The following is a 51,003-nucleotide window of genomic DNA, read 5'->3' as shown; positions in this document are numbered from 1 at the left end:
GAGGGAGAGGGGGATCTGTACAGGTTGGCAAGGCAGAGAGATAGAGATGGGAAGGATGTGCAGCAGGTTAGAGTGATTAAAGATAGAGATGGAAATGTACTGACAGATGCCAGGAGGGTGATGGGAAGATGGAAGGAGTACTTTAAGGAGTTGATGAATGAGGAAAACGAAAGAGAACAAAGAGTAGAAGAGGTGACTGTTGTGGAACAGGAAGTAGCAAATATTGGTAGAAGTGAGGTGAGAAGGGCGTTGAAGAGGATGAAGAGTGGAAAGGCTGTTGGTCCTGATGACATACCTGTGGAGGTATGGAAGTGCTTAGGAGAGGTGGCAGTAGAGTTTTTGACAAGTTTGTTTAACAAGATCTTGGAGAGTGAGAGGATTCCAGAGGAATGGAGGAGAAGTGTATTGGTGCCAATTTTTAAGAACAAGGGAGATGTGCAAAGCTGTGGCAATTATAAAGGTATAAAGCTAATGAGCCAGACAATGAAGCTGTGGGAAAGAGTAGTGGAAGCTAGGTTAAGGGCAGAGGTGAGCATTTGTGAGCAGCAATATGGTTTTATGCCTAGAAAGAGTACATCAGATGCAGTATTTGCTTTGAGGAAGCTGGCGGAGAAGTACAGAGAAGGTAACAGGGAGTTGCATTGTGTCTTTTTAGATTTAGAGAAAGCGTATGACAGGGTGCCAAGAGAGGAGCTGTGGTATTGTATGAGGAAGTCTGGAGTGGCAGAAAAGTATGTTAGAGTGGTGCAGGACATGTATGAGAGCTGTAAGACAGTGGTAAGATGTGCTGTAGGTGTGACAGAAGAGTTTAAGGTGGAGGTGGGTCTGCATCAAGGATCGGCTCTAAGCCCCTTTTTGTTTGCTCTGGTGATGGACAGGATGACAGATGAGGTAAGACAGGAGTCCCCATGGACTATGATGTTTGCAGATGACATTGTGCTCTGTAGCGAGAGCAAGGAACAGGTGGAGGAAAATTTGGAGAGGTGGAGGTATGCTCTGGAAAGCAGAGGAATGAAGGTTAGCCGCAGCAAGACGGAATACATGTGTGTAAATGAGAGGGACCCAGGAGGATCGGTGAGGCTACAGGGAGCAGAGGTAAAGAAGGTGCAGGATTTTAAGTACTTGGGGTCAACGGTCCAGAGCAACGGAGAGTGTGGAAAGGAGGTGAAGAGGCGGGTACAGGCAGGTTGGAATGGGTGGAGAAAAGTGTCAGGTGTGTTGTGCAATAAAAGAGTTTCAGCGAGAATGAAAGGAAAGGTGTACAGGACAGTGGTGAGACCAGCAATGCTCTACGGCTTAGAGACAGTTGCGCTGAAGAAAAGACAGGAGGCAGAGTTGGAGGTAGCAGAGCTGAAGATGTTGAGGTTCTCTTTGGGAGTGACAAGGATGGATAGGATTAAGAATGAGTTTATCAGCGGGACAACCCACGTTAGATGTTTTGGAGATAAAGTCAGAGAGGCCAGATTGAGGTGGTTTGGGCATGTTCAGAGGAGAGATTGTGAATATATCGGCAGAAGGATGCTGAGGTTGGAACTGCCAGGCAGGAGGTCTAGAGGAAGGCCAAAGAGGAGATTTATGGATGCAGTGAGAGAGGACATGAAGTTAGTTGGTGTGAGAGAAGAGGATGCAGAGGATAGGGTTAGATGGAGGCAGATGATTCGCTGTGGCGACCCCTAAAGGGAACAGCCGAAAGACAAAGAAGAAGTGTGGATAATTATTAATCCACACCTGTATTTTACTGGCCATGTTTCAACAGCTGTTCAGGTGCTTGTTGTGCTCACTATAGATTAAGAATAGATTTCCTCTTTTTTCCCTCTCAACCCCACAACCTGCACCCAATTTCCCTCATCATTCTTTCCCTTCACTTCTCAGTATTTTCAGGGGCTGTGAAGGGACATCTTCACCGATGAGATGAGGAGATTTTGCACCCACTATGATGTCATTTCCATAGACATTGGCTGCTTATCCAGGAAAGAATGTGTTGGTGGTCAGTGGTCAATGTTAAACAGATAATGTGCATAATGTCTGTTCTCGTTCAATCATGCAGATCTGTATGGTAGTAAATTAAGGTTTGATAATGAGTTAGTATAATCATTTTGCCTCTTGTACGTACATGTGATATAATGCAAAATATTTTGTAATCTTTCATGAACATAAAATGTACTGTATACCATTATTATGTTGCTATGTTTTATGTCAGTCGGCCTTAAGATTGCATTACACATAATGTTCCCAGGATAGGATTAAAATTTACCGCAACCAAATATGGTTACAATGAAAGAAGGCTGGATGGCTGGATAACCTTTAAACAGAGCATACACAGTCTAGTCCAATACTAGATAGGTCCCCTATCTCTGCTTTACTGTTGTCAGTTATGATTGCTTCTCATAGTTAATTAAACATATAACAGCACCTAGGTAATTTAAAAAAAAAAAATTTTTTACATTGAATGAATTTAAATTGTCAAATCAATGACATGTAAATTAATTAAGTCTATTATTATTAAAATAACTAATAATTTTTCTCAAAGCATTTTATATCCTAACTATTCCAAAGAAAAAGTACCGAATAATAAAATAATTTTTTCAATAGGTTGGTGGATCAGTGTTAGGATTATGTTAAAGTACTGAATATTTCACATCCACAGCAAAATTTTCACTCTCCACTATTTGTTGCATAACAGCATTTGGCCAAACAGTGCTGTAACTATGGAAAACATTATTCAGTTGAAAAATCTATTCCAATTTCATATCAATATGATATCAACAAGCCAATATTCAATATGCGTAATTCAGAAAACACTATGCATTTTTAAAATTCAATTTATTTTAAAATCGTGTCGGGTTCTGTTTTTTAAAACCTTTACAGTCCAAACGAATTCAGGCCAACCTGTATTGAAAACTGTACAATCTGGCAATCTGACTGAACACTATTGCACAGGACTTAAAGCAGTAGAAAGAATATAATAATGTGACCATCTTGCTTTCTATATATTTAACCTGTATGGGTTGTGCAGGTTGGAACCTCTGCTGTTCACACAGCTCAATTGCAATAGATGCAAACTTAATATTATATTAATATTGTGGATTTCCGCTAAGCAAATTTTAACTTATAATCTAATAAGCAATAGTAGTCTGTCAAAGGTTTTGCACGCACCTATTTTGTCTTAAATGAGATACTCTCCCAGGACATGGACTGTACATATTTATTGTTGTCATAACTGACTTCTCAACTTCATTGTCTCCTTATCTCATATTCAGACTCTAATCATTTAACATCTGCAAGATCACTGTCTAGTCACAGCCTAAAAGTAGTTAGGACTTTTGCTAGCTTTTCATTTTTCCATTTTGAAAAACATGACTTGAGCCTGTACCTGTAACACCTGGCCCATACCTAGATACAGGGGCCCGTGAATAGCTAATCCAAACTGAAGGACAAGTGGGAGAAGAGATTTAAGAGCGAGAGAGAGCTCAGACATTTCTTTGTGACTAGGATGAGCACTGCTTGGTATAATACAATCTAACAGATTAAAGCTGTTGTTTTTAAGGTGGTTACATGTGTCGCTTTGTTAATTGCCAAAAACATACACAAGGACTCTAGATCATGTTGATGGTTGTTTGTCGCCCCTTAGTGGCTGTTAACAATAAATTATATGGAAGGTTCAGGGAAGGGGGGTTGGATCAGTGCTACAAAATTAAACATCATCACAAGCCTGCCACAACTCATTGTGTTTTAGGTTTGTGTGTTTTTAGATGTACTGCATTATTCTCTAATATACTGTATATTTTTTGGTTAACCTTTAGGTTACTGTACACATTATAAGACTTGAGTCAAGCCCAAACCCACTTTTTAGATTTTTTGGTTCTCCGGGTAGCACTGTCTTTATTAATTAGGAAGTAAATTAACTTTAATATTAGCAGTCCTAGTTGCTTCCTAGTGATATTTACTGTTCAAAATTTTATGCGCCTTCTACCACCGAAGATCCTTTTGTGATTTCTAAATGGTAACAATAATGAAGATCAATGATGGAAAATGTATTTAACAGAAAATTATGAAATGATTTTTAACAATAAAAACTGAAACCAGTAAATATTTCATTTATAATATTGAACTTTAATGTTAATCTGGATAAAAATAATTTGTGCCAAGTGCCCATTTAATTTAAAACACTGTCTTGTCTTTGACTTTTACTTAGATACTAATGCTGTATCCTCTTCTTTTGGTTCCCTTCCACTAAGGGAACATGTCTGACAGGTTATGTAATAGATTTATCCAGGATCTTTTAAAATAACTCATAACATCAGTCAGGTAATTTTAGATCTGTAGCTTACCCAGGCCAAGCTATAACTTTGATTGTCTGCCTGAACTGGTGGTTTCCAGTACTTTGCTGGCAAAAGTTACACCCTAACCTCCTATTTCCACCAGAAGTGCGTTATTGCTGCAACCCAGTTAACGGAATAGGTCACTGACACTCTATTCAGTGCTTGTGATTACACAATATGCACCATGGAATGTTTCTAAAGCATCCCAGAGACATCTCTCCACACCACTTTAATGCAGTATAGTACAGTATAACTGTAGAAACATTGTGCAGTAGATAGACATGTCTGGAAGATAACATGCTATATCTATGTGCATACAGTATATGTGTTCTGAATGTTACAGTATATGAAGAATAAATAAGGGTGGAATGTACAGTAATGCAATGATAAGCATAAGTTATGGATAACAATATAGACAGAAAGTGACAATGCAGCGGTCTGTTAGTTAACACTACATGATCAACTGTTTAGTTCAATAACAGTGACCAAAACAAAATCTATTTTTCCATCTGTTGGTGTGATAATGCTGTTGGACACATACTGTAGGCAGGGATACAGTCATGGGTGAAATGGGAGTATAGGACAGAGGACTTTATGCATCCCTGAAGAAATCCAGTGCTGAGCGTGAGACTGGGGGAGGTAAGGTTATTCAGTCAAACAGACTGTGTTCTCTTTGTAAGAAGGTCTAAGATCCAGTTGAAGAGTGGTGTGCTGATGCCAAGCTGTTTTAACTTCAGGGATAGCTTGGAAGGGCTAACTGTAAATCTGGGTAACTAAAATCCACAACAACTTCCTGGCAGAGGTGTCGGCCATATACAGGTGTGCCAGGGCAAAATGGAGTACCATGGAAATTAGGTCCTCTGTTGATCTACTTGGACAGTAGGCAAACTGGTATGGGTCCAGAGTGGGTGGCAGACAGGCTTTGAAGTTAGTAAGAACCAGTCTTTCGAGGCACTTCGCAATGACAAGGGTGAGTGCGACAGGTCGAAAGTCACTGAGTTCTGTTGCAGCGGAGCTTTGGCATTGACTCTTCAATTCGCTGTTTGTGTCCATACTTGGCTTTGCAGATTCCTCCTCACAGATTGGCTCTGGCGACGCTGTAGGCCTCCTGTTGTTCAGATCTGAAGGCTGTGTTGCTTGCTTTAAGCAGAAGACGGACCTTTCAGTTTATCCAGGGCTTCTGATAGGGAATGCTATAATTTTCTCATGAATATTTAAACCAGGCCCATTATCAAATCAGGACGCTTCACTCCGGAAATGGTGGGGTATAAAGCCACGCAGAGGACAAAAGAAAGCTGCATCGCACATCTGACATTATACATCTGCTCCTGTTTAAAAGCCAGAGTAAACCTACTTGAGCTTTTTTTGTGCAATCAGCTATAAAATTAAAACACAACCCTGGATGAAGTGCTAATCTAACACAGGACACACACACACATACACACATACTCACATTCATTTACATACTACAAGCAATTTGGGAATGCCAATTAGCCTAATCTGCATTTCTGTATTAATATAACAGGCTTACAATAAAGACAATTTCAATCTATTATGTCTTACATAATGGGAATCTGGACATATGCTTCCGGCAAATCAAATGAATGACATATTAAATATTGTTTTATAATTTGTTACTGAAAAAGAAAACTTCATCGCACACTTTTTTTTATTATCAGCCATAACGTTAAAAATATTTATCATCTTGTTACAACAGCACCTGTAAAGAGGTGGACTATATTAAACAACAAGCGTAGAGTCAGTTCTTAAACTAATTGTTTTGAAAGCTGCATAAGGATTTACAGTAAGTGACTTTTCAAGGGCCAAATTGCAATGACTAGATGACAACCTTGCAGGTCTTGTCCAGTATGCAGTGGTTAACCAGGTCTATGGAAGAACAACTTTAAATGAATTGGCAACAGTGGCATGGATCAGCTAATGCTTGTTGATCTTTTCCCATGTAAATTATTGTTTTATAATTTACTGTTTAACAGGAAAAAGAACTTGCATTGAAGTAACTTCTGCTATACACTTTTTCTAATGATGTTTTAAAATGGCTTACCTTTTCTTTACCCCCTCAAGTTAAAATCATGGGCTGATCCTGGTCATCTGGGACATTAGATATACAGTATCTGCAAATCACTGATCGTTTGCATTTTTTTCATGACATAAGTAAATTAATTGATACAGCCTCATTTTGGCAAATGTGAGTGCAGTCCTTTTTTTTTTTTTGCAAATGCAAAGGTAATACACGTCAGGTCATTTACTGATTTAACAATCTCTAGTATTTTTCTTATGAACACAGCTGTTTAGTGCCAATCCTGTGAGCTCTCATTACATTTTGCATATGGAAGCACAATGTATTTGTTTGCTGACAGTTGAGCACAATCCTTCCTGGGTTTGTGTTGGAGTTTTCAACCCAATCCAAGTAATCTCCTCAGTTGTTTTGTTTGCATGATTCATACAGTACCAACAATTTAACCCTTCCAACTTTTCCATGACCACGGGACATATCTTTCAACATACTTGTTTAGGAAATCTGAAGCTACTCACTGCATTAAATTTGGTGTCATATGAAACATATTAATCACTTCAGTCATTGTACAATCAAAGGATCTTAAGGATAAATGTTGCTAAAAATAAGCCACTAATACCATAGTTGATGTAATCCTAAATATTTACTAAATGAATAACCTAAAAAAAAAAACCTAAAACATACTGCATATGCCCTTACAGTCTTTTGAAATAATCCACTCATTGATTTGTTTTTTTCATGTCATGTCAAACTAAACAGCCAATTCAGCACTTTCCATAGTATGCAAGTTTTTTAAAGAGGGAAGTGAAAGCACATGGTTTATTTATCAACATTTCCAGGAAATTACCTTTTAACATGTTTTAGCACATTTCCTCTAAAAAGACCTTTCGACATGAACCTTGGATTGCATTACACCCTGGTTTTTATTATTTTAGCTTCTATGGTAAGAACACTATTAAGGCTTCCTCCTGAAATAAACTAATGTAAAAACATAGGTCTCATGAGGAAATTGCGGAGGTGTGAGCCTCCCAGGGACCATCCAAAACAGGGGCAGGCCGTTCGCCTCATCCCCCAGAGCAACTCTTGAGCTCCAGATTGGTACATAGTGGACCCTAAACTCCCAAAGGAGCCAAAAAGCTGGTGTAGGGACATCAGGAGCTGTCCATGGCGGGAGTACTGTAATTATGTGACTCTCATGAAGGGCAGAAACACAGAAATCCGCACCACGAGTTCTCAACAGGTGGAACCTCATCCACTCTCACAAACGTTTGCTTGGCATTCTGCCATGTGGACAGTTGCTTGGGAGCACAACCTATGAAAGAGAGTCTAAATATCAACCCTAAATATCATTGCTCATGGCATGGATAAATGTCTCAGTAGAGCCAGATGACACACTCTTAATGAAAATGAGAAATGTGTGGAAGCATTACTTCTACTTCCATCAAGGGATGCCTCGTCTTATGAAAACTACAGCAGGGCAGAGCTTTTTCTTATAAAGCCCCAAAGTTATGGAACAGCTTTCTAATTAATGTTTGGGACGCAGACAAAGTGTCAGTGGTTAAGTCTAGGCTGACAGCGTATTTATTCAACCAAGCCGTTTGTGACTAGGTTTGTCATATGTAAAGGTGCAGATCTGGGGGACTCATGTACATAGAGTTTTATGATGATCTGGTAGTTTGGTTGCTGTCTTCCACACTCTCATTCATTACTCAGGTTTACTGATGGTGAAGTAACTTGTTGCTTTAATTCCCAGGGAGCCCCCTTGTCTGTGTTTCCTTCAGGCTCTTTTTTTCCAGTTATGCTGCCATAATTAGTCATTTTTGTTATGCTGCTGGAGTGCCTGCTTGTACTAAATATAAAATGATCTAATACATTACATGACTGTTAGCATACCTAAGTGTTCATCGCTCTCTCTCTTGCTACACCTTGCACTCCTGAGCTGCCAGTGATCCAGACCAGATCTCTCTGGACCTGTCAGAAACATCCTAGTGCCCTGCTTTTGGTTGGTTCTTGCTGCATGAAGGCCTCTGGCTCTCTGTTGAGGATGGTCTATATGGTCTACTTAGGATGCATGTGGTAAGTGGGGATGGCTCCACTTGGCCATGAAGACGGTCTTGGACTCGGCTGATGCAGGCAGTTTTTTTCTTATGGTCCGTGACTACAGTCGCTAGATAGTTCAAGCTCTAAATTCCCACAAGCAGTTGTGTACCTGACCTTCCACCAATAAAAAAGGACTGCATATTAACAGAAAATATATTTCTTGTTTTACTGAATTTCTCTGCCAACACACAGAATAACTGAAAATCTATACCTGCTAACCCGGATGGGTTCCCTGCTTCCTCCTTATTTTTTTTTTATATTGAAGGTTTTGTATCAGAATTTTTTTAATACAATGATAAGCACCATCTATTTCCAACAATTAAACAAACTAAACTAAAAATAAATCTTTATTACACAGCTTTCAATTATTTATTTTTATACGGTACCTACAAACATGCATAAGTAGCCTTCAAATACTGGAATTGCTGAAAAGGCAGAATTTTCCAGCATAATCATGATTTAAGAAATATCAAAAAATTCATCTTTGTTTCTTCATCTTCCCTGAAATGTAATGGTAAAATCAGTTGATGTGTTGTTTGTGGAGTTTTCAATTTGCCCAGTTATGATTGTACCGTATATGATTGGGTGTGAAATATGTATTGTTATATATGCATATATATACATGTATATTTATATGCTTGTATCTTGTGATTGGTTGGCACCACATTCAACTCATCAACAAGACACTAATGCTAAAAAGGTTCTTGTTATGTATCAGGAACCTTTTATAACCTAATAATGTGAAGTGACTTTATACGCAGCAAGGAAACAGTAATAAACTACTAACTGTATACCACAGACAAGGAAGCCACTCTAAATTTGATTTGTCACATACAGTCATAAACAGTACAATATGCAGTGAAATACTCAAAATAAATAGTGGAATAAATCAAGAGTAAGTTTAGCTATAGAAACATAAGAAAATAGGAAAAAACTTCTACATCTGTACAAATGTAGACAGAAATAGCAATGGAAAAAGGACATAAAATGGAAATAAATGTCCAGGAAGTGTGCAAATGTGCATGTATGTGCAAATGTGCAATGTCCATGAGTGTCCGGTCTACAGCGTACCGGGGTAAGTGCAACTGTGCATGAGTAAACAGATGAATAATGTCCATAAGTGTCCATTTCTGTGCGATGTGCAAAAATGCAGAGATGATTAGTCCTGTGTAGTGATCTGGTTTAGAGACCGTATCGCCTGTGGGAAGCAGCAAGCAATCTTACATTAAAATAAGCAAAATAAAAACACAAGTTTAAGGTATACTGTATTTATGTTGCTGTTAGAGTATTTTGGAGGCATTAGAAATGTGTATGAATTCATAAATGGCCTAAATACATATTTCCTTTTTTTATTTTTGTTGCAGTTGCAAATCCAACCACTTCTGCGGAAATTGGTTCTACAGGTAATAACTGAGGTAATTAAATACCTCTTCTAAATACTTTCATTGTGTGATAGAAACAAATCATACACTGGAAAAGGAAATTGTTTTTAATAAAGGGACCTAATTTGTGCTGGTGTTCATGGTACAGTATAAAGTGTATTTTTAATTTCTAATATTATCTCACCATCCAGCTAGTATCTCAGCGTTGCATTCTCTGATTTCTCATTAGACAAGCCTGAACATATAGGAGTCTTGCTGGTGTGACTGTGATAATGGTGATTGCAGTGTTGTTTGCGCTGGCTACATTGGTTTACATCTACAAAAGGAGACCCACGACCGGGGCGCTGAACCGTCATTTGAAAATCCAATTTATTACACTACAGAAACCTTGCAAGAAGACAAAGATACTAAAACAGAAGTTGACCACATGGAAAATAATGAACAGGTTTGATGAATGTGCTTTATAAATTAGATGTTCTTTTAATAATCATTTTTAATCATTTTAAGCATACCTTTACAATACAGAACAATCTACATTACAAAAACTTGAATTTGACAAATTTAGTTGACTAAATGTTTAAGAGTTTCTGGTGTTAAGTGCTTGTCTTAAGTTAAATAAAAAGAACATCAAAGATTTTGGTTGCCATTTTTTTTTTTTTTTTTTGTCTTGTCTGGAATCAAGAAAGTTGCCCATGTGGCATAAGGAAAACCTTAAACATTTAGCAGGTTTTTTTTTTATGTTAATTGTTTTAAATTTATGACTGCTCAGTATAGTACCAGTCAAAAATGTGGACACACCTTCTAATACAGTGGGCTTTCCTGATTTTAATTTCTTTCTACATTGTAAAATTACGCTGTAAAATGTGTAGCAATCCCACTTGAAATCCAGATGTGTCTGCCACTTATGCTCTGTAAAGCCTTCACAATGGCTCTGATGATCTGAGGTGATGTTAATTGGTGAGTTTTAAGGCTAGGAACTCTAAATGAACTTTTGGTCTTACTTTCCTGGGATGGTCTTCATGAGAGCCAGTTTCATTATGGCAACTTTTTGCAACTTGAAAGAACTGTTCCAGAACACCCAATGTCTTAAATCAACAACTGACTGCTCTTGTTAGTTATTTATAGGGTTAGGATTGAGGTTAACATTCCATATGTGTTATTTCCTAATTTTGAAATTTATCCTTATTTGGGTAATAACAGATAGCAGGAATTGTTGTGCAGTCATACTGTATGTCAGGCAGCTGGAAGTTCAATATAACAGTCAATGTCTTTGAGAAAATATGGAGTCCAGTTCGTTATTGGAGGCTCACATAGAGTGTTGGAAATTCCTGCAGTCACAGTTCTTAGAGAACAGCTACATCTCCATCAGCCGAGGGAAGAGAGGAGAAGAGAGGATAACGGCACCATAAGTGAAAACAAAATGTTGAGTAAAAGCGATTTTATAAACAGGTACAGTATGTGCCACATTTAATGATATACTTTAAAATAAGCTTCTGATAAGCTACTTTCTCATTGTGAAAAAAACACCTGCACCATTTGATATTAGAAAAGCTAATTTTATTTATTTGTATTAATAAGATAAGCAAAGAGTTCTGCCATACAGAAAGACAGGCAGACATACCTTTAACCAGAAATAATTAACATTTACGCATTTAGCAGACACTCTTATCCAGAGCGACATACTTTTTTAAAAAAAATTGAGGGTTAAGGGCCTTGCTCAAGGGCCCAACAGTGGCAACTTGGTGGCCATGGGGTTTGAACCTGGGATCTTCCGAATCGTAGTCTCCCCGCTAGGAAGCATTAAGAATGAACTGTAAAGCACTGGATAAGAGCCATATGGTTTAATGAATCCATATTTACCCTGTTCCTGTCTTCCAGGAGACATCAGGGATGAAGTGATGCACCCATCATGTCTAGTGCCTACCGTACAAGCCTCATAATCGATGGTTGCTTACTGTAGTTCAAGGTTCAGCAAGGTTATGTGCCTAAAAAGGAGCCTAGTTGACTAGCTGAATTTACTGAAACACTGAATTAGTTTTATCTTCCCTGATGCCATAATCTTATTAAAACAATTCTTCACTGAATACATGCCATAATAAAAGCAAAATGTGGTACTTTATTGGGCAGCAGACTTTATTTATCCCACCTGGACAATTCCTACTGTTTTAAAAATTCACTGGGGTTGTTGTCTAGACAGTGGTAAGGTTGCTTATCTAATTGTTTATGTGGGACATAATTTAAATAACCATGTGTGAATAAGTGGTGCAGCAGTTAGTATTGCTGAGATAACATCTAAACTCCAAACTACTGAAAAAAGTAAATTTTCTCAGTATACCATACAAACACCTTCCCTATTTGTTAATTAGTGGAATTAAGTAATGGAAAATAAACAAGAGGACAGTAAAATATGAGAGTGAACCGTAGAAATAAAAGACAGTATGAAAAAAGCAAACTATCAAGTTTAATACAATAAAATAGGATGTTACAGCACATACTATCCTCAATTCACTTGAAGCCCAAATCTACCAAGGCGTTTATGAGGTATTCACAAATGCATAGAAAGTGACATAATCTTCTGCATAGAGAGATTCTATTCTCCTCACCTGAATAGATCAACGTAGAGAACAGTGCTTCAAATTGTGTAAAAGATCTTGTGCAATTTGAGATAAATTATAAAACTAGAATAAAAACAATGACAATTATGGTACTACACAACAAGTGGAAAGGGGCATGCTCTAAAATGATATTTAAAAATAAATGAGATAATAATATTACTTTTGCAATACTTGCAAGGCATATCTTTTTTATGATAAACTGTCATTATGTTCAGATCGTGTTACCTTTATTGGATCTTAAAAATGTAATTTTATAATGATATTATTATATTAAGTGAGATTTTAAAGTAATTATACAAATATAATTATTATAATTTGAGAATGAAAACACTTCTATTTTAAGGCGAGGTAAAAATAAACATTTTTAGTTTTTTGTGACAGGAGAGTGAAGGTTATGCCCTGGGACAATATTGAAACTGTGCTAGTACTTCAATATTCATTATTAGAAGTAAATATAAGTAAAAAATCATTAAATTAAATGACAAAATTCACAGCTGCAGTACCAGTCCAAGTTTATGAGTCTTTTCAATATTGAAAAATAAACAACCATATAAGTAAATAAAATAAAATATAAATCAGTGCTGTTTGCACACTCTCCGTGTGCATATGAGTCCAACTGGTCCTATATAAACATTGCATGGTGTTGTTTAAGGGGGATTTTTCTTTGTGTATCACAGACAGGTTGGTTAAAAACCAAAAGTGCAATATTATGATACATGCATACACATCCTGAAACATGTGCAATGGCACCACATTTCTTAAAATGATTAGAATAGTTTACTTCCAGAACAGTTACTTGCTATATGATCAGTAAAATAAATAGTAAAATAATAAAAGATATGTACATGAGAAGTAGAGAAAAAAATGCAAACAATGTACATGCTGTAATGCCAATAGCTGTACTGTATGAAAAGTCCCATCAACATTTTTACATTAATTTTTTTTTGGCATTATTTTCTTTAAATGTTTCAACGTATATACAAATATGCAGAAAAAAAGAGATTTGTCAAACTATAGATGAAGAAAAAGGCTTTTCAGAAGTTTTTTAAGGCAGACTACAGAAGCACAAGCTGGTATAACTTTGTTATTTGACAATTCTTTTATGAAAATAAGCTCCTGTTATACAGAAAATTCTGCAAATTTATGTACTGTACTGTATAATAGCTAAAATTAACATTTTCAGGTACATATAACTGGACAAAATGCTAGATGACAAACAGTTCTCCGACAACACCCCACATCTCTGCTCCCTGCAGTGGCTTCCTGAAGCTGCCCAAACCAAATTAAAACACTGATTGTTTGCCTACAAAGCTAAAAACGTCAGAGCAACTATTTACCTCAACATACTTTTTACACCTCGCACTGTATCACATTTCCTCCAATCCTCCAGCACTGCTCAACTGGTCCCAACATCTCTCAGGGACGGAGGAGGACATGTCTCTAGACTGTTTTCTATTCTGCCTCCTAGGTGGTAGAATGAACTTCTTCTAAATGTCTGTACAACCATGTCACAGGCAATCTTTAAGCAACAACTGTTTCTCAGATATGCAGGTTCACCCCCTCCACCACCACACAAAAAAAAAAATAATAATAAAAAAATGGGTTTCCCAAAAGTGTTTGACTGATGGGACTCCTATTTAGTAACCTAGTGAACCAATGTAAGGATATATATTTAATAATGAAAACTTCAAGCAGTAAGCAGTCCTTAGCAATATTTAACATTTTTTAATTAAGAAATTAATACATAGATGGCATATATATTATTTAGCAATAATAGATGTTTATGAGTATGTCAGAAATAACCAGCCTTTACACAACCATTCTAAACATATACAGTGCTTTTACTTTGTGAATGCTTATGGTAAGACCTTTAAACAGTACAAGTACTGGCATTACATCTACATAATGTTTTTCATAACAGCATCAGCACACTGCACATCCACAGAAGTCAGTGATGAATGTATATATCTCTGCTCCAATTGTCAGCACCATCATGTCTGTTGTTGCTTTTCTCCTTGTTCTTTTCTCTCTCTCGCTCCCGGGCCCGGTACTGGTATTGGTGTTCAAGGCTGTAATGTTCGGATGACTCCAAATGGTGCAATGGAAGCGTCTGTTCATTAGAGAGGTATAGGTGTCTCTGATGACTATGCTGCCTGTTGCGCTGATTGTGCTTCAGCTTGTAGTCTTGCCCATAGTCACTGTGAGGGTCCATGGTTTTGTGGTGATGGTGGTGGTGGTGATGGTGGTGGTGGTGATGGTTTTGGTCTTTATGGATTGTACTCTCGGTCGTATGCACCTCAGTTTGGTTTAATCCTTCCTTGTCTAGCAGCAGAAGATGGCTCTGAGGCTCTGAGTTTTTCCTTGCCACATTAATTATGTCCATATTCTGTGAGTGGTCAGGGTGCTGGTTGTGCTGTTCGGGTTGGTCTGTGCTGCTGCGGCGGTGATGGTGACGGTGGTGGTGTCGGTGGTGGTGGTGGCTATGCTGTGGTCTCTTCGGCTCACTCTTCAGGAGCCGGATCTGTTCAGCTGCCTTTTCCTCTCTTTCCTCTTCTTCTTTGTCATCCTCTTTTTGCTCCTCATTCAGATTCTCCACAGATCCTTTCCTCTTAGCAGTCACCATCCTTTTGTTTTTTGATTCATTCTAAGGTCAAAGGTTAGAATAATGAAGGTGAGTTAATACTTCAACATAAGACCTTCAACATAAAGGTGTTGGACTATTCATCAGATGATCCCAGGTTCAAATCCTTTATATACTGTACATATACTGTAGAGTCAGCCAAAAAAAGTATACATACCTTAGAAAAAGGAAAATAGTATGAGTATATAACATTAATAATAGTAATAAATAATTATTATAATAATTATATGTGGCTACAATATTAACATAACGGATAAATTTGGATCTTTCGTGTCTTAATTGAGAGCAAATACTCAAATAATTCTATGACAATAAAAGTGTCATTGTACTAGTGTAGTAGAAAAATTATTTTTGAGGTATTTATTGACTCTTTGAGTTAATAATCTTAAAAAAGGTCATTGGAGTCGGGTTTTAGCATACCTGGAGTATTGTTAAGAAAATGAGTTTGAAGGTGTGGAAGCTTTTTGAGTTTGCTCCACACAAGAAGAATACGCTAATGTGAGCAATGCCTCACCAAAAAGAGCTTTCAAAAGATCTAGAATCAAGAATTTTTGGTTTACATGATGCTGGATAGGGTTTCAAAGTGATTGTAAAGACTTCACTAGTGGAACGAGGAATGCTGGAGGATCGGAGGGAACGTGGTGCAGTGCGTGATGTGATTAGAGCAGAGAGGTAAGTGGGTGCTGGCCCATTTTTAGCCTTGTAGACGTGCATCAGGGTCTGGAATTTGATGCAGCTACAGGAAGCCAGTGTAGAGAGCAGAGAAGTGGGGTGGTGTTGGAGAATTTGGGAAGGTTGAAAACGAGACGTGCCGCTGCATCCTGGATCAGCTGCAGAGGACGAATGGTGGACAGAAGCAGACCTGCCAGGAGTGAGTTGCAGTAGTCCATTCCGGAAATAACAAGGGACTGAACAAGCACCTGAGTAGCCTGTGAAGAAAGAAATGGTCGTATTCTTCTGATGTTGTAAAGAAGAAATCGACAAGAGCAAGTACCTTATTTAGCGATGTGTGGGGGGAAATGACAGATGATTGTCCACAGACTCATCAATAAGGAAAAGAAACAACCATCTGAGTGAAAAGCCAAAGATTCAACGGCAACATTGGAACATCCGTGTTTATAGGTCTACATGTAAATAAAAAATTGAACAAGTACAGTGTTCAATTTGTGGCAGGACACCACAAAGGAAGCCAATGCTTACTAAAGAGAACATTGCTGCATGCCAGACGTTCGTGAAAAAGCACATTGACACTCCACAGCAGTATTGGAAAAATGTTTTATACTACTGTATGCATTTCATTCTGACATCTGACATACAAATATTCAACTTTCTGTGTTCAAGCTTTCTGAAGACACTTTATGCTATTTATGAAATAACATATCCTGTGTGCTTTGAAATGTGTTATTTTTCTTAATTTGGGTCAAAATGGTAAAATGTTGCACCATTGAAACTAATCTAATGTTGTTTAACAGAACATCTGACTAAAGACTAAGTCTACCTCCTAATACACTAAGTTTACAAACTCTCTATTATACTACATATACAACATAAGCCATATCACTCACCAGAGTTTCGCCTATCTCATATCTGTCTTCTTTCAATAGTTTTAGTGGGTGGAAAGAAACAGGGTTACAAATGGCAGCACACATGCTACAGTAGTAACATTGATCTTTGCAACCATTGTATCCAAACAAATAAATTAAATAAAAATGGAACAGAAAATTTGAAAGGACCCCTCACATTTTGCATGCATGAGTCTACCTTGGCAGGTGTGAGGCTGCTGGGGATTGTGCTCTCCGTGGGCTCCAGTGCAGACTTGGCTGTCTCCATCTCTGGTGGGTGAGTGGCTCTCCAGTAAGACTCCAGATATTCAGCTATGTGCTCACAGGCATCTGACAACTGGTTCTCATCTAAGATGACATCAAAGATCTCCTAAATGAAGGAGAAAAAGAATAAGAAATGGAAAATGTAATTGTAAACATTAAACCTCTTTTTAAAATAACAGTTAAGAACAGGGTTGGTCCTACAATGAAATGAGCATGAAGGCAAACTTACATTGGGACACTGGGCAAGTTTATCTGCGGCCACCATCTGAACATTGAGATGCTTGGTCTGGGACTTTCCCCTGGTCTTTATCAATCTCGTGAGAACCTAAAGGAAGAAATATTAGGAAATGGGACAAGGAAAATATAAATATTTTTGGATATATATTCTGCCTATTTTGTTGTTGTCTTTTACTGGATTTTTGTAATTGAAGTTTCCATAGCTCTTGTTAAATTTCCTCCAGTAGAACCATTTAAAGACGTGTGAGTAACGTTCACTAAGACATGTAACATAGCCACTGGATTTGAAATAATAATAATAATAATAATAATAATAATAATAATAATAATAATAATAATAAAACTCATATTGTATATACATTAGACCACATAGACACTATATAAATCTATCTGCTTAGCCACTTCTGAAGCAACAGTTAATCTTTTTCTCAAAACTGCCAATAGTCCACTCTCATTTATTCTGCCATGGTGAGTGTATTGGTTATACATTATGAGCTCATTCCCACATGATGAGTTTGGCAACTCATTAGTAAAAGCACAAACCAAGTCAATGCTCAATGCTAGGGTGACCAACATTAAGTTGGTTTGTGTTTTTACTAATGAGTTGCCAAACTCTCTTAATTTAACTACTGTAATTTGCAATGTTTGAGCTGAAACTTTCCATTCATTTGCCACCAGCACATCCTTGACTAAAGACTTAGCATGAATTACTTGGTTTCTTTCACTGTAGTATAATAAATTGCTAACTGTTAGCCCTGCTTGATACCACCAGCATTTATCCCTGGTTTGGTGTGAGGATTCCTTGTCACTCCCAGATCAGATTCTCCTATGTACTCTGAGGATGCCACATCTGCCATTGTCCGGCCAATGACAGGCCTATGGCTACATACTGCTAGCATACAGTAGCTGACTCAACTTTGATTGCTTGAATCTGTTTATAGTTTAGTCTGGATCTCTGGATAGTACAGTATGGTCCTTGTTCAGCCAGAGCCAAAAGCAGTAGTCAGCTACAGATACAGGTTATTATCATTATCTAGGCAAATCTCACTGACCCTGGAGGTAGTGCAATGGAACAGTAGGTACGTATATAACTGTAGTTCTATGAACTGACTTTCTTGTCATTCATAACCAACTATACTCGGTGATATAACATTGCATTTTATCACCAATACAGTGTGAAAAATCACATTACAGAGAACTACAGTTACAAACCTACAGCAACTAAAACTACTGTCACTGTGAACATAAACCTTGGGAGAGGAGATCTTGACATAGACGAGAATTGGAGCCAGGGACGTCTTGCTGAGTTGGAGTGGGTGGTTTATAGTGTCTGCATCCAGAACCACCAGTTGCAAGCTACGTGCAAGCTCAAAGATCCTCTCAATCTCCCCTTGGATCTGAGCTAGAGGCACACATAGGGATGCTTTATATTATACCAGCATATCCAATTTAATATGTGTTCATGCAAAGTTTTTAACACTTTATTCTAGCCATACCATGAAAATTATCAGGATTCATTATAAGAATAAAACATAAAACTTTAGTTTATTCATTAGAAGATTATACAAGGGGCATTCAAGTCAAACTGTGATAAAATTTCTAGTTAATGAAGACATAAAACCGATTGACATTTACACATCACTTCAAGCAGAGTACAGTGATAAGAGTCTTACCATTAAACATTTAAATGGTGCAAAAATTTTAAAGAAGGCCATAAGCCCTTTAAATTACAATCAATGATGTGGCTCAGAGCCCACTGCTGTTGTTCCCCTAAACACTTAATGAGTCTAAATCCTTATCCTTGAAAATTAACAGTTCACTTTCGGGCAATTCACTCAGTTCAACACATATCGTATAGGATACCACCTCCTCTCGTGTCCTGTACATATCACCTTGCTAGGAACATATTGTTCCATGGAGTTTGCTAGCTGTTGCATGTTAAGCCATTGTCGCTTGTTAGGATTTGGCTTAAAATTTGTTGAACTATTCTTTTAACAGCTGCAGTTGGTAAGTTGTCTACCTGTGGAGCACTGCTTTTGAGTGCTCTCTACCCCAGCAGGGTGATGGTCAATGCGGTAGTGGCACTGAGGCATCTGTGGCTCACACTCTCAGACATTCCACACAGAGACAGGCCATCTGCTTGGATGAACCGGTTTCTGCTGAGGGTCTGTTTAATCAGTCACTTGATGCCAAGATGGGAACAGGCTAAGGCATTTCATGACATCATTACGCAACAAGAGGTGAAGTCCAAACAGCCAAAGACCACGCCCAAGAGACCCATCCCAGGAAACAATCTAGGCTAATCCAGTTCAGTGGAAACAACAACCTCCCAGCGTTTCAGATGTAAAGCAAGCACCCTGATACTGGGATGGTACCTTGATGGTATTAAGTGATGGTACTAGTTAAATGCTGGAATGATTGCATTTGTTTAGCAGGGGATTATATAGAGAAATAAAGGTAGTTTTTACTCTCGTAAATGTGTTCAATTATTCTGCACAATCAGAATTCCCATTTTGACTTAAGCACTTCTCATAGATTCTATAATTTTCATAATTATTCTCCTTAAAACTGCTCACTAAAACAACTCATAATTTGATAACTATTTGATAATTATACAAACAGACATGTCATAATAATTAAAAAAAATAATAGGACAGAAAAACACAGTAACAAAACACACAATAATGTATAAATATACTCTTCACTTTTACTAAAATATTTAAGGCTATCATATTAAAACTAATCGTGAAAATGCCAAAATACAAAACAAACAAAGAAACAAGAAAACAAATATGAAAAGCCTTGATACTGTATATTTTAGATTGTAATAAATCCCCCCCAAAAAATTCATTTTTGCTTATTACTCGTTTTGCTCATTTTGTTCATTACTGTACTTCAGTTCATTTACTTCAACCACTTACATATGTAATGTTCTCTAGCATTTTTTTTTTACTTAGGTGATCATGTTAAATGCAATTATTGTTCAGAAGCAATACATACCAGCTGCATCTGTGGCAACATGTGAAACAGGGGGGACAGAAATGATTTAGATTTCCTTATAATGTTGGTACTTCACACCTTAAAATAAACTTGAAAAATAAACATGTTTCAGCTCTTCTTTAGTGAATAAAGTTTCTATGTAGTCCCAAAGCACAAAGACTGTAAACCCCTAACTTTGTGCACAAATGAGATACAACAAGAAAATTACAGAAATTACTAAAAAGTCATTAAATAAAATTAGTGTTTCTTTAACAGTTGTCAATGATATTCTAATATCTAGTTTAATCAGTACACAGGGTATAGACTGGTATCTTACCGAGGCTGGAACGTGTGTTGGAGCGATCCATTATAGCATGTTTACTGGGGTTGTTTAGAATTGAACGCTTTGCAAGAGCAATGTCAGCCATCACTCGAGTGATAGTTATTCTGTCAAAGTACAAAAGAGAGGGATTTCCTGCCATATAGAATGAATAAATAAACAGATGATAATAAAATAAATTTAAAAAACTGTTAAACACAAATTAATTCATTCTGTGAACAACATGACATCACAACCTACCTGCCTTCAAATCTGTGCTTTAAAAAATCAAAAAGGGCCTTCTGCATCATGTCTGTAACCTAAAAAGGACACAAAAGATTTGTTTGATTTGGATTTAATCACCACACTGTTAGATTCTGAGAGAGCAAACTGCAAAAAATAGATTGTACAGCAGAGGGTGTAGTAACCCCTGCAAATGTAATAATATAAATTGTTTAGGGCTTTCTTCAGTTTAAATATGCAATCATTTCAGCTGCAGTATATATTCAAAAGAAGTGAATCAGTGTGAGTGATCAGTTGTGAATGCATGAACACAATTTTTAAATGGATAATAAAAACAGCCCAAAACAGTCTAAAAACAGCCATAAATGTCATAGAAAATAAAAAAATTATATAACAGATATATAATAATAATAATATTATTATTATTATTATTATTATTATATATAATAGAGTTCCAGTTACCTCATAGCCTTTGAGTGAAGGCCCCATCAGTACAACAGGACGCATGGAAGGCACAACATCATATGCTGCCAGTTGTTCCCCCTACCAAAGTCATTTAAAAAGTGTGTTAGGTGTTATGATTTAAGCTCTATGTGCAGTTTTTTTAAGATAACAATTCATTGATTGTCAGGCAGTATAAAACTGATAGTACTGTAGATACAAGTAATGTACACAAAAACAAAAGTATGAGGAATTAAATGGAAAATAACTTAATTTTTAGTTAATTCTAGAAAATACATTACTTCATTTTGGTGGTGCAGTACCAAGCCACATACTTACTGATTTCTTCTTCACTTGCTGAACTGTAGCATAGATAACATAGATTTTATTATAAGTGCAATCGTGAAAAAATATTCCATAAACCATTAAATAACTTTAAAATTTTAATAATATGTGCAGTTACTGTAGTTAGTGGGTAATTAGAATGCTAATAAATAAAATTAGGCGACAAAAACACTGCAGGCATACAGCAGATGGACCTTGCTTACAAATATATCTAAGCTCACCTGTTGGTGGAGGAATGGCTTTCTTTGAGTTTATATCATCTTTGGCAGAGCTTGCTGCTTTGCTGAAGTGACAAGAAGGTAAAATCATTTGTGGAAACCATGTCTAAAAGTTTTAGACTGCTATGCATAAATGGTGCTAAGCATATATGGAAAAGATGCTTTGTGTGGAATAAGTGATATACTTGGCTAGAGCTTTGGCCGCTTTCCTGGCTTGCACCTCCCTCCGAATGAGAATAGTCTCCAGATTGACTGGGCTGGGGATGAAACCTACTTCTCCACCTTCTTTCACCAGCCGGCCAATCCACCAGTCATTATTGAATTTCTTGAAAACCGTAAGATGGACAAGCTGAGTAATTACAATAAAAGTTTTATGTTTTGAAAATGTGGTGATTAAGAGTTCAGTATTTAGTGCTCCCTCACCTCTTTAACATGCAGGAAATCTTTAGCCTCAAAGGCAACTCCATGCCCTGGGATAGGAATGTTGTCATCATCGGCAGGGGTGTAAGTGTAGTTTGTACGTACAGCAAATGCAACAGGTTTTGACTGCCACATGGAATAGACAAGACAATTGAAATTGTATTCAGTATTAGGATGTTTCATGAGCAAATTAGATATAAAAATGATTAAGAAATATAAATGCCTTTTATGGATTATGAAAACTGGCAGAGTTGGATAAAATTGAAATAATTCAATTGAATTCAATTGAGTTCAATTGTATTTGTATAGCACTTTGTATTTGTAAACAAAGAAAAAAATACAAAGTAAAAAAGTATAAATTGTTATAATCAGTTTGTCCCTAATAAGCATGCTGGGCAACGGTGGCAATAAAAAACTCCTCGAAAAATCATGAAGAAGAAACATTAAGAAGAACCAGAGTCAGTGAGGAGGATGTCCCCATTTGATTGATATGACCATAAATAAATAAATAATTTCTTTAAATAAATGTGATATAATTCCAATTTCAGTGATGGAACATATGTGATGGTTTAGCCTGTTCGTCTGGTCCCTGGCCTGGACTCTGGAATATCACTGATTAACAATGTCTGTTCTGAGACTCTGAACTACGCTGCAAGAAATGAGAGCACCACCTTTCTGAATGGGATGGATACAGTCTCACCCTAACAGACCAGCTGTATCCTCAAAAGTGCTCCAATTATCTCTAAAGCCCATATTGTTTTCAGAGCACCACCTGGACATGCGGTTCAGTGACCATAACCTGCTGTAAGCTGTGTCATCACATCGCATTGGAATGGGGCCAGTCATGTTATGGCATCAGAAATCACATTCGCTAATTTGCACATGCCAATAGTACAAACATCTAACCAATGAAGGCATTTAATCATTAGCTCCTACATGTATGGCTACCCAAGACTATTTGCTATGTCCATTAGCCTAGCTTCCAGGATACATTTAACCAGTGCAGCTAGTCTCCCTTAAGTAATATCATGCTTCAGTATAGTCTCCTATAACAAGAGATCTTTCAGGCTTTTCTGCATGTGCTTTACAAGAGAGAAAACCTGTTGGAAACACAAAGTAGAAATGGATGCTATAGAAGGCAAGACTTAGCTTTAGCTGTATCACCCTAATGATAAAGGAAGAATAACTAAACATCCTGCACTTTAAATACTGAACAAGATAAATGTTTACCAGGATAAGCTTTTAACATATCTTTATTGAGGTTTTGTTAATATTTCAAATGGACATGTCATGGATGGATTCTGCTTGCTGTCTTTATACAGGGAAACTAATGTGTTCTTTTTAAAAAAAAAAACAGAAGGGGGCAATGAAAGATGCAGTAAAATAAATTGAAAGTGCAATACTGTTGATATGGCATGAGGGGTTAAGCTGTTTTTTGTTTTTTAGTTATTAATATAGCAAGACATTTTTGGCATCTCACAAATGCATGTACATTTTCAATTATTGAGCCTAAATAAATTACAACCATTTTTATTTTTAGAAGTTAAATTGAAAAACAGAGAAGATCACAGAAAAGAAGCCAGGGTAAGGCCTGGGTAGGTCTGCAGAGAGCCCAGCCATTTCCTGAGTAGCTGCCCTAGAAATAGGGTCATTCAACACGACCCATGCTCTAATCGTGCCCATCAACTGCCAAAATTTTTGGGGTTTTAAAGGGACATTTTTTTTTTAAACAATTTCCACACACATTGTCAGCTGTTACAGGGGAGAATGTATCAAGGGTGAAAATGTGAAGCATGAGATCTAATAACTTTTCACTTTTTTCAATGGCATTTTAGGCCAGATGTGGGTTACATTTTTCTCTTATTTTCTTTTAAGTGATTAGGGATAGTTTAGCTCATTGTTAGTCCCTAACTGGATATCAAAGTAAGACACTGAACCATCTTATGGCCTACTTTTACTGGTGAAGCATTGGCAGTAAAATTGACATCTGACATCAAGTCACACCACTAACACCAAAAAAGCTATTGTATGACCACAATAATATAACTGCTTTTAATGTTTAGTAAAAGTTCTAGTAGTACCCTTGATAAATCTCTCAATACCTGTATGTATTTTTGAGCTCTCCCAAATATCTACAAAAGTGATTTTGGCAGATCAAGGTCTCACTTTCGTGTTTGTAATACACACAGTGCAAACTGTTCTAATTATTGGGCACTTGCAAAGTGTTTTTACTATCCCCAGAAGAATAGACTGTTTGAGTGATTTAATTAGCACTTTAAAAATATAATATTCTGTAAACTGGGTTCATTAGCCAGAACCTGTTAGGCAGAACCTCTGCAATAGATAGAGATCCCACATGGCCTGTGTTTCCTTCATTCAGATTACTACATGATTGGACATAAAAGAATCTGCTAATTACATTTAGAATAAATATAGACACAATGAGACCTTACATAGATAACATAACCGAAGGAAGTCAATCAATTAACTGAGTACATATAATCGCTTTTTCATTTCATGCTAGATAATGTGATTTTATTGAAAAGAAGATAAATTGGGGGAAACCAACTAGCACTTTGCTATAATGGAAAAATAAAATGGACTACTCAAAGATTAGACATACAGTACACTAACCAGCCACAGCACTAAGATCAACGCCAGGTAATTGAATAACAGTGATTATTAAATATATACCAGTAAACTGGTACCAGGTTGATCATTTTTACATTTTTCTGATTTTAGTAGAACACGTTAGTTTTTTCATCTAAAAACAACAAGCAGAATCCATCCATGCCAGATCTGCCTGGTGAAACTACTAGCAACTACCTTAGCAGACTAAGGTACATTAAACGCTCATCATGGCCAACATTGAGCTTGTATAGTGTTTTAAGTGCAGCATGTTTACTCAAACTTCCTGTGTAATTAGTAATAAATGTATTTTTGATGTTTACTTTGTATTAGTTAACATTTTAATGGAGAGGATCGTAGCATTAGAGGAGTGAATCCAGACTTTAAATAGTATTAATGAGTGCAAGAGCAGCATTAATTCCAAAGGGGGGAATCTGGGTGCCTTTTGCGAAGTTAGCCATCAACCAACTCCTTCATTAGAGCCCTCACAGTAGGGGAAGTGGGTGATTCTGCAGCATATTTGCACAGCCAAAGCCCATACTATGGGTAGCCCACCAGGGGACCCCTCATCTGCACTTCACATGGAAGCAGATGAAGAGGCTAACCCGATCGTCTGACGGGTTCCACCAAACTGAGACTGTGACTGTTTGCTGAGCAATCCTAGTAATCTTATCGATATAAAATTAGACCACACTGATACACATCCAGAACTTCTGATCTCAATGCTAGGACTGTTAAATATTAGATCTCCCACATATAAACCACTTATTGTTAATAAAAGTATCACTCATCAGGAGTTTGATATACTGTGTTTAACAGAAACATGGATTAAACTGAACGAGTATGTAGCATTAAATTAACCCAGTCGTCACTAAGACATTTACATAGATCAGCCTCAGCTAACTGGTAAGAGAAGGAGACATCATTTATAATGATAATCTGACAATTATACAAAGACATAGACACATTAAATGCATTTAAAGTTCTCTATACTAACATTAAAAAAAGCTACAAAAGTCTGTCCAGTTAATTCTGCTAATTATTTTTTACAGAACCCCAGGTTTTCTGACCTGGTCATTACTGTAGACAAAGCATTAACTGTTGGAAACTTTAATATTCATTTGAAAAATCCAGAAGACAGCATTTATGTCCATTCTGGACTCTGTAGGAGTACATGAGTGCATAGATGGAGACACTCATAATGCAGGTTACACTCTATATAAAATATAGAAAATATAGTGACACTTTCACAGGCTCAAGTTATCTCATTTCATTTAAAATGTGTCTTATTGTTGCGCTACCACATTAAATATACATTTACATCAACTCCTCCACAGAGGTTTATCAGTAACCTCCCATCATCCATAATAAGATCACTGAATGTTTAGAGTCACCATTCCATTATAGTCTAGATAATGTAGCTGCAGTTAATTAATTAGAGAGAAAAAAAACTTGCTTCCTGGTATAACGATCACACATGCACCTGGAAACAAACACGAAAATGGCATCTACTGTAAATTGGTAGTATATCAAATAGCATGGAAGAAGAGCATGTTGAACTACAGTATAAAAAAGCTTAGTGCTGCTAGATAAACGATAAAGTCCTTGCAACTTCTAGCCAGTTAGGACACCTCTGTGGCTTATTGGAGATATTGCTGGAAGTTATGCTGGAGTTGAAAATATCATAAAAAAAAAAAAATCCTATTTTAAAAAATATTGATAAATTGCTCTTACTCCTACTCTTAAAAGTTGGACTTTTGTCACAGACATTTGGACTGTGTCACTCTCAGAATCCTGGGATGCTTAGTAAATACGAGCCCAGGAGTCTGAATTCCCCCGATCTCAATCCAACTGAACATTCATGAAGTGTGCCAGACAAGCAAGTTTGATCCGAAGATAAAAGTGTTGCGTGTTTGTGGAACTTGTTCACAAACCGCTACATACATGAAATTGTTTTGGTCTCTCTGTGCTCATCCCTGTCCTATCATTGGTCTGCAATTTACTGTGTGCATCTGTTTCCACGTCAGTGCTTTAGGTATTTATTCTCTTATATTCTTTTATCTCAATTGCTCTATTATAGTGGGTGTTATTTATTTGTATGTCTTACTTTTTAAACTTTGCATAAAAAAAAGTATCCACAGGACAATGCATAAATAGTATCAGACCAGTACCATACACTTCATGTAGCCTCAACTGCAAGCAATGTAGAGTACCTTGGCCTTCTCCAGCTGGACCTGAGCATTCTTTTCTTTCTCCTCAGTGGCCCCTGAGTCCTGACGGTCCGCCGAACCCTGACAGAAAGAAGCAAAACAGATATACATAAAATCTTTCTATAAACACAATTTAAAACATGGATGCTAATTGCCTTTAAAGGCCATGGATACTAATTATTTATTTATTATGTTCAGGTCAGGCACACTTGGCATAAAATGCAAAATTACACCATGAATATTTAATTAAAATATATATAAAAACAGGCCTTTATGAATAAAAAGTAATTATAATACATATTCTACCAAAGTAAAGTGTCACTATTAAAACAAGTTATAAGGTAAAACAGTTGGAAATGGTGTGTTCTGCAATGTCAAGTTCCTTCTTCTAAACTCCCCCAAGAACATGCTGTGCAATATTCATAATAACATGACTGGATTTCACTTGTATTTCAGGTTAAAGTTTTACAGGTGAAGAGAACCACAACTGGCTTAACACGTTTTAAGATGTCTTTGTCACTTGCAGCGTCAATTTGCCATTGTCTCAATACAATATCATTTTATTTAAAAAAAAAAACCCTACAATTGATTTTTACTGGTTACATAACATGTATGAGGTTACTGTTACCAATATCAAGCGTATATATACATCCAGAGGGATTAACCGTGACTATGGATATATCAACCATAGTCCTAATGTCTTCTTTCTACTTTATCTTGTATTCTTTACTTATACGTGCTAACATTTTAGCATGCAGCATTTAAATCAGTTATTGTCTTTTATTTATGATGACAGTATATTTAGCTAATCTAATTTGTAGATCATTTGGTGGATATTTTATTGACTATCTACTGTATTTTAATTATATAATGAAGTGAAGCATCAATAACTGTCATTTCATAAATTAATTATGGACAGAAGTTATGGATGCAATCATTTCATAAATATATTGCTGTCAGTTAGTGAAGCAGTTTATTTCATTAGTGTGGATTTTTATTCTTTTATATTTTAATTGATTGTGAAATTAACACATTACACAGAAACTAATAACACCATTTACCAGCAAACTATATTTGCTGTCCCCTCAAAATATGTCTCATGTATCCTTTCATATTGTGAAACTTTGAATTATTTAAAGTATTATATGACGTACTGTATAGGAGTATATGGATTCCTGACTATCACTCCCAAAGGTGCTTGTTTGCTCCCCACAAAACACACATACAGCACATGCACTTGCAATAGGGATTCACCACTTCCAGATATTGTGCACTGGGGCATTTTTGCTCAGCGATCCAGCATAAATTTATCACTGGGAAGAATGTCAAGTGTCTGGTAAAATAGGTGTATGCAAGTGCAGTTTATTAAAGAAAACCCACATGAAACAATCAAAATGGGTACAAGAACCCTAAACATGAGCTATAAGCATGTCGCAAGAACTATTTACATAGTTTATCCTGTAAACTATTTACTATTTACAGGATAGGCAACAACAGCTTCCATATGACAAAAGTCAAGTGAGAAACCACATAGGAGACTAGATTTAAGTAGAGTTACTACTATCTAAGAACAAAAAATGTAAAAAAAAACAAAAAAAAAAAAACTAAATAAATAAAAATAGAGATCATGTGATTTGCACATCATTGCTGGCCATTTTGTGGCTAAATTCAATGCTGACATAATATCAGGGAAAAACTTAGCATGAAGCAATGCAGATCCCCAGCCTACTGACATTATATATAGGCTAGTATAAACTGTAATCTGAACTACATCATGTATTAATTTGGTCACAGTGGCCTGCTGAGAAAGCAATTTTGCCTCTAATAAATAAATAAATAAATAGATGCCTGTTGTGTTATTTACTATGATAAAATGTAAAGGATTTAGTATAGTTAGCAACTATTATTTTCTAAATTTTGCTCTTGGTGCTGACCGTTCATTCATTTACATTCAGTTACTGTTACCTCTTGTTCATGGACTTGGTGGCCCCGGAGCCCTCTGTAAGTGTCATGAGCAGTAATACACCCTGAGTACATCACTAGTCCAGCGCAAAGCTCCATACAAATACATAGACACTCATTTAATCCTAGGAGCAATTTTTAAATCAGCTATTTGCCTGTTTTTGAAGGAAATCCAACGGAAATCTTAACAGTCACAGGAAGAACATGCAAAGAAATTCTAAAAGTAACGAGGGCCAAATATCAATCCAAGGAATCGTTAGCAAACATATCTGGTCATGATGGTTTTACATTTATGAGTTTTACTTTATTGCCAAGTAGTTATTAAATGATAACTAAATAATGTAATATATTATACTTGCTTGTCTTAATTTATTTACTGTAAATTAACTATATAGGAACATATGATCATATAGAAAAGCCATAGGAGGGCTGTTTTGTTAGCTCAGGAAAAATAGGTGTTTTTTTTGTGTGTGTGTGTTTTTTTGTTTGTTATGGCTTGTTTTCCATAGGCATCTGGTCGCCCAGCATCACACCTACCTTCTCAATGTCATGCCAAAGCACAGTACAAAGCTGTGCTTAGTTATTAGGCAACACTCTAAAGTGCTCAGACCTTCTAAATGGCTGAGTTACTTATTCTGTTACTTGCAGTGGTACATAGCACAGAGGTTTAATACAAACCTGAGAACAACATTAGCACATTGATTAAGATTAATGTTTTAATCTTAAGTGTTAGCAGTTATAAGTGTTGGGGTACTTTATTCATGCTTATACAGGTATGTTGGTCACTCCCCCTATATTATCAAGGCACATGCTGATTTAGTGATGTCCACAAAACCTAAATGCAGCTCTGATTGTCGGTACAGTACCACTATTGTTTTGTTCTAATTGAATAAAAGCTTAAATTTAGAAGCTTACAAATAGTTTTAAAATTAACTTGTTTTTTCTAAGAATTATTTATGATTATTTTTCATGCTTCTGTAAAGCTAGTTAGAATTTTTGAAGCAAGGAGTATTGCAAACTGATGAAGAACATTTTGTGCATGTTTTTTGTTTGAGTCACCAAAATATTAAGAAAAAATGTTTTTTTATTATATAAAAATTGCCTTGGCAGCTGTGCCCCATTGGGATATGACCCTACAAGACTTCTGTGAATGTACTGTGGTGACTGGCACCAGGACATTGCAGTGGATCCTCTGCTGCGGGTTGCAGGGTGGGGCCTCCATTGTTCAGACCTATTTGTCCGGAACATACTATGCATGCTTAGTCAGATTGGGATTTGAGAGTTCAGAGACCGGGTTAGGGCCCTTAGGCTCTTTCCCCGCTAGGCTAGGCCCTTTCTGGTTGGATGTTCTGGTCCCTTTCTATGGTGGTCAGAATTGATGTTTTCTGTGGGATCAGACCAGACAGGCTAGCCTACGCTCCACATCACAGGCATAAATGAGGCTTCAGTGCCAATGATCCTGTCATCACTTTACTGTATAATTGATAATCAATGTTAATGTGTTAACGTTTTGTCATATTAAGGTTAAGCTATTTCTGTAAGTGTAAATTTTGTGTGATTTTGCAAAATGCTATAACTCCACCTTCTACAGTTTGTCATAATGTATACAGTAAATCAGCCTGCAGTTGTGTTTGTAGTGATGTAATGTGTGAGTTTAAAAACTATAGAAAACATACTGTATGCTTTGATTGTGACTTTATAGTCAGGCAAGCAGCAATTAGTATCAGCAAATTAGATCAAAGGAAAAATGTTTTTTTTTTTTAAGTTTTTTTTTTTTTTACAATAATACTTAAAGTTTTTAAACATTTTAAACACGTCATCAACCTCCATCTCTACAAGTTACATTTCTGCCCCTATTATATTATATGTTAGTTCATGCATGAAATGTCAGTTCATGACATAATAGTGAGATCAAAACCTATTATTGTGAATCAGCAAAAGGCGTGTGCATCTCATGTGTCTTTTACACTAATTGTCAACACTATTGTTAGTTATGCTGTCATAACCAGAGGTGAAAGGTGACTGAGCACATTTACTTCCCTACTGTACTTCAGTACATAATTCTCATATCTGTACTTTACTTGAGTATTTCTACTAGAGGAGACTTTCTACTTTTACTTTCTTCAATAGTAGAGAAAGTATTTGTACTTAAGTACCTTTCTGAATTGCATTGCCTTCCCTAAACTCATTGGTGTATAGTATTTGAAGCAGGAATTTCACCTTCTGCTGAATACTGTGTGACTTGCCTTTCCTTCAAGACATGTCTAATAAAGCCACAGGTGTTTAAAATAAGAAGCGGAGCATTCAAGGACAAAAACACAATTTTATAATCATGAAGCAAAGAGAGAGAGAGGGGGAGGGAAAGAGAGAGAGAGAGAAATATTTTTGAGTATGAAAAAGAATACTGTGAGTACTTCTGTAGTTTTATCCACGTACTATAAATGGGGGGCTTTTACTTATACTTGAGTAATAATTGCCCCAGGGAATCTCGACTTTTTCTTAAATGCAGGACTTGTGTAGGTTTTAAATTAATTAACAAATAAAGCCAAATAACATCTGTACTAGAACTAATTCATCAAGTCAATTTGCCTCAGGTCAGTGTAACTGTGCAGCATGTTTAGTATTCATACCACTTGAGCTTTTTAACCACAACCACAAGCATGAAATGTATTTTATTGGGATTTTATAAAATAAACCAACACAAACTGGCGCATAATTGTGAAGTGGAAGAAAAAAGATTTTCCAAATTCTTCGCTCACTCTCACTCATTGCCTTTACCACTTAATCCTGTATACTGCGTTGCGGGGGGCCTGGAGCCTATCCTAGAAGAATATCCCAGGAGATACTGTACGCCCTGGGCAGGGTGCCAATCCACTGCAGAGCACACATACACACTCATTCACACTCCATGGGCAATTTAGGAACACCAATTAGCCTAATCTGCATGTCTTTGGACTGTGGGAGGAAACCGGAGTACCCAGAGGAAACCCACCAAGCACAGGGAAAAAATTCAAACTTCATGCATTGAGAGGCAGGAATTGAAATTTGCTGGGAATTGACCCCAGTTCCTGGAGGTACAAGGCGACAGTGCTAAACCACTAAGCCACCATACCGCCTCTGGTTTTCATGAAGCCCTCAGAAGTTTGTTAGTGAACATTAGTGAACATCAGCATCACAAAGCCCAAAAAAACACACCAGACAGGTGTGTTTTAAATTTTAAAAATCAACCTTAAGATTGCATTACATTTTCCTAGGATAGGATTAGTATTTACCACAACCATGACCGTTATCATATGGTTACTACAGAAGAAGGATGGATCATGGTGCAACAGAAACACGAGACTGAATGAGCTACAATGTCAGAAAGGTCCCCTATCTCTGCAATACTGGTGTCGGTTATGATTGCTTCCCTGTAAGGAGATTAACATCACATAGGTCAGTCTGGGATTTAGAGAGACAGAGGGAGGGACATATGCAAAATCCTCTTGGTCAAGCAGCCTTACAAGCCCTGCTGCAAATAGAGGTACATTTACCTTTTCCATGAGAAAATAAAATGCATCAATTGATGGCCGAGTAAGCATGCTCTTTTGTACTGTATGAATTAACAGTTTGTATGTAATTGCAAACTTTTATTACAGCACAACCAATTTTTATTCAGTGACTATAAAATGCAGATTATAGTTACAACTGTAAAGATACTTTATATTGTATACTGTACACTATATACTATATACTTTCCCCAAGCCATCTGTTTCCTCAACAAAAGTGGCTGGACTGATAAACACACACACACACACACACACACAACCACTCAATCACCTCAAAACATTAGGACTGAACTGATAAACACGCGTAAACACACCGATCAACAACCATCTAACAATAGTTCGTGCCAACCTGCAATTGCTCTTTTGCAGAATAATTTATTATTTGTTATCTGCACAAAACTCTTTTCTATCGCCGCTACTTACAAGATATGTTTAGTGTTTCTCCCTTCCCACTACCTCAACTCATTACCTTCATCACCACAGTATTGAGATTTGAAATGTGTCGTGTTGTCACACTGTCACTCATGTTTCTGTTTCTGTTCATTTATAACGTTGATCTGTTCCGTCTCAGCTATTCAGCTAATTAGCTTTTGTAGTTAACGAGGTGCTAATTTATGTTGTTTATTTATGTTGTATGTACAGTAACACCTTAGTCCTGGAGGAACGTTGATTAGATTTCATTTTTGCGTATAATAATCATGTCCACACTTTTTAAAGGCATTTTCTTTTATCTAGCTTAAACAACGTTGGGTTGCAAAATATTGTTTTTGAAGTTAAGTGAATAGGAGGCCCATTTGCACAGCAGTTAGCGCTGCTCTCTCTCAGTTCTGTTGTCGCTGGCTAAATCATCAGCTGGGGTTACTGTTACTGTCTGTGTGGAGTTTCTCTTTCGCTTATGTTCTCTGGTTTTACTTCCTCCACCGACAAAAACATCTGACTGTACAAAATTGCCCCAGATGTGTCAATGTGGCTGTGCATTGAGTCCTAAACACTTCCGGTGTATTCATAGCTCTAGTTCTGCTCAGGGTTCCTGGGCTGTGGATCGGATCCACCACAAGCCTAACCAGGATAACATGGTTACTGAAGAATGGTATTGTGGAGACCTAAAAATAGCATATTCATTTGTAATGGATTTGCAATATCAATAGACAATAGACAAAAAACAGTCTCTGTCTCATAATATGCCTAGAAAGCAGTTTAGATGAGACATGGAGATGGATTATGGCTAAATGCAACAGATGGCTCTCTCCTCAGATGGCACTTTCAAATATAGCCTACCTCATCACACACACACACACACACACACACACACACACACACACACACACACATACACATACTTAATGGAGACTAATCTTACCTTTTTCTTGGGTGGCATACCGACTACACTTGTTCGCTGCTTGTCCCTCCACGACTAATACACAAGAGAACTGTTTACAATTTCATCCAAGAAAGTACATGAGATCCTTTTTAATCCACCCCTATCTAGAACAGATGACCAAATTATTTAGATGTCCATGCTAAAGCAAGGCTTGTTCCTGTGTTTAGTGATCATTGTTTCCTCTTGCTGAATTCAAAAAACAAGAATTAAAAAAAAAAGAAGCGTCTGTCACATACTCTCATCTCATACTCTGCCAGTGTGTGGGCATGTGTGTGTGTCCATGTGTGCATGTGTGTGTGTGCTCGCAGGGTGGGGGGGACTCAGCGGATTTCAGGGCTTATTTCTCTAGTGTGGCATCTGTTGCTTTCTCCCTGCATCCTTGTATGACCTGAACTGCAACAATCGAGACTAAACCTGATTTAAAGCAAATAAACAGCCAGAAAAATTGTCTGTTATTATTATTATTATTATTATTATTATTATTAGCAAAAATGGTAATAAAACTGTTAACTGTAACATAAAAAAATAACACAACATAAAAAAAACACTTTTCCAAAAACACAAGACACACAGGTACACTATCATTTACTGTTGTTTAAGCTTGAATAGTAAAATCATTTGAAGTGAGATGGTTTTGTTACAGTACTGAAAGATCCACATTCATAGCAAAAAAAAAGGGGGCTGAGGACCTACAGCTGGAGCGCACTGAAACCCCAACATTCAGAAAAGTCTCTCACAATTCAATTTAATTCTTAGAATATTAAAATATACAAAAGGAATTAAAAAAAAAAGACTAAAAAGATTCCTTCTTTTAAATTTATTAATCACAAACAATAAAAAACAGTGTGCTTTTTTTATTTGTATAAATGCTTCTTTTTTTTTTACATGCATTGTAATGCACCTTGGTTTATTATTATAAACTATAGTTTTATATATAACTATAATGTATATATATACTACAATGCCCTTGTCTCTTCAAGAAATAACACATAACAGGTTTATTCTTATAGTATACTTGAAATGTATGGCTCGCACAGGTTGAGACCTCTGATAGTCACACAGTGCAATTGCTTTAGTTGCAAAATTTATATAATAACAATATTGTGCATTTCCACAATACAATTATATTTAAAGTTATGCATCTGTAATGGCACAGTATTGTGCCATAATGCATTACCACACCCCTTAGTAAATAAATCAACAGACTTAAACCGTTAAATAAATGGAGAAGATATATACCTGTACATTATAGAAAATTAACAACCTGGTAGTTCATAAAAAAAATCTTTGGGGGTTGTTTTAGGTTTATGTATAGCGTTTATATCTTTTTTTTTTCTTTAGGCCATACAGTATGTTGTTCTTTTATTTTCTCAACAAAATCTATAGTTTTAAACCTCTGAAGGTAAATATTAAATAAACTCCCAAAAATCATTTTGTCTCTCACAAATATACAGTACATTCTATTTAATGGCATGCATTTCTTGTAAATAATCCATTAATCACATCTCCTCTTTTATAAAACCTCACATTAACATATCTGTCTGTAAGCCTCTTAGAGCACACTGTGTGTCAGTGTAAAGCACTACACTGTGATACACAGTGGACAGAGATTGGTCATGTACACCCATCACCTTAAAATATCAGCCAGAAAACCATACTACAGCTGTTAAAGAAGTTAATAGTCATGCATCAGTTGACACACACACACAAACACGTGCTAAAAATGCATGTTAGGCATTCTCTGAGAAACACATTCCTTATTAAGGAAGAATAGTCTATCAACCTATGTTGGCTTAAATGCTTGTTATGTCTGCAACATTATTGCTCGAGACACTATGCCAGATCAGTGTAAATCCATGGCCCCCAAGCAACTAGAAATTGGTATGTACCTAGCTTCATATTTTGTACTAAATACATGAGGACTCAGGAATTTCTCTGTGTCTAGGAAGACCATTGCTCAATATAATACTCTATAAAAGCTCAAATATAAAGGTGGGGCTTCAGCTTGTTTTGTCTTTTTTTAAATATATGCAAAAAAAAATTTTTTACACTAGGCACAATTTCTTTGTACCGTGGGTATATACTGTACCAGCCTTGGTGTACACTGATCTGTTCTCGAGTCCTTAGTGTAAAAGCACCATAAGCACGCAATCATGATTTTATTTTTATTTTTGAAACTTAGTCGGTTTTAATTATTAAATTAATATTTATTTATATACCGCACACTTAGGCTCATTAGGCACATTAAAACAGTTTTTTTTTTTGGACCACTTTTAGCTTTGTTTATATTAACTATGCCATTGCTCTGAGAAGCTTATACTATATCACAACATTTATCTCCATCCTCAGTTGCATTCATTTTTGGCCATGATATTTTATTGATGATTAGAGAATCAGACCACGTTAATCTAAAATTGCTCTTAATGAGGCTTTTAATGAGGCTAAGGTGAAGAAAATGATTCCTCTAGTTCCCATAAACATATGGAATATACCCATGCCACCAGCGATGCAAAAAAAAAAAATCCATTGACATGGTAACCTGTTCAGCACATTCAGGTAGTCAACTCACTTCATTTTATCACCACAATCTGTTGCTGAGACTAAATATGACCAATTGAAGGAACCCAGGTCGTTACACCACATCTACTATTCCCGTATTTCACTATGTATAATGGATGCATTGCTTCATGCACTTTCCTTCCTACCTTGATAGAACTATTGCACTATATATAGGGTAAACCTGGACTCATCAGACCACATGAGCTTTTTCCAATGCTCCAGAGTCCAGGAATTATGCTCTTTTTTATGCTCTTATTAAACATAGCTGTGATTTGTACCCCCTATGTTTTTATAATGAAACTTCACAAGGCATTTGGGTGATCTCTGATCACAGTCATCCATTATTTATTTTGTTACCATATAGCTTTTGCGAAGTTGATGGTTCACTTGATGGTTCACACCATTCGTCCAGGTTTTAATAAATAATTATAAAAGTGTTACAGTTCTTATCCCAATTTCAGTAACTTCAGCAGTCTCATTAGTTATTTTCTTTCTCTGATATGGGAGAATAATTTTATCCCTCTTAAACACAGTAACATTGTTTTCTATGACCAAAGGATATGTCTTTCTACATTATTATTTTTTTTAAAAGAGTGGCCACACACTGTACCAGTTAAGGTTAAAAACAATGTTGCCAGCTGAAACACAGCAGTAATTATTCAATAAAAGGCTTATAACGTGATGTTTAATTAAATCTAATTACTATTTCAGTTGATTGATTTAATAAAATAATGCTAGTGTGTTGTTGTTTTTTTTAATGATATATACCATGGTTTGAAAAGTAAACTAGCTGAACTAAATAACATTAAAAAAAAAAAAAATTTATCCTTAAATAAATCCATTTCATACATAAGCAATCGAACTGTTAGACCATAGTACTGGATTTAATCTTGCTTCTCACTTATGGGCAGTATCACTCGAGAATCACTCTTTAATTCAGGGTCAGAATTGTGCAAAAATGAATTTTAAGTGAATTTTGCCCTGAGAAAGGTATATAACTCCAGGATAATGCTTAAGCCTGTGATTACATTCAAGGACTCCATACTGATGTGTGCCACGCTGGTTTGAGACTTCATTACTGTATGTCTTTTCAAAACAATGTTTGAAAATAAATGTGTCCCTTTTACATCAAACCAGGCATTATGGGCAACCTATGTTTCAGATTGCATATTTACAGATTTCTGGTTCAATAAGCTCCATTTTGACACCAAGTTTATTACAGTGTTATATTCGTTTAAGGAGCTATGGGCCATGCATTTTTTTATGAGAACCTTTAAAATATCTTGCCACCATCATGGATTTACAGCAACAACAAAAAAAATGCATGTTTTTCTATCACAACTGGAGTAACCTGTCTTCATTAAAGTGTTTTAAAACAATGCATAGAATTAAAACGTTCTCAGTTGTGCTGAAGGATCAGGACAATAAGGTATTTACATAAACTTGTTATTGCTGAAATATATATATTTATTTTCTTACACATTTCACATACTGAATATAGTGGCTATAGTGCAAAAGTATCCTGTGGGACTTAATACCTGACTTGGTGTGACAGGTCATGAATGTAAACTGTATGTAACTGTTTTAACTGGAATGAATCCAAATGCAAGGTCACCATGCAAAGTCACCATTGTAAGCTTGTAAAAAGTCTTAAGTTGAGGCTGGTTTGAGGCTGAAGGCGAAAACAGGAAAGACAAGAAAAAATGACCAGGTTTCGAGAAGACTGCGGAAGTTTATAGTGATCTGGTGCTGGGAATTAATAGAGGAATGACAGATAGCAGGAACAGAAATAAATGACCACTAGAAGTAAGGCAGACAAACAATAACAGAATTAAATCCACAGGGTGAGCAATGGCTAAAGACAAACAGTCTGAAATGTCAGATTCCAGTAAGCATATAGTCCAAGGGGGAAAGGGCAGAGACAGAGTCCAAATTTGATTCAACAGGAACTTATTCCTTATAAACAGGCAGGGTCAGATTCATAGGCAAAGTTACTGACTAAAACCAGGAGTGGATCTTGAGAACGGTGGGGTGCAACTTTGAGAGGATCGTGACACTGTGAATATATTCCCCTTATATTCTTTAAAAAAATCTCTTTGTCTTCCTTATAATGACACAAAGTATAGGAGCTTTTTCCACTGACACACAGCTATAGTGTACCACCATATTACATGGTGGGCCATTTCCAGAGAGGAAATGATATGGGCCAGGTATGGCAAAAAAAAAAATGTGTGTATGGCACCATGGCAAATAAAACACCATCACAAGCCTGCTGAAACTTTTCCATTACAAATGACATAATTGAGTGCCAGGTCCTACCAGGTCCTAATGTACGCTTGTACTTCACCTAGTGCTCTGTGTAGATTTTCACACTGGAGGATGGAAAAAGAGCAGGACAACAGAGATAATCATCCTGCAGTTGGCCTGTGGCTAGACAGCTAGACAGATACTTAATATAATTCAGTTTCTCTTAATGCCAACAAAAAAGCCAAGGAGGGCAGGGAGAGTGTTGTATGAGGCCAACTGTGCTGATTCTTGACGTGAGCTCAGAACTCTCGTTTCTAAATGTGCCATCTTGTTTACTAAGCAAGAGAATTCTGCGTATAAGATTACTTACTTGTAGACATCTATGTAAGCCTATTTTGTCCATTTGTAAATTTTAGGCTAGAAATTACCTATATAGTACCTATTTTACCATTCAAAAGAAGATGTACTTGAATTGACTTGACTTGTCAAGTCTGATCCGGTATCACTTTCCTCATACTGTACATATTCACACCAGGCGAATGATCAAATCAAGCCACTCCACTACTGAAATGATATGAGTGGGGCATAAAGCCGTGCTGAGGACATAAGAAAACTACATTTTGCTCCCAATCAAAATCCAGAGTAAACCCACTGTGCTTCAGCCATATCATTAAAAACACTAACAGGCAAAGTTAATAACATTTATCACCTTGTTACAATAGTAGCACCTGCAATGGGGTGGATCATATTAGACATATCAACTCCAAACTGGCAGATCTTGTGAAGTGTTCCAAATATGTATTGGTTAACAGGGGTTCAAGGAAGGACAACTTGAAATGCACTGAAAACAGGGTTATTGGTTGGCTGAGGCTCACTGATCCACATTGGAAGTGAGGGATAGTCTATTTTTTGTCCAATATCACAGGAGAGCTTCTGTAGCACATAGATTGGCATTGGTGCCATATATCACTGCACAACTTTTTGTTGTCTTCCCCTGCTGGAGTTCATGCCTTGGAGGGTCAGCTGTTTTAGGGACACAAGGGGGACTTATACAAAGTGTATAATATTAGATTTGGTGGACAGTGTTGATGTTATGGCTCATTGGTGTGTATATATGCACCCCATGTTTCTGCTTCAGGTTTCTAATGTGAATTTAATTGAGTGAGGATAAGAAAGGGAAATTCTTTTAGACGTTTAGATCATTCAAGCAAGTGTTGCCAATCCTCCTGTGTAGCTCTGATCATGAAAAGTTTTCCATGCTTTCTTAAAAAGAGTATGCTTTTCCTAAGTGACCATGTGGTTGGCATAATAAAGTGGTGTTGCCATCAGTGTTGCTTTCCGTACATCCAGTTTGGCCATAAATGGGAATGAAGCATCAGGATGACAGAGAACAGAGCCATTTGTGAATCATTCCATGAGGTTTTGGAACGTTTGGGTGGTCTTCTGTGTCAAGAACACTGGGTTCTCTCTTGAGGTTGCATGCTAGCAGAGCAGCCACAGAGGTGAAACTCTAAATAATCAGTAAAGATCAGAATTTGAGTTAAGTCTGAGAACTCCAAGAAAAAAATCCTTGCAGGTTTGCAGGTTTACTTAAGTGGTCATCATGTTCATCTTAGTTAGGATGGGACCTACCCAGATTGCAGAAGAATCCAAAATGGATCTTCAGGGACATTATGTGGATCTGCTGGAAACAAAGTGGATTCAAGTCAGACCTGGATCAGAGTCATCTGCTGTCTGTGTGGAAACTGAAGGATGAGAGAATACACATTATACAAAATTAACAAAAGGCGGTTTCCCATACGTTTGTGAGTCTCTTCTGAGGACTAATACATGATGATGAAAAGATTCAGGAACTCCTTCAGCATCTTGTTCACAAATGCCTTAAACACAAGAAGGACATTAGGGCAGAACAAGTTCTTCATAACAGCCACATTGTAATAGATATGGTAATTAAATGCCCTGGTAATAATTTTCATCATCTTACTTGTCCTGTGGCTGTCAGTACAAAGGAATGAGGATAATTTAATGTCACTGTGATGGAATATAGCTCTGAGTTGTCTATGCATGGCTGAAGGCTGCCATCTACTGTGGCACCAAGCTGGAGTAACAAATCTACAGTGCCCTTGTTTTAATACCTCCCTGCTGTTCATCACCGCTGTAGTTTTAGGGCTTGAAAGAGAATATGCTTCCACGGTGGAAAGTGGCAGGTAGGAGCCAAATTTCTGGGGCAGTATGTATATATATATGACACAAACGCATCTAGTTTCCATCAGCACATTTGTTGTCATATGCAAGATATGCTGCATTCGACATGTAAGAAAAGTGTTTAAACAATATCAATATCAAACAATAAACCAATATCGTTTAGCAACAAAACAGCTCTGACCCCTCAGGGCTATGACTCCGCAAGCCCTCTGAAGATATGCTGTGTTGCAGTATCTAGTGCTATAAGTTGCAAGATGGAGCCTGCATGGATTGGATTGGATTGTGCAGCACATCCCAAGGATGCAGATTGAGATCTAGAGAATTTGGAAGCCAGATCCACAAACTTGAAGTCTTTGCCGAGTAAGCCCCAGTAATCTGTGATGCACTGAGGGTTCTGACACCTTTCTACTATAGACAGCATTTTGATTTCTTCAATGCATGGTGCTACATTTGGTTTCCTGTGTGATCAGATGGACGGGTTGCTTTTTTGGTCCCCATGGGCATAGTGGAACCATCAGTCATTTAATTTATTTATTTTTGAGGTTTTGGCCAAGAAAAAAAAAAAAAACCTGTTGCTGAGGTTCATACAGACATTTGCCTGAAAAATGTTAAGTAGACAATACAATATAAAAAAAAACAGATTATTTATTTATTAATTTATTTATTTATTATTATTTATACCAGAGATCCTGTGTACTGAAAAGCATGGACTGGGTTAAACTTTTGTACTTTTGTAGTGAATTACTATTTCTTATTAATTAAACATAAAGGCACAAACTATTTTTAATGTAATTTACTACTTGCAACATACAGGTGGATTTAGCTAAACAAGGCACTGACTCACTTATTTGTCTTATACTGCAGTTTCGGAGGATGTTGCAGCAACTACTGAAATATGGAACAGTGTACACTTGTAGCAGCTCTATACGAGGCTCGGCTGAACAAATCTTTAAGAATCATGCAGGGAGAAGCACCACCCTGACCATCTCGCCCTGTGGGAACAGATTGGTAATTTTCCATTCACAGCAGTCCTTGAAATCTTATTCGAGCCAAATAAACAGCGCTTGAAAGCAACTTTGAAAAAAAAAAAATGCTTTATTATGTCCACTACAATCTCATGCACTTTTTCACTCTCAAATGACTTTACTACTAAACACTGCTGGTACATTACTTTAAAAAAAAATTCCCTGTTTCATCTTCACCTCTTGCCAGTGTAGATCAAATCAAGCACGTTTTACTTACATAGGTGGACTGTACTCTCCGCCAGTGTCCCAGACCACAGCAAAGCATCAAGAGCACATCCAGAGGTCAAGATGAAGCAACATCCAAAGGGAAGCAGCGGTCACTTGATTGCGCCCATAGAGCTCCAAAAAGGAGATCCATTAGATTTGCCTTAAAAGAGTATCATCTACTGTATATAGACTCCACTCATACCTGCAGCGCTCACACAAGAGTCGAGAAACTCCAGCCTACCTCTGGTGGATGAGTTGAACCAACAGATTGTGTGCGTTACATTTAAAAACAAAGATTCAAATCCTCCCTGGCTTGGGATTCCACAGGCACACACTTATCTGGCTTCAGGTGTGTGCGAGTCTCGTCCTTGTGATCAAGTGAGCCTGCATTATTTATTTACACACACACACACACACACACACACACACACACACACACGCACACACACACACACACCAGCTCAGAGTTTAAGGATTGATTCACAGCAGCGTAAATGTCATTTTCCCATCTGACTTTCCCTGCGTCAGCCTCTCCCTCCCTCTCCAGCCAATGAGAGCAGAGAGCAGTGCCGCGTCTCTGTGAGCATCTCTGTTTCCAGTCCGTTTAGGCAGAGGCTTGAGCTAACGCTCCCCTCCCTTCTCCACTTCTTTACTCCTTTACAACAATTCCGTACAATTGTCCATTCCAAGAGAGCTGTCTCTCTTTCATCTTATTATCCTCACAGTAATTTCTTCATGACTTCTCATGATTCTCTCTCCGAAACATAATACACTTCTATGTATGATACTCACACAAGTGCCACTAATGTGACTTGGAAGTACTTCACTCGCAATCACTTCTATACTGCTTTATTCTGTATACAGGGTCGCGGGGGGTCTGGAGCCTATCCCAGGAGACTTTGTGCCAACCCATCGCAGGGCGCACAAATATCCACACTCACAGTACAGGCGATTTGAAAATGCCAATTAGCCTAATCTGCATGTCTTTGGCCTGTGGGGGGAAACCGGAGTACTCAGAGGAAACCCACCAAGCACATGGAGAACATGCAAACTCCATGCACACAGAGGTTGGAATCGAACCTGGCTGGGAATCAAACCTTGAAGGTGCAAGGCAACAATGCTAACCACTGATCCGTTTGAACTTCTTCTCAGATAATGCTGTCTATCCATGTTGCTAAACAAAATGCCAGAAAAGGTAGCACATGAGTCATGCTGTCTGAATTCCGATGTGATGTACAGTGTTCGCCTCCTGTCCTGTTAGCCAATCAGAATAAACACTCCCCTCATCATTTTCATTCGATCTGATTATTTTATCTGTGTACTGAATCAATGTCTTTTCTTTTTTTGTCCTCTCTCCGTTTTGATTGCTCAGAAGACGAATAAGAGCATGCATAATTTAATCTACTGCATACATTTAAATAGAATCATTTAGAATTTCACCTTGTGACATTGAATAAGTAGTAGACTAATAATCAATAGAACCGTCTTTCACTGGATTGAAAGAGCTTAAAGTCTAGAAGGGTAAATTACTACTTATTTTGCACACTAAAATAGATTTTTTTTCCCCACCCATTTTTCCACACAGATTTGTTTCAGGTTGGTTGTATGTTGTTCACTGACTACAGAGATTCCCAACTAATTACACGACCAGTGATGTCTGGTCAGTGGAGTTTGACGCTGTTTCCAGCATGGATCTAGCAACAGGGTTACTTCATTTATCAGACAAATAAACTCCAGGGAATTCTTATCTGGATTGCAAGTTAGATTGCAAGATTTGCTTAATTATGATTCATTATTTAAATTCATAATAAATTCAAAATATTATACTCAACTACCCGGAACACATTGTTGGCAGATTCATTTTACCCACTGTGTGTACTGTACACACTGGGGAAACATTTTCGTTATATGGAACTGACTCCAAAGCTTGGGGGTTTTCGATGGCCGGCATCAGAGTCGACTCTTTTTAGGAAGTGAAAGAAGACTAGAGACTGGATATCTTGATTTATTAAGTCTAAACTGTATAATGTGTATGCTAGGAAACACAAGACTACTGCCCAACACTGCATAATGTATAAGCAAGAGCTTTGTTTGGACAGAAAAGCTTAAAACATAAATATACAAGCATGACAAAAATAAAATTAAACACAGATTTTAAAACTGCATATTAAATAATAAAAAACAATTTAAGGGAATAGAGGACATTTCAATATTCAATAATATGTAATATTATTACAATATTATTGCCATAAAGGCATGCTGTCGGGTTAACAGCATACTGTAATGTAAAGAGTTTTTTTATACTTTAATCTTCACACAACTTTGGTCTTCGTGGCGCTTCATAATTTCCATCACTTTTAATTAGAAATCATTTGCTTCCAGAAAGTCAGACTTTCTTGAATTTTAATGTGGTCTTGAAGTATATTCCTTAATGCTTCCTCAAGAATTCCAGTGAGAAACAGCTGCAGATGATGTCGGATGATCAGGCCAGTGATTAGTGTACTGGTGATGCTGAATGCTGATTGGTTGGAACAGATGAAGAGGGAAATAAGGTTGCTGCTAAGGCTGGTACATAAACAATCCTTTTTTAGATCGTAAAACATTTGTTCCTATAAAATTATATATTAAAATATAAGGGGGCTCAAGACTTTTACACAGTTCTATACATGTGGTAGTTGCATAAAATAATTAACCCAATCAATACATGGAGGAAACAGATCTTACTGCAATAATACCTTTATATTATAACAATAACTTCTCTTATAAGCCTTATTAGATTGCATCAATGCTTTGGCTTTTACAGAATCATTGTCACTGGCAACCGACTGTACCAGTACTTAAAGAGACCATCTGACCATTCTGATTCATACACATTCAAATTCCATACAAACTTAAATCATTCTTTTGATTGTGTAAAGCTGCTTTGGGACAACGCCAATTGTTAAAAAGCGCTATACAAATAAAATTGAATTGAATTGAATTAAATTAAAATATGGTTTCACAGAAAATGGGTAAAAAAAAATTTTTGTGTGGTTACAAAGTTTACCTTTTTTAATTTGTAAATAATTTAGCTAACTTTATTTACCACCCCAAATCAAAACCACCTGTCCCCTGCCCACCTGTTTAATATAGCAAAATATTATTGTGCAGATAGATAACACATAATACAAATTAAGTTGAGCTGAGTTCCAAAGTTCCAGTCCTCGGTAGTTTCCCCTAGTGAGGTCTCAAAACAAGCTTCCTCTATTAAACACCTTCAGCTTGGTCAGGAAATTAAAGTAAACAAAAGTCAGACATGTGAGCAGATTCTTCATAATATAGAGTACCGGAGATACATAACCAAAGACAATGACTAGGCAGATCCGTAAAACCAGGAAGGGCATTTCCTGTACTACCACCCCTAAAAAAGCCAGCATTGGATTGTAAGGAGTTACAACCACACGCAGAATGGAGAAGAAGCTTAGGATATAGATTGGAAAGACCCAGTTTGATTTGTAGACCTCCTGAACCCCAGCCACTCGGACCATCTCCACTGTGTCCAGCCAGAACATAAATGTGTCCAGGAGGACCTCAGGGCGAGGGTCTCGAACCCAGATGAATCGAAGAAAACCAGAGTGTGAGTCAGAGGAATACAGGTAGGCCATACTTGAAGGATGCGAGACGCCATCCATGCCTGTGCTCTTAAATTCTGACCTCAACACCGATCCATTTGCACCTCTGTTAGCCTGCAGTTGTGATGACACTGTGGACACGTGCTCCAGGTGAGTCAGAACAGGGCTAGGAACATCAAAGTCCAGAAGATCTGCTTCAGAAGACAAAACCATTTAAAACCTTATTTAGATTTTTTAAATAACTTCATTTTACTTAAACCCCTTTATAATAATTTATGATTAGTAATTTGAGTTTTAAGAGCATAGACTTTTTGGCCACTTAAATAGGAACATGTACACCTGCTCATTCATGTAATTATCCAATCAGCCACCCATCAGCACAGTGCATAAAAGCACCCAGATATATTCAATGACTTGTATTGTAGTGGGTGGCTTGGGGGCTTAGTGGTTAGCTTAGTGGCCTAGCATCTCCAGGGTCTTGGTTTGATTCCCTTCTCAGCTCTGTGTGCATGGAGTTTGCATGTTCTCCCTGTGCTTGGTGGGTTTCCCCCATGGGTACTCCGGTTTCTTCCCACAGTCGAAAAACATGCAGATTAGTCTAATTGGTGTTCCCAAATTGCCCGTAGTGTGTGAATGAGTGTGTAAGTTTCTATATGTGTGTGTCCTGCGATGGATTGACACCCTGTTGAGGGTGTACCCCACCTTGTTCCCTAAGTCTCCTAGGATTGGCTCCAGGCCCCATGACCCTGTATACAGGATAAAGCATTATATAGACTATAAGTGAGTGAGTGAGTGAGTGAGTGAGTGAGTGAGTGAGTGAGTGGATTGTGGTGTGGGTATTCCTGCCTGAATTTGAGCTGAGAGGATATATTCACTTAGATCACATTTTCCTCATTCTAAGGTTTTATCTTCTTCTGCGCATATCTGCATGACTTTATGCATTGTGCTGCTGCCACATGATTAGATAATTGCATGAATGTGGAGTTTACAAATATTTCTATTAAAGAAGAAAGTAAGAATACATTCGCTTTGCAATTAAACCTTTTTTTCTACAGTTAACATATTGTTGCTAGAATACAGTTTACATGTAGAATAACTTAGTAAGCCATACCTTGTCCTCTCAGAGGGTATGGACGAATTCTTTCTAAAATGTCTACGCAGATGAGGGCAAAGAGCACGAGTGAGACTGGAAGCTCACTAAAGTGATCACATAAAACTCCTCTGTCCAACTGAACCTGTTAAGACGTAAAGAGAAGTGAGGTGAGCTGTTCAACACTACCTGTGAGAACCTGAGAAAGTACGAAAAATAATTGTCAATCTGACGTATAGTCAAAAGTTAATGAACGAATCAATGCACACATTGTACAGCAAAATATCAGGCTAAACTTATAAAAGATGTTGCTATGTCTGTCAGTGACATACTCAAAACCCTAAACAATCCTATTCAAAGCTTTTTGTACAATTGACATTCCAATGCAATCTAACTGGCATGCCTCAAGTTAATAATAAAACTGTTGTTTTTAGAATAGCTTACTGAATTACCCACACATGACTCTCCACGTTTCTTTTAAAGCATTAGAAGAAATACCTTAGTGATGAAGCATTACACATTTGTTTCAAATTATACTGTTTGGTTTAAACCTCTATGGCATTCACACTCACCAAATCTCAAAGGAATCATTATAACCACAAATGTATAATAAAGAATCAATAAGATTGTTTGTTCTGTTATCTAATGCATTGGGACTTCAATGTACACAAACCAGCCATAACGTGAACACTACACAACATTACCACTTTAACATTATCAATAATAGACCGGTAAACTGGTGACAGGATAAAGGGCACCCAAGAATCACCCATTCCCCTCAGAGACCAAAGGCCAGCCCATCTGATTTAATCCCATAGAAAAGCCAATGAAGTACAAATTGATCAAATCAATGCTGGCCATGATAGAAATGCACCAGAACATCTGACACACCTCAGCCCTCCACACTCGGGATCCAGCAGGTAAAGAACCAGCAGACCCATTCTCCAAACTCAACACATCCCAAACCAATCAAGCAGCCATAGGGTGGACCAATAAACAAGTCCGATCCATAGCGGCCCCAACCCACCATTTAAAGTACCCCAAGGAAGACATGACCCAAAGGGACCAGAGCTGCCCCGGTGACACGAAGGGAATCTACACAATATAGGGTATAATGTTTCGCATTGTAATGTTATGTCTAATCGATGTAAAGTTACTTTAGGCCTAAGTATATTGTTAGCTACATTAGGGGTGCATTTCATAGACTACTATGCCATCATCAAAGCTAGACTTATTACCCACATTTAGTGTAAGTTATGATAATCTCTTTAAAAAAAAAAAAAAAGTTATGTGACAATTAAAATAACAATTTCGTGTGAAGAAGTTTCAGGTCAATTACAATAGCTTTTAACACCATCAACAGTTTAAATCAGTGCCTTATAAAGACCTGCAGAGCCATTGGAATTTGCCCACAATGAATTATTAAACAAAATGCTAAGTGGAAGTACTATACGATCGTGATGTTACCTTTGAGCTGGCAATGAGAATAGCAAAACATGGGAGGGTGCAGAGAAGTGCATGGGCTAGAGTCACAGGTCTCCTGTAAAAGCACAGATTTACATGATTAACACTCTTCCTATTTAATCGAGGCTATGGTGCAGAAGAAACTCCTCGGATAGATAAAGCGATATGCATTTCAGAGCATTATTATAGAGCATTACCTTAGGTGGGTGATCTATAGTAGCTTGTTACTTTTTTCAAAAATGATACTTCTTTCAGAGTGGCTTGGGGAAGTGGGTTGCTATCTTACAGCTCCAGTGTCCTCGGGTTCTATTTAGACTTGGCGACTGCCTGTATAGAGGTTCTGTTGTTCCCACTGTGTCTATGTGGGGTTCCTCGAGTTACAATAACGTCACATAGACTGTCTGTGTAAATATAAACTTATGGTGCGAATTAGTGTGTAAATAGAACTTTTCAATACACTGAGTGTATCCTGGGATAATCCTGGATTTACTGTAACCCTAATAGGATAAAGTGTTTATTGAAGATGAGTAATTGAAAGATTGGATTCCTAAACATGCAAAGGAATTTTCTGTGTAAACTCAAGAATTGATGCTTATTGTGGGTCATTATGTAAAAGGCAACACACACTTACCAGTTAGTGACTTCTTTAAAGATCCCCCTGGACCTTAGAACGAAGAATTTCAGAGGCACCCAGACCAACAGGGACACCGAGGTCACATAGGCTATGGATGCTGCCACCACCAACCAATAAGCCGTAGCGTCGTTAAACTTCACAGCGCGTATAAGCGAGGCGAATCGCTCCAGAACCACAAACACAGGCACACATAGAAACGCAAACTCTATCACTTCATACAGGATAAGCTTTATTGTCCTTCCAGAAGTCATCATGATTAGGGGGAAATAGTCCACATCGACTCGAGCGAGAGCCGCGGCAGGTGCATCCACTACCCCCACAGACACACACTAGTTCACACAACTAACTCTGGACTCTGGACACTGCTACTGCTTACACTGCACTTCCAGTCCTATTCATTTTTATTGTCATAGCAATGAAGAAGTCATGTTTTCCTTTTTATAGAGGTCACAAAAATTTACTCAAGTGGACAAATTGAAGTGGCTGCTTAATGTAGTTTCGGTTTTGGTGTGAGCATAATGTGGTGGTGAAGTGACAGTTATTTATGTATGACACTCAAAGGCCACTTCAATAGAAAAATCTGTACTCGTGTATTTATTCATGCAATTATCCAATCGGCCAATATTGTGGAAGCAGCAGAACATGTAAAATCATACAGATAGAGGTCGGGAGTTGGGTTAATGTTCAAATCAGACATCACAATAGAAATAATTGTGATCTCATTGACTTTCATTGTGGCATGATTGATAATATTAAGTGTTTCAAAAACTGATGATCTCGGATCACACACAAAAAAATCCTTCATTTGGTGGGTGTAAACATCTTGTTTATGAGTGAAGGCAGAGGAGAACCACGAGGTGCTGGTTTATGGTTTATGTATTACGCTGTTGCCACACAGTTGCTCATTAGATAGTTGCATGAATGATAGCTGTGCAAACTTGACTCCTTTATTGAAAGAAAAATAAATAATGAACAAGTCATGAATGCAGACTTACCAAGGCTGGACATTTAAAGAATGAAAAAATCCTAGGTGATTTGTTTTCTAATCCTAAACTGTCCAGGTTTAAAGTCACACACACTAATACTGTATTTCAGTGCACCACCTTCTGCTTAGATTATGGACCTGCCAACATTTCAATAAGATTCTGCAATGTCACAACATTTATTTATCTCCAAGTATTGATGATGGGAGAGTCGGAACACTGCGCAAGGTCTCCTCCAGCACATCCCAATGTCTCTAAATGGGGTTAAGGTCTGGACTATGTGGTGGCCGATTCATGCATGAGAATGATGTCCAATGCTCCCTGAACAACTCTTTAAAAATGTAAGCCCCATGAATCTTGGCATTGTGACTGTGGAATATGCCTGTGCATCAGGAAAGAAAAAAATTGACCAGGAAAAACCTGGTTATGCAGTATATTTAGGTTGTCAGCTGGTCTCATTTTTTTGGACACCATGTTGTTTTTGCTAAACCTAGACCAGACCAACAGAGGCAACCGGAGATCACAACACTGCCCCCCACAGGCTTGTACAGTAAAGCACTAGGCATGTTGGGTGCATCACTTTATCAGCCCCTCTTCTTACTCTTCTTCTTATGCTCCCTAGCAAATTAAAGCCTTTTTCCTCCTGATTAGCCTAAGTGATAAGTGGTTTCTTAAGCTGTTTAGTCCCAATCACTTAACATTGTGCATGTGGAAATGCTCTTATTTAAACATAGCATTCTAAAGGTTTCCTTTTTTTTTCCTTTTACAATTTGATTTCGCCCCATTACACTCATTCAGGATGTTTTTTTCCCCTACTGTCCTTCCGGGTTTTAATAATGCATTTTACAGTTCTTAACAGTTTTGATAGTTTCAGCATTCTTAGGCGTTTTCTTCGCTTGATGTAGTACAATAATTTAACCTTTCTGAAACCCAGCATGTTTGCCACAGCCAAAGGATATGTCTTCTGACATGGTTATTTAAGAAATATAAAGCTACTCACTGCAGGGCTAAGTAACTTATTGCCAGCTGAACCAACTGTTTTTTTTTTTTTTTCCTTCTGGCCGGGCAGTGTATTACTTACTACGGCATTTTGGCAGCTTAAACCAATCTGCTATTTTTTTGCCCT

At 37.2% G+C, this 51,003-nt stretch overlaps 2 protein-coding genes across 3 annotated transcripts; both read right to left on the bottom strand.

Moving 5' to 3' along the window:
• Positions 1–14,251: 14,251 nt before the first annotated feature.
• Positions 14,252–34,031, bottom strand: cacnb2b (calcium channel, voltage-dependent, beta 2b). The gene is made up of 14 exons (XM_053496806.1): positions 33,832–34,031; positions 26,965–27,042; positions 22,127–22,249; positions 21,889–22,028; positions 21,707–21,768; positions 21,480–21,502; positions 21,162–21,242; positions 20,718–20,776; positions 20,475–20,584; positions 20,159–20,167; positions 18,409–18,560; positions 17,151–17,246; positions 16,857–17,027; positions 14,252–15,098 (listed from the first exon to the last, which is right to left on the bottom strand). Exons 1-14 carry the CDS (start codon positions 33,847–33,849, stop codon positions 14,403–14,405), a joined length of 1,818 nt encoding a protein of 605 aa, XP_053352781.1. The 5' UTR covers positions 33,850–34,031; the 3' UTR covers positions 14,252–14,402.
• Positions 34,032–45,282: 11,251 nt separating this feature from the next.
• tmem236 (transmembrane protein 236) lies at positions 45,283–49,208 on the bottom strand. 2 transcript variants are annotated; one of them, XM_053502067.1, is made up of 4 exons: positions 48,892–49,208; positions 48,264–48,336; positions 46,818–46,941; positions 45,283–45,900 (listed from the first exon to the last, which is right to left on the bottom strand). In XM_053502067.1, the coding sequence occupies exons 1-4, from the start codon at positions 49,146–49,148 to the stop codon at positions 45,323–45,325; spliced, it is 1,032 nt and encodes a 343-aa protein (XP_053358042.1). In that variant the 5' UTR covers positions 49,149–49,208; the 3' UTR covers positions 45,283–45,322. The 2 variants fall into 2 exon arrangements, with proteins under 2 accessions (XP_053358042.1, XP_053358052.1); XM_053502077.1 differs by having other exon boundaries at positions 45,283–45,897.
• Between the last annotated feature and the right edge of the window lie 1,795 nt (positions 49,209–51,003).

This window comes from Clarias gariepinus, chromosome 1, assembly GCF_024256425.1.
Source record: "Clarias gariepinus isolate MV-2021 ecotype Netherlands chromosome 1, CGAR_prim_01v2, whole genome shotgun sequence".
Classification (NCBI taxonomy): Eukaryota; Metazoa; Chordata; class Actinopteri; order Siluriformes; family Clariidae; genus Clarias; species Clarias gariepinus.
The sequence above is the reverse complement of the archived record's forward strand: the minus strand, read 5'-3'. Positions and strand labels throughout refer to the sequence as shown.

What these genes read in the sequence shown, in the direction of transcription:
- cacnb2b (XM_053496806.1), bottom strand. An exon ending in TCCAGCTGGAGAAGGCCAAG is followed by an intron (nt 22,250 to 26,964) that starts GTACTCTACATT and finishes TCCATGTGGCAG; the next exon opens with TCAAAACCTGTTGCATTTGC. An exon ending in ATTTCCTGCATGTTAAAGAG is followed by an intron (nt 22,029 to 22,126) that starts GTGAGGGAGCAC and finishes ACGGTTTTCAAG; the next exon opens with AAATTCAATAATGACTGGTG.
- tmem236 (XM_053502067.1), bottom strand. Translation starts at nt 49,148, where the DNA reads ATGATGACTTCTGGAAGGACAATAAAGCTTATCCTGTATGAAGTGATA. An exon ending in TTCTCATTGCCAGCTCAAAG is followed by an intron (nt 46,942 to 48,263) that starts GTAACATCACGA and finishes ACGTCTTAACAG; the next exon opens with GTTCAGTTGGACAGAGGAGT. An exon ending in ATACCCTCTGAGAGGACAAG is followed by an intron (nt 45,901 to 46,817) that starts GTATGGCTTACT and finishes TGTCTTCTGAAG; the next exon opens with CAGATCTTCTGGACTTTGAT.